The sequence below is a fragment of the Triticum urartu genome, chromosome 4A (assembly GCF_056163025.1).
Source record: "Triticum urartu cultivar PI428250 chromosome 4A, HENAU_Tu73, whole genome shotgun sequence".
Lineage (NCBI taxonomy): Eukaryota > Viridiplantae > Streptophyta > Magnoliopsida > Poales > Poaceae > Triticum > Triticum urartu.
In genome coordinates, this window is record NC_141876.1 from 291,975,808 (window position 1) to 292,047,896 (window position 72,089).

The window sequence follows — 72,089 nt, forward strand, 5'->3', positions numbered from 1 at the left end:
GCCCCGGCGCCAAAATTAATTAGTTTAATTTCTGTTTAGATTAGTGCTAATCTTGCGGACCCCACGTGTTAGCTTTGGCTTTGGTCAAGTCAACGTTGACCGGTCCCACCTGTCATCCACCCAAACCAGCCTGAGACACTGACGTATGGGTCCCACAGGTCAGGTTTGACCTGGCTGGCCCAGTTGGCCAGCTAACGTCACCATGACCCAGAAAAACCCCAAAACTTCTAAAATTCATATAAAATCAACCGTAGCTCCAAATCAAATAATTTACATATGAAAAATGATCAAAAAAATCTAAAGAATCTGATTATGGAATTATCATGCATGTTTGAACAACTTATGACTGCTTATCAGGTCAAATCAAATAAGTGGCATTTAAATAATCACATATGGAGTTGAATTTGAATCTTTGGTTCAAACCAACTTCATTTAATCTGGTTTTAGTTGCATTAGCCCAAATCACAGCCTATTGACATGTCATGATCATGCATCATAATGTGCATTGCATTGATTGTACTCTTTCTGTGTTTGCCGGTGTTTGTCCCCTCTCGATAGACGTGGTTCCGACGATGAGTTCGATGACACTAATGAAGAGATATACTATCTTCAGAAGTGCCAGGCAAGCAAAACCCCCCTTGTTCATTCTGATACAATCCCACTCTCTCACTCCTACTCTCTTTTACTGCATTAGGACAACAACGATTCATCTGTTACTTGCTGCGGTAGTTGAACCCCTTATCCTCTGCATAACCTGTCATTGCCACAGTAAATAGATGAAACCCACTAGCATGAGTAGGAGTTGTTTGAGCCCTGATGTGCCTACTCATTCATGCTTGTTTGTCATGCCTGCTATTGCTTAGAGTTGTGTCAGGTCTGATTCATCGGGGATGAATTGGAAAGTTGTGAACATGTCCTTCTGTGTGTGAGGTAAGTGTGTTGAACACGATTTGGTAAAGGTATCGATGAGAGGCCATGTAGGAGTACATGGTGGGTTGTTTCATTGGAACCGTCCTTAAGCACCGAGATCTGTATGTGTGATTTAAGAACCATCTACTACCATGCAATGGGCCCGAAACCAATGGACCCTCTCGGCTTCTTAACCACCCTAGTTCTCTGTCCAGGAGTTGCAACTAGTTTCTGGTGTTTATAGGATATGTGTTGGCGGCCGTGCGTAGCACTGACCCTATGGGTGGGCTATGATGCGGTAGATACACCGTGGCCGGGCATGCTAGGTGCCCGTTTGGTGTCTCGAAACCCCGTACACATTGTTCAGGGCCGTATGTGGAAACCTCGGCCGAACTCCCTGCGGATGGAACTTGGATAGGCGATAAACCTGGACTAGAGACTTGAGTGTTTAGGTAGGCCGTGGCTGACACCCTCGTTGGGCTTCCGCTTGAAGGTTGCCGAGGAGATGTCGTGTAAACGGTGGTAAGTGGTGAGAGCGTGTGTGAAGAAGTAAACCCCTGCAGGGTTAACATCATCTATTCGAATAGCCGTGTCCGCGGTAAAGGACTGCTTGGTTGCCTATACAGTTCATAGACAAGTGAAAGTGGATACTCTAAAATGCGCAAGATAAGCGTGAGTGCTATGGATGGCCTTGTCGTAGGGAGACGAGAGCGAATCCATAGTGGTGTATTGAATGGAGAATATGTGGACTCCTGTGCGCCACCTCAAAAGAGTTGCTTGTAGTCGTAGTTCAGGTTAGCCACTGAGTCAAAGCTGGCTTGCTGCAGTTAAACTCCACCACCCCCTTTATTGATACTGATGCATATGTAGATAGTTCAGATGTAAGTCTTGCTGGGTACATTTGTACTCACGTTTGCCTATTTTATGTTTTGTAGAGAGACGTCAGTCTCACTAGTAGTTCCGTGTGGACTTCGACATTTAGCTTGATACCTCAGCTACGATCTTGTGCCCTCGGCAGGATCTGGTAGATAGTCAGGCTTCTTAGCCTTTTTCATTTATAGATGTCTGTACTCGGACATGTTAAGCTTCCGCATGTGCTTGAATTGTATGCTATGATTGTTGGGTCATGAGACCCATGTTTGTAATATCTCGCTCCTCGGAGCCTAATGAATAAATGCTTGAGTCGTAGAGTTATGTTGTGATGCCATGTTGTATTTACACATATCGAGCATGTTGTGTGTATGATTGAAATGCTTGGTATGTGTGGGATCCAACAATCTAGTTGTTTATCCTTGGCAGCCTCTCTTATGGGGAAATGTAGTCTAGTGCTTCCATGAGACATAGTAGCCCGCTATAGCCCGGTTCACCGGAGTCCTGCTAGCCCAGCACTACTGCTCAGGACACTTGACTGGCCGGCATGTGTTTCACTTTGTTCCTGTGTCTGTCCCTTCGGGGAAATGTCACGTGGTGACATCCGGAGTCCTGTTAGGCCAGTGCTACAGCCCGGATTCACACGCTGCTGACCGACATGCTCGAAGTTGATTCATGTATGTTTGTCTCCATGTATTAGTGCCGCTTTGGGTTCACGACTAGCCATGTCGGCCCGGGTTCTCTGTCATATGGATGCTAGCGACACTATCATATACATGAGCCAAAAGGCGCAAACGGTCCCGGGCCATGGTAAGGCGACACCCGTGGGAATACCGTGCGTGAGGCCGCAAAGTGATATGAGGTGTTACCAGCTAGATCGATGTGACCTGGAATCGGGGTCTTGACAGCTTTGGTATCAAAGCCTGACTGCCTGTAGGATTACCAAGCCAAACCGGGCGAAGTTGTGTCTAGAAATGCTTTAGTTATGTAAGGGAATTGATTGGGGAAGGGAACGTAAGGCTCTTTTTACTCCTTATACCTCATGGCCTTCTGATCTGAGTCAACCTCTTCTCTTCTATCTATCAGGATGACGTGTTACTAATCCATAGACTTATAGGATTGTTGGTTTCAAGCCCCAGTTCAGTTCCTACTACTTCCGTGTGTTGTTAGTTGATCTCAGAACCTTGATATGGTGATGTTGAGCGGTCATGCCACTATTTTGCAGGATGTCTCAAATATTTTTGAGCATTTACAGTCGTTATGTTGTCCGAGTCATCCCATGTTTCTAACTAGTCTGATGCATTTGCAAATTCCTTCCTCCCGTTACCGACGTTCCTTTGGGCCAGTTTAACCACACTAATCGGTGAGTTGAGGTACTCTATTACCTCGACATATATGCTGGAGCTATTATTATAACCCTAGGTGTCTTAGGGAGTCACCTAGTAATCTAGCAATGCCTTGTGGTCCCAGTGTGATGATTCTGGCCACCATTCTTGAAAGCATCCCGTGATGCCATTTAATAGTAGGTATTCTACTCCTGGGTTTTTGAACCCGAGATTCACCCTACTTCATGTTGTTAGTATTTGCTAGTTCCCTTAAGATATTAGTAACCTTGCAACAGTCCTCGAGGTCCGTGGTATTTCCTTCTTCCAAATACCATGAACCATTAATGCAGATGTTCTTTGAACCAAAATATCACAATCAGAGTACTCTTGAGGAGTTCTCCATTCATAATTGTGATTCTGCTAGTTCTACCTTTCGGCATGGGTTATCTGGAAGAAACCTGTTGAACTTGATTCAACATATTAATCTATGCATCCACAACTCATAAAGATATATGTCCCCTTGAGTTGTCCCGCTTCATTTGTTATCCGACCATCGTCTATCAATTGATAGCCAGGAGTAATTGTGCATCCGTGTTATCGATGCTTACTATTCTTGTGGTCCGTCAAGCCATTCTATTTTAGAATGACTAGGAGAAACAAACTCCAGTACCTCGTCCATCTCTAGGATTGGGTCAAAGCAGTTGTATTCCGCAGATCAAAATGCCAATCCAGCTTTTGATTCTGTTCTACCCTGGAGTATCACCCCCTTTATGTCAGGATTGTCATGAGAACTGCACCATCCCTCATGAATATTTGGCACAGTGATACTTCTTGCCATCATTTTTCATTCCTCGGTCTCGTGTTGCCACAACCGGAATGCCGACAAGTGAACCATGATGTGTGAAATCAATACTCCTAGCAACTCCGTTGCGTGGTAGTTAATGGACAATATTCTCATTCTTAGCGTGTTGGTTATTAAATCATCGTCCTAATATTGATCGTTCTACCTTGTCCTCATTCTGGTGCACTCTTCGATCAATAAGTTAGGATTATTCAATCCCTCACTCTTTCGATCATATCATCTTGCCCTAAAAAGCAAGATTGTTCTTGAGCTTAGTGACATATCGGTGGTTCGTGATTTTCCGAATATCTTCTCGGAAGTATCACCAGCTTGTCACCTGACCGCTATGTTGAGTTCGTGATCAAGTTGGTTTCTTATAAACCACCCCTTCTCCAAGAATCCGTGTTGGTTACCCCTGAGCTAGTTGGTTAAGCTAAACAACAACTTGGAGAGCTGGAAGATAAAAAGCTTTGCCGAATTTGGTTCTTTCTGAAGGGATATCCTTGTGTTTGTGTGTGTGTTAAAGAAAGATGATATCTTCACCAATTGGTCCTCGTGATTAGTTGTTGAATCTATTGTCTTGTCAAAATTTTGACTTGAGTATGGACTATCGTCAAGTCAAATCAGAACCAACGATGTTCGTAATGTTGTCTTACTCGTGGTTGATCCCTCGAGCATACACCATTACATCTTTGGTCTGACCAATGCTATCACCGTGTTCACATGATGGTGGAAGTCTAGTGATATGGAAATTCCGATGAGTTGCTGTTGATCCCATCAGCATCATTTTGTCTTCCCCATGATTCATGTTGAACATCAACCTAGTGTTGGAAACTTTGTAAGCATTGCCTTCATGTTCCGCTCATGGGGTATACGTTTGGACGGAGAAGTGACTTCCTCGAACTCATGTGCATTAGATGTAAGTTGTCGCCGTGGACTCGAGAAATCTTGTTTTGCTTCCTGTGGAATTATCCCAAGTCAGTCATGCATGTGCGAAGTATTCTATGGTTTGATAGACTGATCATCTTCATTCCGTATGTGTTCCTAGCACACCAAGCCACTGATTGAATTGTTCAAGGAAAAGGAGTTGTTGTGCAAATCCTAGGTCATGCACAAGACTTCGTTACCCTAGATGATGGTTCCCCACCTAAACTCGGTAGTGTTTTATCATAAGACTACTATGTGGTCATGCTTGTCTAGGACAACATGTTCACATGTGTGTAGCAGAACCAGCTCATGTTTTGGAGCTTGCTATCGTAGTGCATTTCCCGAGAATCTTGCAACGTTATCTCGTCGATTTGTGTTGCAACTCTTCTTTTCAGACATGTTGAGTCTGAAGTATCATGTTTCTAACCCGATCTGAATCTCAGGCAGATATGATGGTTAGAACACTCCCAACATTTGCATTTTTTCCCCATCTTGCACCGCCATTGTACCAAATTTCCATGGGCTACAATTCTCAGTAATTGTTGTTCAAGATCATCTTCAAAAGTGGTCCTACCATGGGTCCCATCCATTTCCGATGATAGGAAAAAATCATCCATTGCGTTGTCTTCAACAAGGTAGTCCACATCATCCATTCTAGTCCGGGTATGCCATCCCTTCGTACTCTGCCAAACGATTGTTGTGGTTTGCCTTAGGCTGGTATAAAGAGTGTCAATGATCTCTGAATCAAAAGTAATTCTTTTTGCCACTTAAGGGAATATTTCTGCGAGTCACCTTCCTTAAGGTGTCTCGTTGTGGTATCATGGCAACCCAACTCCTCGCTATGTTGACACTGTTCACCACCCTCCTAGGTTTGGGAATTTCGCTACTTATTTAAACCTTGTCATATGCTCATTTCCATCATTCTTGATGTGTGTATCGTGTCTCATCTCGAAAGATGTCTCTATGTCTCGTTCTATGAGTTGATCGTCGGTTGATCGATCTTCGAGAAGATCAATTCTTTGAGAGTTTCTTTTCTTCCCGTTATCGTGTTGGATGGAGTTCTTAGAGCAAGACATCGCGACAAAGATGGTGATCGTGTCAATGTTCCTATGAACTGCAACCTGGATCGTGAAGACCGTGATAGTTTGTGCCCCCTCTATCTTCTTACCTCACATCTTGAATCTTGGGATGAAATTCTTGTTTAGTGGGGGTGAGTTGTCACAGCCCTAGAGTTTGCTTGTAACTAGTGGCATTGCATGCATGCATCATGTTTAAATTTCATGAAACTTGAAATGGGGATTGTTTAAACCCTAGCATCAAAGGAATTCACTAGGTTCTACTAAAATATTCTCAGTGAATCCAAATGGCTTTCAAAAATGTTCATCATTTCTGGAAAATGCTGGAAGCAATAACCAGAGGTGTTGCACATTTTGACATGACATATTTGGGCTCTGAATTAAATCATATAGTATTTGCATTCGGGCCTATAAATACTATTAAATATTTTAAATGCTCAAACAATCATAAACTAAAATGTTTACTGTTGGTTATATTCCAAACACTGGCATTGAGCAGTTTCATGATTTTTGGATCTGTTTAAGTATTTTTAGAAAAGCCACAAACCTACAGAAAAATAAAAGACAAAACCAGAATAAAGAAAGGGAGACTGGCAGCCCACTGGCCGGCCCAGCACTGTGCTGGCCCGTGCCAGCCAGCTGCTTCACCTTGCCAGAGCAGGCAGGGAGGTGAGCATGGCGCGCTCGAGCTCGCCACGCACCACCCACCCTCTCTGCATCGCCCTGGTCGCCGTTGCGCCGCGTGGATCGTCTCTTGGTCATCGCCCTGACCTCGCCGACACCCCATTCGCCCCCCTACGCTTCTCCTCGCTCTCTCCCACCATGGCCGATGCCGCTGCAGCCGCACTGCCGACGTAGTCGCGCCCAACGTTGCCTCCTCGTTGCCCCACCGTGTCCAACAGCCTCACTGTCGTCCACTACATCGAGAAGACCGAGCCTCGAGCGCTCGCTCGCCCTGGAGGCATTGCTTCGTCTTCGCCTTCACCGCCGTCGCCGGAGATCTCCTTCGCCGTCACGCTCGCTCCAGCTTGTCCCCGACCTCGACGATGCCTTCTGTGACCACCGTGAGCTCCTGCATCTCCCCATCCTCCCCGTTCTCGCCTCCATTCGCTGCAACGACTACAACGAGCTCAACCGCACGCGCCATCGCCGAGCTCGTCGCCGACGTGTCTCCGGCCACGCAATCGCCTCGCCACCCTACCTGTTAGCCTCACCGCATCGTGTAGATCACGTAGGAGCTGGCCCTGTTCTTCCAGAGCCACCGCAACGACGAGTTCAGCCTCGCCCGAACTCCGGCAGCCGCAAGGCTCGTCACCGGCATGGATTCCAGATGTCCCAGGCCCGACAACCACCACCACTCGACGCACCGTCGTGCCAGCTTTCCAGAGAGCCCAGCCAAGCTTCAAACGAAGCACCACAACTCGACTCCGAGCACCTCCCCCACGCCTGGCCATCGCCGGCGGCCTAACTCCGGCGAAGCCGACGTGGCGATGTCATTAGCCTCTAATGATGCCTTAACTAACACCCTAGTGCCACTGTCTTGCGGGCCCCGGCACCAAAATTAATTAGTTTAATTTCTGTTTAGATTAGTGCTAATCTTGCGGACCCCACGTGTCAGCTTTGACTTTGGTCAAGTCAACATTGACCGGTCCCACCTGTCATCCACCCAAACCAGCCTGAGACATTGACGCATGGGTCCCACAGGTCAAGTTTGACCTGGCCGGCCCAGTTGACCAGCTGACGTCACAATTACGCAGTGCTGATGCAATAACTCATATTCTGGATTTAACTGAATTCAGGAAATTCCAACAAAAGCCAAAACTTCTAAAATTCATAGAAAATCAACCGTAGCTCCAAATCAAATAATTTATATATGAAAAATGATCAGAAAAATCCAAAGAATCTGATTATGGCATTATCATGCATGTATGAACAACTTATGCCTGCTGATCAGGTCAAATCAAATAAGTGGCATTTAAATAATCACATATGGAGTTGAATTTGAATCTTTGGTTCAAACCAACTTCATTTAATCTGGTTTTGGTTGCATTAGCTCAAATCACAGCCTATTGACATGTCATGATCATGCATCATAATGTGCATTGCATTGATTGTATTATTTCTGTGTGTGCCGGTGTTTGTCCCCCTCGACAGACGTGGTTCCGACGATGAGTTCGATGACACTGATGAATAGATATACTATCTTCGGAAGTGCCAGGCAAGCAAAACCCCCCCTTGTTCATTCCGATACAATCCCACTCTCTCGCTCCTGCTCTCTTTTACTGCATTAGGACAACAACGATTCATCTATTACTTGCTGCGGTAGTTGAACCCCTTATCCTCTGCATGACCTGTCATTGCCACAATAAATAGATGAAACCCACTAGCATGAGTAGGAATTGTTTGAGCCCTGATGTGCCTACTATGGTAGTTTGTCATGCCTACTATTGCTTAGAGCTGTGTCAGGTCTGATTCATCGGGGATGAATTGGAAAGTTGTGAACATGTCCTTCTGTGTGTGAGCTAAGTGTGTTGAACACGATTTGGTAAAGGTATCGATGAGAGGCCATGTAGGAGTACATGGTGGGTTGTTTCATTGGAACCGTCCTTAAGCACCGAGATCTGTATGTGTGATTTAAGAACCAGCTACTACCACGCATTGGGCCCGAAACCAATGGACCCTCTCAGCTTCTTAACCACCCTAATTCTCTGTCCAGGAGTTGCAACTAGTTTCTGGTGTTTATAGGATATGTGTTGGCGGCCGTGCGTAGCGCTGACCCTTGGGGATTACTGAATCTTAACTGTCTGAAAGGGAGATCTTTCCCTTCTTGGACGCCTCCACCTACAGGTCCACTGACGCCCCCCTTTTCTTCTCTCCTCACTTGAGGGGAGAATTGCGCTCCTCCTCCTCCTCTTCGTCTTCATCCCCCTCATGGAGGAGAGATCTTCGGCATCTTTGGAAGCCATGTCCGATGTACCTTTATGGCAAAGGACACTTCTAGCCTCCTTGCCCTTATTCTTGGCCCTCTGCTCCGACGCCTGGTACAACGCTAGAACCAGCATCTTCGTTACTAGAGGAATAGCTCGGTCTTCGGGCAGTGGATCCGGACACAAGATCCGCTCCGCCTTCTTCATCCAACCCTAAAGAATGAGGGGAAGGCTTAGCATACTCCTCGATCTACAAGTTCGGGTTATGTTCAGATGTCTGAAAACTTACTGGAGTAGCCGGATGATCGCAGTTGAGGCCGAGGTCTTCGATCGTTCCTGGCCACAACTACTGAACCTTGAAAAGCAGCTTCCAGATCTCTTCGTGTGCCATGCCAAAGAATCGCTGCAGGGTCCTAGGGAGAGCCAGATTGAACTCCCACATATGGCGAGTCCGGCGTTGGCAGGATAGAACCCAGCGAAAAAGCATCACCTGGATCACATCGGCAAGACTGGTATCCTTCTCTATCACCTCATCGGATGACGCCCAGTCCAGGCCCTTTTTGATCCACGAAGTGGGCCGCATTGGAAGCCTAGATTTGAACTCGGGGGTTGAGGCCCACGTGGCGTCGCGAGGTTCCGTGATATAGAACCACTCCTGCTACCATCCCTTCATGGTCTCTACAAAGGCCCGCTTGACCATCGACCACCTTCAGCTTCACATTGAAGACCTTGAGCCACAGGCCGAAGTGGGGGGAATGTGGAGGAATGCCTCACACACGACAATGAACGCCGAGATGAGGAGGAAGGAATTCGGTGCTAGATCATGAAAATCTAGCCCGTAGTAGAACATGAGCCCGCGGAAGAAAGGGTGAAGGGGAAACCCTAGTTCGCGGCGAAAATGGGGGATAAACATTACCCTCTCATTAGGCTAATCAGTGGGGATGACCTGCTTTATGGCAGGAAGCCGGTGGACGATTTTCGCGGTGAAGTACCCCGCCTCCCGGAGTTCCTCGACGTCCCCCTCCGTGACGGAGGAGGCCATCCACTTACCCTACGCACCATATCCAGACATGGCTGGAGTGTTTGGAGGGAACGGAAAAGATTGGATTTTTGGGCGTTGGAGCTCGAGGGCGGATGGGTTGAGGAAGAAGAAGGTGTGGCGTAGAAAGATGGATCCTTGTCCTCTTATAAAGGTAGTGAATATCAAGCACCCCCCACGGGCTTTAAAACTCGCCTATTCCCAAGGGGTCGTGCAAACGGCACGGTTGGATTACCCAATCCGTATTGATGAGAATCCCGCAATGAGGGGACACGATCTCTGTTTTGACAAGACGTGTCAATAGAAGCTGCGCCTTGAGGTGCAGAGCAGGAGGCTACAAAACGGTTCGAAATAATGATAAGGCCAGAACATAACATCTCACCGAAAAAGCCGTCAGTGGGCATGGCTTGTTTTATTTAAGTATTTCACCTTTGTGGTTCACGATTGTAACTGATTATACAGAGCCGGATATAGTTCTTTTGTTCAGCTACCTTGGAGTATTTGGAGGAGGAACCCGCCTTGCAATGCCGAAGACAATCAGTGCGCCGGACATGTCGTCATTGAAGCCTGGTTCAGGGGCTACTGAGGGAGTCCTGGATTAGGGGGTCCCTAGGCATCCAGGCTATGAGACATGGGCTGGACTGATGGACCGTGAAGATATAAGATAGAAGGCCTTCCCCGTGTCCGGAGAGGACTCTCCTTTGCGTGGTGGGCAAGCTTGGCATTCAGATATAAAGATTCCTTTCTCTGTAAACTGACTCTGTGCAATCCTAGGCCCCTCCGGTGTCTATATAAACCGGAGGATTTAGTCCGTAGAGGCAAGAATAATCATATAGGGTAGACATCTAGGGTTTTAGCAATTACGTTCTTGGGCTAGATCAATCATCAAAGTTAATCAAGCAGGAAATAGGGTATTACCTCCATTAAGAGGGCCCGCACCGGAGTAAAACATCGCCCTTTTCTCATGTTACCTTCGATCCTCAGACGCACAGATCGGGACCCCCTACTCGATATCGGCCGGTTTTGACACCGACAACACCTGACATGATGTGCTATTTTTCGTGTCCATTTTGAGAGAAGGCACACTTGAATAACAACCAACAAAAGCATTTTGAAACAAATAGCTGCCACTATAACATCTCAAACATTTTGTATAATTTAAATTATGTGCATTCTGTTAACCATTCACGTGACGCCATGCCTCACTCTTTTAATGGCTAGGAGGTGTCGTGCGGACAGGTCTTGAGTGCTTGACTAACAAAGAAGCGTGCGAGCTGTACGTCGCGTAGGCTCATTGGGAAGCGAGTCCTTTGACTTCCATGGCCACCCGCCTTTCTCGCATCCTCTCCATTAATGGCACCCAAGCCGTAGTTTAATATGGTTTTTAAAGGTAAAACACTCATTGCAAAGGTTTTAGTTAGAACACCCGTATGCAAAACTGACAACTTCCCCAGGAAGCCAAACGAAAATGTGCCTAGCAGGATTTGTGCAACTCTTGATCGCAAACGTTTTAGTTAGAACACCCGTGTGCAAACCGACAACTTCCCCAGGAAGCCAAGAGAAAATGTGCCGAGCAGGATTTCTGCAGCTATTGATCGAAAACGTTTGAGATAGAACACCCATATGAAAAGTGCGAGCTATGGTCTTCCCCCGTAAGTCGAGGGAAAATTCACAGCGGAGGATTTGTGCATCCCTTCAACGCAAACGGTGGTTTTAGATGACCCGTGTGCAACCACGTACAAACAATTTGGTAAGATTTGCATCTGTCATATTGGGTATGTTTCCATTTGTCAAACTGGAAAGATTGACATTTGTTGATCTAGTAACATTACCATTTGTCAATCCTTGTAACAGTGTGATTTGTCAGAGTATGCAACTAAAAATAACTAGAACTATCTAATTTTTGCAACTAAGATTCAATAATTAAGCATAGATTTCATTCATAGATTAAGCAGTCATTCTTAATTTATACAAATAGTTCAACTCGACAGCTGAACCGACCAAACTTTTCCCCAGTTGTTGCCAACCACGTACTGAAATAGCTAGTTCAACTATATATACTAGCTAATTTTAAGTACGTTGTACAGTTCCACCACACATCTATAGTTAGATGAACTAAACAAAATAGCCCCTAAATACTAGTACTAATACTACTACTACTACTACGGAGGGGCTTTGTGCTACTTCTGGCAGCCTCTCCTCTGCCGAGCATGCTCAGTAAGAGCCAGAGTAGGAGGAGGAGCCTACCGACATGCTGGATAAATGTAATACGGTGCTTGTTGTTGCACGTTCAGCGACGCTCGCCAGCTCGAACGCCCACTGCCGCTCCAGACCATCCCTCTCGAAGCGGCCGAACTACTCATAGATCTCCTGATTCCTCGCATCTGTGTCACCGTGTGCCGCGGCCACGGCGGTGGCAAGGCTCTTTGCATTCTCGGCGAGGCGCTCCTCCTCCGAGAGGTCACTGACGCACGTGCGGGTCTCCACCTCCATCTCCCTCCTTTGGGTGGCGGTGGCAGGGTCACTGACGCACGTGCGGGCCTCCACCTCCACCTCCCTCCTTCGAGCGGCGGTGGCAGAGCGAGTGATAATCCAGGCGGTCGACGGTGGGCTGGCGGCCATGGTGGACGACGATGGGGTGGTGGCCACGATGGCCACCTCCCGCCTTCGGGCCGTGGTGGCGGAGCGAGTGATGGCCGGTAGTGGGGTGGCGGCCATGATGGCCACCTCCCACCCTCGGGCCGTGGCGGCGGAGCAGGCGATGGCCCTGGCTTTCGACGGTGGTGTGGCGGCAATGGCGGACGGCAACAGCTGCCAAAGGGGAACAGCGGTGGAGCGTGTGGTGGGTGTTCCGCACACACACAAACACTACAAAAAAAGACACATCCGTGACATTTTGGGCCGAACAGAATTTTTTTCTGTCATACATATGACACTTCTATGACGATAATTGTGACAAAACCCGGTATCATCATAGATGTGGTGGGCTCCTACTTCTATGACAAAAAATCATGATAGAAAATGGGCTATTTGTCCTCGGCGGGCCAGAGACGCAACTGCATGACATTCTTTGGGCCGTCCATGATGGAAAAAACCGTGGTAGAAGCGAGGGGGAGGAAAATTTCGGGGAGTTCCCGGTTACGGTGGGAGGTCGGGGGGCCAGCGATGCGCGTTTCTCTCGTACACGTACGCGCGTGTGTGCGAGGCGTTGGCTCTAACTGAACCCAAGCGAGGCATTGGTCTCTAACTGAACCCGAGCGATTGCGCTCCAGGCTACGCATTACTGAACCCGAGCGATCGATCGATGGTTGTTAACTGAACCCGATTGAGCGATTCCTTCGCTACTGCTGCTAACTGAAGCCGATCGATGCTGCCTATGGATGAACAGTGAGCGTTGCGGGGGGGTGGATGAACAGTTCCCGGTGGGGGTGGATGAACAGGACCCCGTGGTGTTGCCTCTGGATGAACAGGACCCCGATCGATCAAGCCGGTTGGGGCTGGATGAACAGGACCCCATGGAGGGCTGGATGAACAGGACCACCCCGTGGAGGGCAGGATGAATAGTAGACGGTGGAGGGCAGGATGAACAGTAGCCCGTGGAGGGGTGGTTGAACAGGAGCCCGTGGAGAGGGTTGGTTGAACAGTAGCCAGTGGAGTAGCGCGCGGTGGAGGCTGGATGAACAGTCGCCCGTGGATGAACAGTCGCAGGTGGAGGCTGGAGGAGGTCGACGGTGGATGAACAGTAGCTCGTGGAGGCTGGAGGGGGTCGACGGTGGAGATGAACAGTATCCCGTGGAGTCCCGTTTTGCAGTACGCCACACCCCTCCCGATGGACAGGACCCCCGTTTCAACCGTAGCGCTCCAACACAAGTCCGTTTCGTCCGTTTTGCGGTACGCCACAGCCCTCCCGATCAACAGGACCCCCGTTTCGATCGTAGGAGGTCCGTTTCCTTCGTTTTGCGGTACGCCAGACCCCTCCCGATCAACAGGACCCCGTTCTGAACGTAGGAGGTCTGTTTCCTCCGTTGTGCGGTATGCAAGGCCTCATTTCCATCGCATGTTCCGTCCAAGCCCTCCCGATGAACACGACCACGCATTCCGTTCCGACCCAGTCGGTTGGCTCCCACGCATTTCGTTGCCTCCCCATGAACATGACGCATTCCATTGCCTCCCCATCAACACGATGACGACGTTGTTTCTCTGTTCCAACCCAGCCATGTCAACGAGCCCTCGCCGTACGTATGCGCGAGTAGGAGTTCGAAACCCCGCCCGTATGTACACATACGTGGCCGTATTTTCTTTCTTGCACCCTGGCCGCCTCTACTATGACACGTGCGCTCCTCTACATCCACCAGTATATATGTACGTACACGTTCGCGACCAGAATGACAACGCTACGTACGCTTCGACCAGGTGGGTCCCGACTGTCAGGCACTTCCTTGCGTGCGAAGATGTAGCTGGTGGGTCCCAGCAGTCAGGGGGGCAAAATACGGTGGCCCGTCCGGTGGGTCACCGCTGTCAGGTGGAGGAATAATTATTTTGCACGTAATAAGGAGGCACTTCCTTGTTGCAGCCGTGGACCCAGCTTGACCTCTCCATGTACAATCCACGTCCGATGGAAGCCGTTCCTTGACCACGTTGACCACGCCGCGCCGAGAGCACCAGGGCGGTGGACGACGGTGAGGCCTTGGAAGGGGATGACGCGGAGCCGGGGAAGACGCGGCAGTGGGTGCCCACGCATAGAGGAGTACGAGGGTTCACTGGTTCGCTGTGGTGTGAGGCTACCGTCGCCGCAGAATAACAGGGGGTGTGGGTGAGTAGAGGGATGGCCTGGCCAGCAGTGGGAGTAGTAGGGGGCGGTGAGGCCTCCGCCGCATCGCAGCCGGCCACGGGAGGCAGGAGCACGAGGCACGACCGGCACTGGTTTCGGCGGCTGGAGCAAGAATACCAGAGGTTGAAGAAGCACTACGGCTGTTGGATGGACATCGTACGGTCACTGGAGCTAGAATCGTGCATATTGACTAAGTTGACAAAGCCCTTCGTCCCCATCAACTTAGTAGGCCCACAAGTCAGCCTCTCACCAAGGTGGGTCCCAGCTAGCAGGGGGTATTCATTTTTTTGTGCGTAATAAGGAGGCACTTCCGGTGGGTCCGAGGTGACAGCAGGGGGAACTTTTTTTTGCGAAATACGGTGGCCCGTCGGGTGGGTCCCAGCAGTCAGGGGCAAACGTTTTTTCGCGATATAGTGGTGGGCGTCCGGTGGGTCCCTGCTGTCAGGTGGAGGAATAATTATTTTCCGCGTAATAAGGAGGCACTTCCTTGCGGCTACCGTGGACCTAGCTGTCAGCCTCTCCACGTACAGTATTCTTCTGATGGAATTCGGTCGTTGACCACATTGACCACGCCGCGTTGACAGCACCACGGCGGTGGACGACTGCGAGGCCTAGGAAGGGGACGACGTGGAGCCGGGGAAGACGCGGCAGTGGATGCCCACGCGGAGAGGAGTACGAGGGTTCACTGGTTCGACTGTGCTGCCGTCGCTGCAGAATAACAGGGGGTGTGGGTGAGTGGAGTGGAGGGATGGCCTGGCCAGCGGTGGGAGTAGTATGGGGGCGGTGAGGCCTCCGCGGCAGCATAGTCGGCTATGGGAGGCAGGAGCAGGCGGCACGACCAGCGCTGCTTTGGGCGGCTGGAGCAAGAAGACTAGAGGTTGAAGAAGCACTACAGCCGTTGGATGGACATTGTACGGTTAGTCGAGCTAGAATCGTGGATATTGACTAAGTTGACAAAGCCCTTCGTCCCCGTCAACTTAGTAGGCCCACTATACTGGATCCCAGCTAGCAGGGGGAGTATTCATTTTTTGTGCGTAATAAGGAGCCACTTCCTTGCTTGCGAAGATATAGCTGGTGGGTCCGAGCTGTCAGCGGTGGTAACGTTTTTTCGCGAAATACAGAGGCCGTTTCGGTGGGTCCCAGATGTCAGGTGGAGGAAATCATTATTTTGCGTGTAATAAGGAGGCATTTCCTTGCGTGCGGCCGTGGACCCAGCTGTCAGCCTCTCCACGTACAGTCCACTTCAGATTATGTCGGTCGTTGACCACGCTGACCATGCCACGCCGAGAGCACCAGGGCGGTGGACGACGGTGAGGCCTAGGAAGGGAACGACATGGAGTCAGGGAAGACTCGGCTGTTGTTTTTGTTTCCCACGCGGAGGGGAGTACGACTGTACGAGGGTTTACTGGTTCGTCTGCCGTCGCTAGAGAATAACAGCAGGTGTGGGTGAGTAGAGGGATGGCTAGGCCAGCGATGGGAGTACGGTGGGGCGGTGAGGCCTGCGCGGTAGCACAGCCGGCCGCAGGGAGGAGGGAATAGGCAGTCTCGCCGGCGCTTGTTTGAGCGGCTGGAGCAGGAAGAGCAGAGATTGAAGAAGCACGACGGTCGTTGGATGGACATCCAACAGTATACAGGCCATCTGTGGAAAGCCTCAAATCTGTGGAAAATAGCATACAGCCCATCTGCCATTATTTCAAATAATTTATAGCCTATTTGCTAATTCTTACGGGTTTTTTGGAGCCCTTATTCTTTATGTTAGCATTACAGCCCATATTGTGGCCACAGTTAAAAAATTATACGAAATTTTGCATATGTCGGTGCGGTCTGAACTGTTTTTAATCCCGAATTTCGAGTCACATTCAGACTGATTTTAAAAATAAATGTATATCAATATAAAATCCAATAAATTGTCCATGCATAAAAATCAATGCAATTTAAAATCTCTAAATGAAAAAAAAGATATTTGAAAATAATTGCCGGTTTGATGTGTTTTAAAAATGTACAGCCCATTTCTCATTACTAATAGGCCATTTTCTCAGCCAGCCGAATGAAGCTCTCCTCGTCTTGAAAGATTTGCAGCCCAACAGGCCTGATAAAGCGACTTACTTGACAAATCACACAAGAACTGGGCTAGCCATTTTCAGAAAGAAAAAAACTATTGGGCTAGTCTGTGGTAAACATAAAAGAAAAGGCTGTCTAGACAGGCCAGAGTGTCCCGAACAGCCCAGTTGACACCCTGCTTCCGTCTCAAAAACAAATTAGATAAATGCCACTCCAATTATGGCCATTCATAAAAATGCCACTACAATTTCCAAACTTTGAAAAATGCCACTGCAATTTTTGCAAACTTTGAAAAACGCCACTACAGTTTGCAAACTTTGGAAAACGCCACTCCAGACTTCGAAAAATGCCACTAGAAATGGCATGAAATGGCGTTTTTCAAAGTTTGGAAATTGTAGTGGCATTTCTCGGATACACCAGATTTGGAGTGGCATTTATCAAATTAACCCAAAACAAAAATAACTAGGCGAGCTGCTGGGTCCCTGGTGTCAGCCGTTCATTGTGCAATTCTCTCGTTTATTGACTACGTTGACAATGGCATTGTAACATCCCAAAATTCAAAATTTTGGAATGTTATAATAAATAGATAGATTTGACTGATTGTTTGATTGATTGGCTGAAAGTGAGTGAATTCGAAACTTTTGAAAGTTAAATGAGAGGGAATAAAAGGACTTTCCCAAACTTTCATATTTGCCTTCTGATCTCTATGAATTCAAATGCTTTTCAAACACAAAACCCTTGAGCGAAGATGATATGACTTCTTCCATTTAAATTAAATGAAAAGGGTGGTTGAAAATATTTGAATTTCATTTGAAAATATTTTCAATTCTGAAACTTTATGCAACTCAATGATTTTCACAAGAAAAGATAAAATGACTTCTTCAAATTATATGAAATATGAGTTGGGAGTTTCAATTCAAAGTTCTTTTGAATTTATTTTCAATTTGGAATGTTATACATTAGATCATCATGCATATCTTATTTTCTTGCATTTTGGTCGATCCTAGAAATTTCACGCAACTCAAGGACCTTTGGAGAGAGTTGGAGATTTCGTTATTTTCATATTTGAGAGTTTTCTCGAATTTGAAAAGAGGATCATTTGATTTATTTATTTCATCTTCAATAATTTTTCCGATATCCAAAAATATAAGAGAGGGAATAACATGACTTTCCCAAAAGTGAGGAAAAATGAAGATCTAATGGATAAATCAATTTTTGTTTGCCGGAGTTTTTGGTTGCATTTTATTTGGATAGGGAAAAATTCGTGTTTTCAAAAATTGCATATTAGGTCCGGAGAAAAGTCCATTTTGTTCGACTCATTTTTAGGAGTCGGGGAAAATTTGCTTTAGAAATTTTGGAGTTCGTCTAGTTTTCTTTTCTTTTGTTTTCTGCGCGCAGAACCGTTTAAAAAAAAGGAGCCAGGCCAGCCGCCGCCCCAGCTCCCTGTGCGCTAGCGCCAGGAGCCTCGCTCGCCGAGTCCCAGCGGGACTCCAGGAGCCGGCCGCCCCTCCCTTGCCCCTTGGCCAAGTCTTTAGCCCCTTTTTTTCCTTTGTTTCGTTTTCCTTTTTCCTCTCTTTTTCTTGTCCCCTACCCCAAGTAATCCCCCCCTCACCTATATAAATACCCCCATAGACCCCCCCTCTCCTCACACCAAAAACCCAAACCCCCTCTCCTCCCCAAGCCGTGCCCCACCCCGCGCCCTCACCCGCCGCCGCCGCCCCTATAGCGCCGCCGCCGCCGCCCTAGCACGCCGCCGTCGCCACCGTTCGCCCCGCCTCGCTGGAGGTAGCCCCGCGCCTCTCTTTTTCTTCCCCGCGCTTCGTTTCTTTTAAAAGAAACCGTTTCGGGTTTCTTTCCGGTTTTTCTCTCCGATTCTTCGTTTCGGTTTCTTTTCCGAAACCCTAGATCGGTTTTCCGTTTTCTTTTTCGGTTTCTTCTCCAAAAACCCTAGATCGGTTTTCATTCTTCTTTCGGACCGTTCGTCTCAATGAACGTGATCACCGATTATTCCCGGTCAACGACGCCCGTTCGTTTAACTGTTCATCTCTTTCTTTTCGTCGGATTTATTCCGCGATCGCGATCTCAGATCCGATCTTCGTTCTAGTTTATCTTCTCGCTCGTTTATCGGAATCAAGTGATTCAAGCGCCTGGAGTTTCGTTTCGAAACCGCCGTTCCGTCTAATCAACTTAAACAAGTTTTTTCCCCGGTAAAATTTGACCTAGTTTCAACTTGCGAGAACTGAGTTGTTTTCTTCCGCCGTTTGTTTTCCGTCGTTTGTTCGGTTCGTTCTTTCTTTGCAACCGGAGTTCTTAAGTTGAACTATCTGGTTCGTTCTCTCGTTCGAGTTTTACTTGTGCATTAGATGAGTACTTATTGTGTGGTTACTATTGTTTGCTTACGATAGATTGGCCGGAGTGTGACGAGTAGATCTATCAAGAGATTTTGAGTGCGAATCATCTTCATCAACCTTGCAGGCAAGTTCACACTTTGATCATACCTTTTCTACGACCCATGTTTTATTGCATTAGATCAATCCTCTCACATTGCATGATTAGGATCTAATTAAATTGTGGGATGGGAAGTAGATGAGGTAGTACCTATCACCAGTATTATTATGAAACCTTTGGGAGTTACTTCTACGTTTTCTTATTATGCCATGCTATGCTAGTAGACGTGGATTGGGTGAGTGATATCCATGACAGATGTGAGTTTATTAATTTTAATGGTTTATCTAAGGTGGCAACTTAGACACACATCTGGGTGGATTGAGGCACCTGATGTCTATCAGGACTTGCCTGTTTTTTTTGGACCGCCACCCAGGCTCAAAGGGATCATAAGATCATTCATGCTAGTAACTTCCGTGTGCAGCCACAAGCCATTTTGGGCTCTGGCATAGTTGAGTAAGTCGTGCGAACTCTTACAGGGTAGACTAGCAGATGTAGGGGAAAGTAGGTGTACCGGTCTATCCATCGTAAGGTGCTAGCGCTTCTGAAAGACTGTGTCTCGGTCATCCGTCTTCTCAAACACCATGTAGTGCGAGAAATCAAACGGAGGCGATCGAGTCTTGTGGGGAAAAGTGCGCAAAACTCTGCAGAGTGTACAAACTAATCATGATTAGCCGTGTCCCCGGTTATGGACAACTTGAGTATCTAGTACTTGAATATCATGTGAATCTCAACATGTTACTTCTAATTAATGTTGTTGGGTTTTAATTATTTTTAATTGGGATTGAGAATGCTGTCAACCATTCTCAATGTTTAACAACCACCATGATAGTTAAATAAATGTATTCCTTTGTAGTAGGAAAAAATTGGCTTTACGCAAAAACCTTATAACCATAGAGCTTTTCCACCAGCCAAATATGCATGTAGTGATAGCCATTGTTCATTATTCTCTATGGTGTGAATTTGCCAGTACATTCAATGTACTGACCCGTTTCGGGCTGCAACGTCTCATGTTGCAAGTTTCTTACGACGAGTAAGTGATACGTTAGGGTTAGAATTTCTACACTCAACTTTGCCGTTGGTGTTGATGGGAACCCACAACCTTGTTGCTTCCGCTATATGGATTGAGGTAATAGAATTTACGTTACTTTATACATGTGATTTACCTCTGTTATAAATCCTTCGAGTACTGTGTGTGTCAGCATACTGATCCAGGGATGACACATAAGCACAGAGACTTGATCCATTCGGTTCGGGTCGCTACAAGATGGTATCAGAGCCAGGTTGACTGTAGGACGTGACCCTAGAAACTGGCAAGCCCATAGCAAAGGTTTTTCTCTACAACTTTCCCTTTCAAAAAGATCTTTTACCTCTCTTCTCTTCTGAGCTTATTCAAAAAAATACCCTTTAGTGAGACCATACCCCTTTCCCTTTTTGACCACTCAAAGAATTGACTGATGAGACCACTCCAAGATGTACAAGATATCGGACAACCGAGACCATTCGGAATGAAGAGGATTTTACCATACATTATGATAATGGAAACTACAACGGCTGAAGACCGAAGACAAGTAGAAGGCTCTGAAGAATCCCCAGATTTGTATGACCTAGGACTGCTACCCTGATGGAACTTGACAGACTATGGAAGTTGTCAATACCCGAGATCAAGGTGTATCGGAGAAAGACTGAAACAAGGAGCATGAGAACTCAAAGTTTTGTCAAGAAAACCCTAAGGTAGGAGATATCAACTGGCAAGATAGCTCATGGCAATGACAAGGGTAGAAACACGGTTATCCGTGATGTCATCACCCGCTAATGCTATTGTCACCATAAGGATGCATGTCATCAGAATGGATTTGATGGAAGAAGGCTGATGGAGCACCTATTAGTAAGATGAAGTTTTAACCTTAGCTAGTGTATCACCAGGATCTGGAGTAGTACATCAAGAAGTTAAGATGGAGCTACAAGAAGCCGTATTTTGACAAGGAGCATTTCGTGAAGAACTTAGACGCGAAAGTAGCCAAGCTGGAGGAGCTACAACCTCGAGATACCAGAGATTTGTCAGGAACTGAAGGACAGTATGACCATGGTTCATGTGAAGGATGTTGAAACCAGAAGTTTGGAACGCAATTCCAGAATATTCAAGGATGTCACGAGAGATTTCACGTCAACAGAGATGATCTGGCAAAAGAACTTGAGAAGGACAAGCATGATTGGAAGAAGCCATTGGAGGCTTGAACAAGGCTTGAAGAGTTTGGAGACGTTGAAGATTTATTGACCTTTAGAAGACCAAACCCCTATTATATACCTACGTTAGATGCGACGATTGTGAGCTGTCATTTGTTTGTTGTTTTTCCGACAGCCACAATAAAATCTGTCTTTTCAAAAATTTTGTTTGTATTGTGTGCATCCCTCTTGATCTCTCTTATCTCACTCCAAACCCATGGACCCAATAGAGGATGAATGAAGATGAGCTTGTATTTTCTGGACCGATGAGTCAGTTGGAGATGGACCGATGGATTCAGAACATGGAGGATCACATGGAGAACAACCCTATAGTCGGAAAGGATATGGCCCAGCATGCTCTTCAATGCTTTGAAAGAGGTGCTGCTACTTGGTGGAAGATATACCAAACCATGAATGGATGGCAAGGAGTAACCACTTGGAGAGAATTAAAGTTGACACTGCAAAGATCTCACCTGGTGTCCCAGAAGTTGAAGTCTTATGGAAAGGATATAAGGAAACCTTGTGCATGCAAGATTTGTGGAGAAATCGGACACACCATAAAGAACACAAGGATGAATACCCTAATTGTGAAGGAAGTCACCCAGTTGTAGAATGCCCAACCAGGCAGATCACTTGTTTCTTGTGTGAAGGGACTACCCACTACCCTGCTCAGTGTCACATTTACCCCTTGGTACAAAGAACCATCCAGCAGAAGGAAGAAGCAATGAAAGGAGCCCTCATGGAAGGTTTAGAAGAACCTGTGATGAAGAAAGAGGTGGAGGACACACCCAAAGAGGAACCAATTAAACCCTACACCAAGTCTTGCTATTCATGTGGAGAAGAAGGACACCTCTCCCAGAATTGTATGAATGGGGATCTAGTAGAATTCCCGATAGAGGAAGTAGAATATGACCCACAGGAAATAGAAGCCATGATTGGTATGGAAAGGTCCAGAAAGAGAAACTGATTGGATTCCAGGAAGGACCTAAGTCATATCACTTGTTATAGGTGCAAGGAGTCAGGGCACTACCTCCACAGTTGCCCAAAAAGGAAGCCAAGAACCCAAGGAGGCTATATAGTCACAAGAAAACCTCGAAACTTGTCAGATGTAATATGTTTCCGTTGTAATAAAGCAGGGCACTTTGCTAGAGATTGTCCGAAGGAGAAGGAGACTTGTGATAAATAGTTGAGTTTGTTATAGAAGAAATATAGTAGAAGTGAGAACATTTTTCTTTTTATTGAGGTGTTGAGTTGAGACATGTAATGGAAAACAGGAGATTGTAATAATTTGAGAATCAATAAAGTTAGCAGTGTTGGTACTGATTTGGATTTTATGAGTTACTCTATGAGGAAAGATGTTGACCATTTTTGAGGATATGAGAAACATGGTCTATAAAATATTGGAGGATTTCAAGGGTGGTAGTACCCTGTAAGAACCGTTGACCCCTGGAAAAGATAAGCATACTCCACTGAGTGGATTTCGGACAAAAGGAATACGAGTTTAGTCCCGATATGTGTGATACCCCAAGAGTGTGTGGGATGAAGATGGAGACCGTCAGTTGTTTGGACCTAATGTGATCAAGGAGTCAGAAGAGAATGTTAAGTTGATTTGAGATAGACTGAAGGTAGTTCAGTCCAGGCAGAAGAGTTATGTAGACTCAAAAACTCAAGGAGGTAGTCTATGAAATTGGAGACAGAGCATGTCTTCATGTGTTCCCTCTGCGAGGAGTTAAACGGATTGGAGTTGAGGGACAGTTAGCCCCGAGATTTGTAGGACCATACCGAGTTTTGGAGCGTATGAGAGAAATGGCCAACAAGTTGGAGTCACCCGAAGGACTGTCAGGAGTTCATGATGTCTTTCACGTTTCTTAGTTGAAGAAGTGCCATGTAGAGATGGCCAATATTTCCCTGTAAGGACGCTTGACCGCGGAAAGGATAATGATGTTCCACGAAGTGGAATATGGACTTCATAAGTATAAGTTTTATCTCGGTATGAGGGATACCCCACGCGGATGAAGAGATGAGTTACCATTGGATATAAAGGAGGTATGATGTCGGAAATGTGGATCAATGGAAACTCCTTGATGAGTCTGAGTAATCAAGTCTTAGTTTGGTGCCAATAAAAGGAAGGAAGACAATACAATTGGATGGATTTAAGAATACTAGGAAGTTGGAAGTTGGAATAATGATCAGCTGCCCAATGATAAGTTCAAAGGACTACAAGTGATGAGATGTGCCATAACCCACAGGCCCCAAGACCTTCCAAGAAGCAAGCACACTCTTGCTGAAGGAAAAACCCTGGAAGAGGATATGCCCTTATCGATAGACGATCTTATAGGAGTAACGCAAAACCTGAGAGTTGTGAAGGAACGATAGATGGTTGTTTGGCTTGCAGAATCTATGGATTATTCCGAACTTGGTTCATCGACAAGAGAAATTCTGCAATGCTTGTGAGGATTACCGAGTGTTACAATGCGAGATTCGCTAAACCGTATACAAGGTAATGATTTGGGTGCGGGATGGATTGATCACCATACCGACTTACTCTTATTATTCGCCTTGCTATATGGAACGGTAAATCTGAGTGACTTACCTATAGTAGAGAGACGACGATATTAAACCTTGTAAACCTTAGAATGGTATAGGTATTTTTCCCCTTGTACACGGCAGCTTTTGCCAACCGTAGGTTATACGGTGAGGATCAACCCAGACCCATTTCCTGTAGGATAAACCATAAATTGTTGACCACCATGAGATATCGATAGTTGTTTAGTTTTGGCGCCAGACCCGTCAGCTACGAAGACCCAGCCGCGGAATAACCTTACCAAGATGAAAGGATAGAAGAATTGTGGTAAAGGTTATGCCACCACCAGAAGAGCTCAGAGAAGGAATTTTCTCGAGGATTTGAGAAGACCGACACTGTCAAGAATATGGATGAAGTATACGAGTTTTGATGGAACCGTAACCATGCTTCTAAGGGTGGTAGCACCCCAGACCCCGGAGACGATCGATGAATTTTGAGGAGACCCCCAAACCCTAACCTTTTCTTGCTAGCCTCTCCGAATCTCGAGGATGAGATTCATTTAAGGGTGGTAGGTTTGTAACATCCCAAAATTCTAAATTTTGGAATGTTATAATAAATAGATAGATTTGACTGATTGTTTGATTGATTGTCTGAAAGTGAGTGAATTCGAAACTTTTGAAAGTTAAATGAGAGGGAATAAAAGGACTTTCCCAAACTTTCATATTTGCCTTCTGATCTCTATGAATTCAAATGCTTTTCAAACACAAAACCCTTGAGCGAAGATGATATGACTTCTTCCATTTAAATTAAATGAAAAGGGTGGTTGAAAATATTTGAATTTCATTTGAAAATATTTTCAATTCTGAAACTTTATGCAACTCAATGATTTTCACGAGAGAAGATAAAATGACTTCTTCAAATTATATGAAATATGAGTTGGGAGTTTCAATTCAAAGTTCTTTTGAATTTATTTTCAATTTGGAATGTTATACATTAGATCATCATGCATATCTTATTTTCTTGCATTTTGGTCGATCCTAGAAATTTCACGCAACTCAAGGACCTTCGGAGAGAGTTGGAGATTTCGTTATTTTCATATTTGAGAGTTTTCTCGAATTTGAAAAGAGGATCATTTGATTTATTTATTTCATCTTCAATAATTTTTCCGATATCCAAAAATATAAGAGAGGGAATAACATGACTTTCCCAAAAGTGAGGAAAAATGAAGATCTAATGGATAAATCAATTTTTGTTTGCCGGAGTTTTTGGTTGCATTTTATTTGGATAGGGAAAAATTCGTGTTTTCAAAAATTGCATATTAGGTCCGGAGAAAAGTCCATTTTGTTCGACTCATTTTTAGGAGTCGGGGAAAATTTGCTTTAGAAATTTTGGAGTTCGTCTAGTTTTCTTTTCTTTTGTTTTCTGCGCGTAGAACCGTTTAAAAGAAAGGAGCCAGGCCAGCCGCCGCCCCAGCTCCCTGTGCGCTAGCGCCAGGAGCCTCGCTCGCCGAGTCCCAGCGGGACTCCAGGAGCCGGCCGCCCCTCCCTTGCCCCTTGGCCAAGTCTTTAGCCCCTTTTTTTCCTTTGTTTCGTTTTCCTTTTTCCTCTCTTTTTCTTGTCCCCTACCCCAAGTAATCCCCCCCTCACCTATATAAATACCCCCATAGACCCCCCCTCTCCTCACACCAAAAACCCAAACCCCCTCTCCTCCCCAAGCCGTGCCCCACCCCGCGCCCTCACCCGCCGCCGCCGCCGCCGCCCTAGCACGCCGCTGTCACCACCGTTCGCCCCGCCTCGCTGGAGGTAGCCCCGCGCCTCTCTTTTTCTTCCCCGCGCTTCGTTTCTTTTAAAAGAAACCGTTTCGGGTTTCTTTCCGGTTTTTCTCTCCGATTCTTCGTTTCGGTTTCTTTTCCGAAACCCTAGATCGGTTTTCCGTTTTCTTTTTCGGTTTCTTCTCCAAAAACCCTAGATCGGTTTTTGTTCTTCTTTCGGACCGTTCATCTCAACGAACGTGATCACCGATTATTCCCGGTTAACGACGCCCGTTCGTTTAACCGTTCGTCTCTTTCTTTTCGTCGGATTTATTCCGCGACCGCGATCTCAGATCCGATCTTCGTTCTAGTTTATCTTCTCGCTCGTTTATCGGAATCAGGTGATTCAAGCGCCTGGAGTTTCGTTTTGAAACCGTCGTTCCGTCTAATCAACTTAAAAAAGTTTTTGCCCTGGTAAAATTTGACCTAGTTTCAACTTGCGAGAACCGAGTTGTTTTCTTCCGTCGTTTGTTTTCCGTCGTTTGTTCGGTTCGTTCTTTCTTTGCAACCGGAGTTCTTAAGTTGAACTATCTGGTTCGTTCTCTCGTTCGAGTTTTACTTGTGCATTAGATGAGTACTTATTGTGTGGTTACTATTGTTTGCTTACGATAGATTGACCGGAGTGTGACGAGTAGATCTATCAAGAGATTTTGAGTGCGAATCATCTTCATCAACCTTGCAGGCAAGTTCACACTTTGATCATACCTTTTCTATGACACATGTTTTATTGCATTAGATCAATCCTCTCACATTGCATGATTAGGATCTAATTAAATTGTGGGATGGGAAGTAGATGAGGTAGTACCTATCACCAGTATTATTATGAAACCTTTGGGAGTTACTTCTACGTTTTCTTATTATGCCATGCTATGCTAGTAGACGTGGATTGGGTGAGTGATATCCATGACAGATGTGAGTTTATTAATTTTAATGGTTTATCTAAGGTGGCAACTTAAACACACATCTGGGTGGATTGAGGCACCTGATGTCTATGAGGACTTGCCTATTTTTTTTGGACCGCCACCCAGGCTCAAAGGGATCATAAGATCATTCATGCTAGTAACTTCCGTGTGCAGCCACAAGCCATTATGGGCTCTGGCATAGGTGAGTAAGTCGTGCGAACTCTTACAGGGTAGACTAGCAGATGTAGGGGAAAGTAGGTGTACCGGTCTATCCATCGTAAGGTGCTAGCGCTTCTGAAAGACTGTGTCTCGGTCATCCGTCTTCTCAAACACCATGTAGTGCGAGAAATCAAACGGAGGCGATCGAGTCTTGTGGGGAAAAGTGCGCAAACCCCTGCAGAGTGTACAAACTAATCATGATTAGCCGTGTCCCCGGTTATGGACAACTTGAGTATCTAGTACTTGAATATCATGTGAATCTCAACATGTTACTTCTAATTAATGTTGTTGGGTTTTAATTATTTTTAATTGGGATTGAGAATGCTGTCAACCATTCTCAATGTTTAACAACCACCATGATAGTTAAATAAATTTATTCCTTTGTAGTAGGAAAAAATTGGCTTTACGCAAAAACCTTATAACCATAGAGCTTTTCCACCAGCCAAATATGCATGTAGTGATAGCCATTGTTCATTATTCTCTATGGTGTGAATTTGCCAGTACATTCAATGTACTGACCCGTTTCGGGCTGCAACGTCTCATGTTGCAGGTTTCTTACGACGAGTAAGTGATACGTTAGGGTTACGATTTCTACACTCAACTTTGCCGTTGGTGTTGATGGGAACCCACAACCTTGTTGCTTCCGCTATATGGATTGAGGTAATAGAATTTACGTTACTTTATACATGTGATTTACCTCTGTTATAAATCCTTCGAGTACTGTGTGTGTCAGCATACTGATCCAGGGATGACACATAAGCACAGAGACTTGATCCATTCGGGTCGGGTCGCTACAGGCATGGGACCTAGATGTCAGAAATCCACTAGGAGGAGCCATTTTTTTATTGGCTTGAAATAAGGAGGCACTTGCTTGCGTACTGCCATGACCTTGGCGGGTCCCCGCTGTCATCCTCTCCACGTACAATCATCTCCTGATTGTGTACGCATCAACTTGCTAGGCCCACAAGTCAGCCTCTAAACCGTGGAGGACAAATACAACACATTTAAAAAAATAACAGCCCATTCCATACGTTCAAATGGAAAATTCAAGATTCAGACCAAAGTAACAGGTCTGATCCACATATACAGTACTGAACTTCCACGTTGACAACCATCATAGCCAAGTTAACTATCTACTCTCACTAACACTCTAGTAGCGTACAAGTACTAACTTACTCTTAGCTAACTAGACGATCCCAGCCGCCATCTGCTGTCCATGCTAAACGCCGGCACCGGTGTCCTCCGCCTCGCCTCGGACTTGCCAGAGGTGCGATAGGGCACGTTGCTCGCGCGCGTTGGCCCTTTCCATGCCGGCGTGGTCCACTGAAGCTTTGGCTTCCAAGCGGGAAACCCACTTGACGAGCTGGTAGTAAAAATTGGCGTCGCGAACGCGTGCGTGCCCGACAGCCTCTAGGGCTATTTGCCGGGCGCCGGGCGCCGGCCTCCACGTAGTCGGCCCAGTTTCGGGGGCTCTGCTCGTGACTCAGAGCATCGGTGCGCTGCTGCTCCATGTCCCGCTGGCGGCGCAAATCGGCGATATGCTGCTCCTCTGCTAGGCGGTCGCGCTCCAACAACTCCTGCCCCTCCGTCATGCGATCGTGCTCCAACAACTCCTCGATCTCCGCATTGCCATCTAAAGACAGATAGAATGCCTCCTCCCTCCGTCTGCCTTCCGGTGAAAACCCGAACACTAGTTCCGGCGGTGACCGCCTCCGGCGTCGCCTACCGCAGACGGGCGGGGGCATGGCGGACGTGGTGAGCGACGTCGGGCCGGTGGGGGCTTATGAGTATATGGCGAGTTGGGTCACTGTGGCAGCTGATAAGGCCGGGAAACAGTACTTATAGGCAGAAGGTAGCGTGACGGTCATCGGAATTCAATGCATAATGGCTTAGCGCGCCAGCTTGCCGTGGAAAACTAGAGAAACTGAAATTATGACTGTGCCGTCCCATCCCGTCTGGGTCGCACACCGGCATGGCAGTCAAACGAGTGCACTCGAATCATCTCCCTCCTTGTCAATAATGATTCCACAGATTTAAAGTGTATCTTTTTTTGCATCAGTTAGCTGCCTTAATTACGGTCGGCTGCATGCAGGCACTCAGAATCGCTCGTAGGCAGTACGCGACGCAGCATGCAATGAGTCGCAGCCGAGGGCACGCATGCAGCCACTTAAATTGTTGGAATTAATTAGGCTTAAACTTTTGCATGTCGTTAATTATTGCCATGCCTTGGTCTTGCTGCTTTGCTCACGGGACTAATAAATCTCGGATGGAGGGAGTACCTTGGTTGGTGAGAGGTTTGAATTAAGCCCTGCAAACTGGAAAGGAGGTACTCCCTCCATTTTTATTTAGTCCGCATATTAGCTTTGGTCAAAGCTTTACAAACTTTGACCAAGTTTATATACAAAAATATTAAGATATACAATAACAAATCAACAAAAAAAATATTAAGATATACAATAACAGATCATATACAAATATGTAGCTCCAAAAGCAGAGATCTAGAAAAAACATCTGTTCTTCCTACTAACATGGATGCTTCTCTTGGCCAACATTCAGTACAGATTGAAAGAAAAAAAATTTTGTGAAGTCTACAATTCCTGTTGCAAACATAAGTGGTTTCACCAACAACTGGAACCATGAGAATGAACCACACATGATGGAGGAACATCCGCTGCAATATGATTTGGTCTTCTCTCGATCACACCGCGAGACTATTTTTGGAATATAAACTTCAACTTAGGCAAAATGATGCCCATTGTATAATCAGACCAAAGCAATGAAGCACCAAGTGTTGGCTAATAAATAGTACAGTACTAGTTTTCTGCAGTCCATGAAGTGACCATCCAATCTTTCTGTGTCTATTTTCAAATGGCACTGCATGCAGTGACTATACTATTCTCTTGTGCAGTTCAACCAAAATTGCGGACACTTTGTTTGTTTGCCAAATAGCAACGGGCAGACATCTCTGTCTACACAAATATCAAGCAGCTAGGAAACATATACCACACCTTGTATTTTCGGTTTAAACATGTCTCTTCTGCTTAGCATCTGTCATGTTCTGCACTGGACAATCTGATACAGTTATGTTTTGCCCTGGACAATTTCATACTGAATTGATTTGCTGGTTCAGAGCAGAAATATAGCGCCTATTCTTCATCAGACCAAGGATATCCATGTTCGCAGTGATGGAAGAGGTGAAATCAATACAACCGAAATTGAGCATCCAATCAATGAATCCTGTCCTGCACCTCCAATGTAGGTCCACCCTGCCAATAAATTCACATGCAAACCACTAGTATTACTATCTAATGATAGTACAAAAAGATTAGCAAGATAGTAGCAAACCATGTACCTCCGTAATGAACAGCTCATAGTGCCACCAATTGGATATAAATGTTTGGAAAAAAACATGCTCCTAATGTTGAACCAGTTGGACTTTTTGTGCAGTTCCACTAAAATCGAGCATCCCTGTTTGCATAGATATTGAAAGTGTGATTACTCTAAAAGTGGCACTAGTTGAAGCATAGACTCACAAATATAAGCATTCCAATTTCATAATGGGAAAAGGTAGCAAGACTGTTTCTAACCACCTGTTTGAAGGAATAAATAAAGCAACAGCGGCTGATGTCAGGAAGGCATAAATGGTTTTTTCTGAAAAACTGAGCCATTCCTGACCTTTCCTCTTCTTTTAAGCAAATTTTGTGCACTTCTACTAAAATAAAATGCCATCACCGCCTTGACAATTCAGTGACACTGTATGAAAGGAAATGACTTAACATTACATCATGATGTCAGGTATGTAGTCGACAGGCATTAGAGACAAACATACAGACCTCCTCCGATAACATAATGAACATTAATTTTAACAAAGTTGTGGATAGCTTTACCGGGATAATTTGAGTGAACTGTACACCCTTTGTTCCTTAATATAAGACGTTTTCGCGGTTCAATTTAAAGTACCCAAACGTCTAGTATTTAGAAAAACAGGTAGTAGTTTTCTTGAGCACATATCTGGGAAAGCTTGCCACACTTTATTTATGTCCATACGCTAATGCAACACCATTCGAATACTACAAATATACACTAATCCAGTGGCTGGTGCAACAGTAGAGTAGTTAGTTTATTACAGGGTACAGTACAATGGTTTTACTGAACAGATTTCAATAAACTCTAGCACTGGAAGGTTTCTATAAGAATTAACAATACAAAATGTAAAGGTAACAAGTTTCAGCATTGGTATACTAGCTCTGCATGAGCATTAAACCAAATACAAAAGTCTGAAGGTAACTAGCATTATTAACTAATGACAGTATGAAAAAATTGCAAACCATGTACCTCCAAGGTAAATATCATTTCGAACTCGGGGGGACCTTAAAAATTGCTATCCCAATCTTGATAATCGATCAAACATAAAAACTTGATCGAACGAATCAAGAGAACAGCCGGAGGAGGAGGTGCCCACTCTTGACCTTTCCTCTTGTCTTCATAATTGTCTGTGTAGTTTAACCAAAATAAAATGACATCAGCGCCTTGGCATTTTGGTGACACCGTACAAAAAATTTAACTTATCTCATGAAAGTGAGGTATGTAATCTATAAGCATTAACAGTGCAAAAATCTGAAGGTAGTAACAAGTTTCATCATTGGCATACTGGCTGTGCAACAGCATTAGAATGCCTTAGCTGAAAAATCTTTAATACATCCACAATCAACAGCTAACCCTGAAATAATCCGGTGACATTAAATGGCATTGCTTAAATTTATCGGTGGCATTCCTTCACTTGACTGCTGGCGTTATACTAACAGCAAAAAAAGTGGCAATAAGAGCATGGGAGCCCATTCGGACAGTGGGCGCATCAGTGCAATGTACCTCCACGGACGTAGAGTGGTGAGGGAGGTATGGATGCCCAGAGCAACAAATATCCAGGCAGCATATGTGGATTACGTCCCATTTTTGCTCTCTTTAGCCACCTTTTTCCTATGCGAGGACAACAAACCGATCGACCTGGTCATTCTCTATTGCGTTGTCATGCCTTTCAACCAAGAGACACGAGACTCGTTCCTTAGCTACTGATTTTCCCCTTTTCAACCTAGATGCCGGTTCGATGCCTACTCTCTTGGACAGTACGGTCTCCCTTCCTTTCCTTATTCAACCCAGACATGGATTAGTCTGCATGAAGTAGGGTTTCCTTTAATAGTGCAAATTATGGTTTTTGTCTGCGTGGCAGAAGAGCAGAGGATATCAAATTGGGAAGATGGTGGAGTGGAAAAAGATCCACATGCAACGACGTGGCAGATGGGGCAATAGAACAAGGTTATGGTTCGAAAAGAGGTAGTATACCTGAGGGTCGGCAGTAAGTGACTTCGCTCGTGGTTGTCGTCCTCCGCACACACTACGGCAGCGAGCTTGGGGACGGAGGCCATCCCGTGCGGGCGCTAGGTCTGAGAGGACGACCTTGTCGTCAGTGCGTGACCTCGCTCGCCGAGGACGAGTGCGTCAATGCTGCACGTTCTTTTCTTCCCCGGCAGATCTGTGACCACCAGTGAGGAGGGAGAGAGGGGCCGTCTTTTTTAGATCTGGAGAGAGGGTGGTAGTGTGAGAAGCAAGTGGGCAGCCCTTAGCAAGAAAGCGCTCAAGCTCCAGCCTATATATCTTTTTTATACTACTAGTACTAGAGGTGGAGTAGTGGTAGAGTAGTTTATATTTTCTCTGCATACAGTACTAGTTAGTCGTGCTTCAAAACTGATCGGCATGCCATTAAAAAAATAAAGGTCGATAACTAATGTGGCACCTCGGGCCAACGTGGCCAGATCGCATTTTGCACGAGAAATTACACACCATGTTTCATTGACATGTGGTCCCGTTCCAACATATCAGTGAGACGACGGCGAGTAGTAGGAGTATTTCCGAACGGACGTGTAGGCCGGGGTGCCTCTTCATGAACCATGGCAAACTCGGAACCGTCCACCGACTCTTCGCCTTTCCCTCTCGACTTGGAACTGCTGTCACATGCTCTTCCTCTCCCTCCTCCATTTTCCTTCAGCCCTTCACCCTTTCTTCTGCCATTGTTCGATCGTCTTCTCCATGGAGGGAACAGGCCGGAAACGACCCCGTTATTCTTGCCCCAATCTGAAAGATGACGTGGTGGAGGAACTCATTGATCGGTGCGACGTCATCACCTTGGCTAGCATGGCAGGTTCGTTCAAGCCCATTCTCGACTCAACTAATAACATCATTACAAAGAACCCAAGAGTCAAGGAGTGGTTTGATCTCCCCTATCTTCTTCGCTGTGACCCTGATGATGACTGGCACCGGCACGATGGAGGCCTCGCCCTATGCAAGTTGATGCCACTTGATAAAGATACGTATGATGTTAAGATGCCATCGCTTGAGGGCAAGGCTTGGGCGGGTGCAAATGGAGATTGGGTTGTTTACATTGGGTCCAACTGCGAGTGGGAACTTGTGAATGTGTACACTCGTCAGCGGGTTCCACTTCCAAAAATATCAGCACTCTGCCCAGAGGTTGAGCACACCAGTAATGTACGCACGTTCAAATACGATCATGGTGACTGTATTCTACGGAAGATAGCAATTTGTCGAGTTCCCAACCGCTCTTGGAATTACAGCAACTATGATGTTGTTGCTATCTTCGACAAGCTTGTTGCCTTCCTTGATGGTTTCACTCGATGGATATTGCTCAAAAACCAGTTTATGTACATGGATGAGTACTGTGATGCAATTCAATACGAGCGCCTTGTGTTTGCTGCCACCACTCGTGGCACTGTTTTTGCATGGCATCCGCATAGTTTCGGTACGTTTGTCTTCCATCGTAATTATAATTGTTTCATCCACATGCATGCGGGTTAGCAAGTTTCCCTTTACTAATTAACCTTCTTCTTGTGTTTCCAAGGTCCTGTGAACATCCCACCACGTATACTTGAAAATTTTTATAACCAAGGGGGAGATGACGATGGTGATGATGACGAGCATGAGGACGAGTAGCGCCCATATACTCTGTGGCGCCTGGCAACTAATTACGATGGATCACCTCTTCTTGTGTGTATACAGCCCACTGATGATGTTATTGCTAAGGAAGCAGGTGTCTCCCATGGTCGCACTCTCCGGACCTATTCCAACACCTGTTGCATGGTATTCGGCATGGATACTAGTGTGCTAGCGCCAACTCCTTCTCCCTGGTACAGAATTGATAGTCTTGGAGAAAACTCGCTCTTCCTTGGACAAAACTATCCGATGATGGTGAAAGGTGATCCAACTGCCGGTGACACATTTATGAGAAGCAACTGTGTCTATACCTCGGACATTTGTGTGGTTCCCTACCCTGGTAGGGATATAGTAGGCCGCTTCAGCCTGGATGATCAGTCATGCGTTGGTTTCCAAATCGACAATCGATGGCCTGTCCCAGAGAATCACTTGTGGTTCAAAGCAAGTGTTTCCAACGCCGAGGAATGGTTGAGTTGAAGTTCATTTCATTGCTTGTTATTTGTTGTGTGGTGAAAACTTTAGTATTTATATTGTATCCTCGTTGTCGATCTGGGTTGATGACCTATTGTATGTAATAAAATGATATGCGTGTGATAAACTTACTAAATTTATGAATGGCTTTCGAGTCGCTTCTCTGAGTGAGTGGTGCGGCGAGGCAAAAAAATATTTTCCGAATACATAATTGTACGTGCATTGCAACAGGTTATCGGATGAGGCCAATCAACAATAGTAGTACACTATTTGTACTAGCTTCAAATGCTTCATGCATCGGGCGGGTGTTTTTACTGTAGCCATATGTTAATGTGTTCGTTGTACGTAACCAGCACCTCGAATCCTCGATACTAGTACTATATAGTAGGAGTAAGTAGTAGGGAGTAGTAGGGTGGCATGGGCCAGAACAAGCATTCACGTCCAGGAGTACAACCCACGCCACCACCATGACATCCATCTGACACCATATTATTTCTTGGCGTCCGTGCTAGAGCAATCTCTTCAACCTCGTCGTTTCTCTAAGTTCAGCCATAGCACGGCGGGCGAGGTCGGGGTTTGCCGATAGTTGGTTTCCTTAACTACGGTCCCACTTGTAAGGCCAACTCCAACGAACGACCCCAAACGCACCTCCGTTTTGCACGGACTCCAATGATAATTTTGACTAGAAAAGCAAGACCAAAGAAAACAAGAACCACAAGAATACATTTTACTACTCCTGTAAGTTGGATTAGTGCCTTCTTGATGCATTCATTGTTGATCTGCGGAGGCTCGATCTTGTGTCTGTTCTAGCTAAAAGTGATAGAACATCTACTAAATTGCGCTCTATCAATATATGGATGTACTCTTCTTCCCAATACAAAAACTTGCATCCATTCTACTTCCCCCGTTGCACAATACATGCCTTCTATTTATCAAAATATAAATGTATCTAGACATGTTTTAGTATATAGGTACATCCATTTTTGGACAAATGGAAGTCAAGTATTTTGGAACGGAGGGAGTACACAATAAAAAAATTTAAATTAGTACAACTAGTCTAATCCGAGAGCAGAACCGAAGATTTGGTCAGGTTCTTCCTCCTTTTGCCGACACGTAGGACATCCAGCATCCAGGTCGTGTCATGAAAGAAAATAGAGTGGTAGTTGAAGCCACGAGATGTGAATCTTGGGTTAAACTGTAAATAGAATCTTACTACTCTGGAGTAACTCCAAAAGCGGCCACCGAGGATCTTTATTGGATTTGTTTTTCATCACCAGCACATCAAGGTGAAAGATGTGCGGGTTCAGTGGGTCCTCTTGCGTTTTCACTGACATGTGGGGCTGCATGTGAGCAAACAGACGATGGGCTCCGCGTGTCCGCTGGCTAGCTGAGAAGAGAGATAGAGGAGGGCTGAGCACGGACTGCAGGAAATTTGTTCCACGTACCTCGATATAGGCTCGATATAGTGGGGTGGCATGGGCCATAACTCAGTAGCATTCACGTCTAGCAGTACGGCACACGCCACCCACACGAGTCCCATCCGACACCAATTTTCTTGGAGTCCGTGCTACAGCCATCTCTTCTCCCTCCTATTTTCTTAGCCATCGCACGATGGGCGGGGTGGGGGTTTGACGATAGTCGGTTTGCTCAACTGCGGTCCCACTTGTAAGTGAAAATGCAACACCGCACGCATTCCCGCTTGAGCGGCATGCCGGACCAACCGTGTGGGGGTGTGATGCGAACACGGCAGGCTTTTCCTTTTGAACTCGTAACTTGTAAAATTTGGTTCTGCTCCATGGCGCGACCGATAGATAGAAAATAACGATTTTTCCTAAAGTAATGAGAAGTTTGGTTCTAGCGCCGTTCATGCATGGAGTATGTACGAAAATTATGAAGTTGATGTGAAAGGTAAGATAATTACTGTAGTATCATATACTACTACATGGATTTGACGCAAAGATAAAAATACATACGGATCCATCAACGTTCAACGACATCCTCACGCCCTAGTGCGTCGGGTCACCAACCGACGTGTGAGGAGCAGCGGCATTGGCGGCGAGCTCAACGTGCTTCTGAACAGTGCCGTCCAAGGTTGCCCTGCGCTCCAAGAAGGCCAGCGTCCTATCGTCCTCCTCTTGCATGTAGTAGTCCTTGTGGACGATTTGCGCATAGACGTGGGTGATTATGTCGATGGTGTCTTGTTGCGCCAGGCGCTGCACGGCGAGCGCGACCTCGAGGTGGACATTCTCCGGCGCGACGGCGTGCAGTCGCAGGGCCACCAGTGCGTCGAAGAGGTTGTTACCATAGTGGCCGTTGAGGGTGGCGAGCATCGCAGAGCCTGGGCGCGTCGGCTGGAGGCTTATGTGAAAGTCGTCCGCAAGCTTCTTGACGACGGTGAACTTGTCCAGGAAACCGACGAGGACCTCGTCGAACAAGGAGACGAAGCTGTCGTCCAAGCGGCCCCTCGCCCTGGCGGCCTCAAGCAATACTACCTGGAGACGTTCCTCGGTGCCGGTGGACGTGGTAGTACACCTAAATCCAGACGGTGGTGCTACTAGTACTAGTAGTAGTACTACCAATGAGTAGTAGGAGTACTAGCACTGTACTACCCGTTGGTCAAATTATTATGTGCTGCTCCTCACAGTGAAGTGAAAAGACCCTGCGCCGGAGATGACACCTGAGTATAGGCGCCGTGTTTGGCATACCATAGTCAGCCTTACCGTCTGCAGTCACTATCATCATGGCTGTAGGGCTAGCTTGCTTACAACTAGCCCTGTTCGACATAATTTCCCATGCGTAGATGCCCGTGCATTGCACGGAACACCAAGATTGGGGGTGGACGGCTCCTAGATGTGTACACGTGTGCTGGTGTGTGTTGTGTGCTGGGTGTGCGCGAGTGCGTCCTTCTGTGCATGCCGCCGCGCAGTGGTGAATTGTGCACGAGTGCGTCCTTCACGCGCAAGAAGTTTGTACTCAATGCGCCCTCAATTTACTAGCGTGCGGGACGCTACCCCGAGCGGTTTCAACTTTGTTTACTTCACTGCGTGTCAGATGGGCCTCTAGTTTACTTATTTTCACCCACTGCCACATGGGCCAGCACAGGAAGATACAGAACACGAGCTGACAAGGCAGCATGTGGATTGGTTCACCGGTCAACTAAACAATATACGGACCTATACGCTGACACAGTGAGCATATAATTCTTTGGTATAGAGAATTCGAGTGAGAGGGGAGGCCCGTGAGAGATAGCAGAGAGAGAGAAAGAGCTACTCCCTCAGTTCGATAATGTAGTTCCAACATTTTTTTAATTCAAACTTTTGAAACTTTGACCAAGTTTATAAAGAAATTACTTATTCTACAATATCAAAGATAAATGATAGTATGAAGTAAGTACATGTTGTGATGAATCTAATGATCGTTCCAAATGTAAATGTTTTTCTCCACATAAACCTGGTCAAATGTTTCTGAGGTTTGACTTTTCAAAACATCCATATGCTTATGGATGTGACAGAGTCCCTAACAAGAGAGAGAGAGAGAGAGTGAAAAAAGTGTGTGTGCGTGTGTGAAAGAGACATGGATAACACACGATAAAAGTAGACAAAAAGCGTGTGTGTCTTATGCAAACATATCACACATGCATCTTCGACAACGGAGGCAAGGTGAGGAGATAGTGTGTGGTTGTTTGGAACCGAGAGAGCAAGACCCCTAGCACGTGGCCAAGAGGGGTCTGACAAACAAGGGAGAGAGGTTGAGAGAGACGTACGGAGAAAATGTAGACATGGGAAGGAGAGAGTGTATGTTTGTCATAGAGAGATCCCCTGGAGATCGTGATGGGACTACATGGGTGGGAGATCGAGTGACAAGGTGTGTGCGTGATAGAAGATGCCCCGAGAGATATCGAGATAGACGTATGGATGGATGGAGACAATACATGTGTTCCTGTTGGCTAGTAAGAGATAATCATACTTAGGAGGGGGGTGCTTGCGCCTATGATGGATTGAGGGATTATGGTACTTAGGGGGGTGTGTGTCACATGGAGAGAGAACAAGGGCGGAGAGTGTTGGATGGGTCTATATGTATAGAGCGAGCGAGACATGTGTATGTGTGAACCAGGGAGATATAAGGCCAGTTTGGCTTGCGTCCTGAGCATCTTTTTCCTGGCCTGGGGTTGTGGCTGGATTTCATGCATGCTTGTTTGGTTGCTACCCTGTGAAAAAGAAAGCCCGCCTGGCCTGGGTTCCCTTGCACTTTAATTAGCCTGGCTGAACTCCAGACACTGCAAGTAGCCTGGCCCAGGTGACCGATTTCGAACGCCTGGTCATGCCTGGTCGTGTGGCCATGAGTCTAACAGCAACATGGATGGATATTAGCATTAAATAATTGATGCATGGATTGATTGATGGGACGTTGATGCTTTGCCTGGACCAAGCAAGAACCAAACGCTTCAGCACCACACAAGCCTGTCCAGGAAGAAATATTTTACATCTCACGTCCACACCAGGCAGTACCGGCCATCAAGGCATGAGGGTCAGGTCACGAACCAAACTAACCAATAAAGTTTGAGAGAGATTGAGGAGCCCCGATAAGGCTGAGTGGTGCGTCAGATAGCTGAGAGGGGGAAAGAGATATTCCATCCGCTCGATAATGCAGTGCATGTAAATTTTTTAGAAGTCAAACTATGGAAACTTTGATCATGTTTACGCAAATGTTATTTATATCTACAATACCAAAGATACATCATACAAAACTACATCTCATGGTGAATCTAATGGCATATGTTTGCCATACTAGATGTAATTCTTTTTCTCCACGTACATGGTCAAACTTTTTGATGTTTGACTTTTCAATGAATCTATATGCTATGGACTGAGGAGAGTGCCTCAGTCGAGACAGATCAAGTGGGTGTGAAGGAGAATGAGTAAGTGTGAAAAAAGAGAATGTGTGTGAAAGAGAAAGTGACGGCAAACGATAAATTAGAGAGAGTTTGTGTTCTTTCGTTTCTTATGCGAACATATCACGCATGCATCTCCGAGATGGAAAAGCGAGGCGAGGAGATACACGAAGATAGCTAGTGTGTGATTGTTTGCAACGGAGAGAGACACCGCTGTAGCACATGTCCAATAGAGGTGTGGCCAACAAGGAACAAAGGTCGAGAGGGACACATGGATGGCATGGATGCATGAGGAGGGAGAGAGGGTGTGTTTGTGATAGAGAGATCCCGTCGAGATCGTGAGGGGACTATATGGGTGGGAGATCGAGGGAGTGCATGCGCGATAGAAAGATGCCCCGAGAGAAACCGAGATAGACCATGCACATGTTTGTGATGGAGACTAAGATTAGCTAGTCATATACATATAGGGGGGACTACATGTGCCTACAATTGAGTGAGAGACCATCATACTTGGCTAGCTGGGCATGAGATTGTGTGTGTGCGCGTGTGAGATGGAGAGAGAACGAGGGGGAGAGATAGAGTTTTAGATGGGCCTATCGAGTGCGAGTGAGATATGCATGTGTATGTGTGACCCAGGTGGATGGAGAGTTTGAGAGAGGGGGGGAAGAGCTCCGAGACGACATAGTGGTGCGTGAGAGAGTTACAGGCAAAGAGCCAAGGAATCTGTGTGCATACGATGAGTGCACCCAAGATATCTAGCTTGGACTAGCTAGAGTATCATACATAGTGTGCGAGAGAGACCTATAGGTGGTGTATATATGCATGCGAACTAGAAAGACCCCCCCCCCACACACACACACAAAGAGAGAGAGAGATGGAGAGAGAGAGAGAGAGAACAGGAGTCCGGGAGAGGGGGGTCGCGTTTTATGCATCAAAGACTGATATAAACCATGTTTCGATATAAACTTGCATTCAAATATTTAAATTGGAGAACATGTTGTCTGCAATCCACACATGAGCGGATATATGTGTATATCAAACAAGTTCATTAATTTGACTTTCAACATGTTCATGGAGTACTATAATACTGTACAACATGCTACTATATTGAGGTGTTCAATTTTGGATTTAGTCCACTATTTTAACCTACCGAACGAGCTATTTCATTGAATCGAGATATTTCATTTTGGGTTTGATTCGTGTTTTTGATTGGGTCAACTATTTGTCATATAGTAAATCGCTAGCAACGAGCATGTAAAAACACATTACTCCCGAGCATCATCTCTCCATCTAACAAAGAAGTGGCAAGCTAATATTTCAAAATTTGATCTGAATCGACTTGGTAAGGTAGACGTGGATGCTCGTTCTCCCAAAATTTGAACGAACGTTAAACATCCTCTCTGCTCGGTGTAATTCGCTCGAGCAAATAAATGGGAGATGCGAAATTACCATCCTATGTGGGACACGCATCAATTGGCCCGTTATACATCGAGGGTAGGTTCGTAACTTCATCCAAGCGCGCCTTCTCCTCGGCCGAAATGACATGTGCCGAATAATTCATAAACCATGGTCGGCAAAACACGCTCTCCTCGCCCAAAATAGCTCGCGCCCACTATTTCAAAACACGCTCTCCTCGCCCGAAATCGCTCGCGCCCACTATAGTTCAAAACACGCCCTCCTCGCCCGAAATCGCTCCCGCCCAGAGAAGCAAAGTTACTCTACTATCCCCGACCTTTAGTACACTGACCCATGCCGAGAAGCCTATATGCAAGGGTAGAACTGTAACTCCCCCTCACATTTCAGACAAATGCGTCCGTAAGACATGGTTCCACTCCCCTCCCAATTTCCCCCGCCCGCCCCCATTCATACCTTGTGGGCGCCAAATCACCTTCTCCCCAGGAAGCTCCCTTCTCCCGAGCCGCGAAACCTCGGCCCCACCTCCATGGTGCCCCCAACACACCAATTTCACAGCCGCCCTCCTCCCTAATGCCGGAGACACTGTCCATTTGCCATCGTGCACTGGGCCATGCGCCTCTTACTCCGTGCTGCTGGTGCTGCCTCGACGACGACCGCGTGAACCGTGCCGGAGCCGATTCACCCCCGCCGTTGTTCACGGCGCTGGAGTGGCTCCAACTTTGGATCCATCCAGAGTCCTGGTGCTACTTCGGCGTAGCCGTCGACCGTCGCGACATCGCTCTTTCCCTGCCGCCGGTCGCCACCGCAACCGCGCCGGCCTCACCGACTCCGCAGCTGGACCTGCCTACTTCACCATGCCGCCAGATAGGTCGTAGCCTCATCTCAAATCACTTTATTTAGGTGTCAGTTGTAACGCCCTCGATGCGGCTATATCTCCCACGTGTCGAAGCACGACTTAGAGGCATAACCGCATTGAAAGCAATGTCGCAAGTGAGGTAATCTTCACACAACCCATGTAATACATAAGGGAAAGAGATACATAGTTGGCTTACAATCACCACTTCACACAATTACATGAATAAAGCATTACATCATACAGATACAATCAAGGTCCGACTCGGAACCAAAATAAAAGAAGACTACCCCAAATGCTACACAGATCCCCGATCGACCCCAACTGGGCTCCACTACTGATCAACTAGAACGAAGCAACACAAAGGGCAAGATCTTTATCGAGCTCCTCCTTGAGCTTGGTTGCGTCATCTGCACGGTTCAACAGCACCTGCAAGTTGGTTTTGGAAGTATCTGTGAGTCACGGGGACTCAGCAATCTCACACCATCACGATCAAGACTATTTAAGCTTATGGGTAAGGTAAAAGGTATGAGGTGGAGCTGCAGCAAGCGACTAGCATATATGGTGGCTAACATACGCAAATGAGAGCGAGAAGAGAAGGCAAAGCATGGTCGATGAAAGTATGATCAAGAAGTGATCCAATTCTACTTACGTCAAGCATAACTCCAACACCGTGTTCACTTCCCGGACACCGCCGGAAAGAGACCATCACGGTTACACACGCGGTTGATGTATTTTAATTAAGGTCCACTTCAGGTTTTCTACAACCGGACGTTAACAAATTACCATCTGCCCATAACCGCGGGCACGGCTTTCGAAAGTTCAAATCCCTGCAGGGGTGTCCTAACTTATCCCATCACAAGCTCTCACGGTCAACGAAGGATATTCCTTCTAGCGGGAAGGCCTGATCAGACTCGAAATCCCGGTTACAAGACATTTCGACAAGGTAAAACTAAACCAGCAACACCGCCCGAATGTGCCGACAAATCCCGATAGGAGCTACACATATCTCTTTCTCAGGGCACACTTAGATTGTCCAAGGTACGGGTAGGCCAGCCCAGAGTTGCCCCTGGTGGCCACCAGCAGCTGACAGGTAGGACCAACACTCAGAGGAGCACTGGCCCGGGGGGGTAAAATAATGATGACCCTCAGGAGCGCGACTCCCGAGGGAAAAGAAAAGGCTAGGTGGCGAATGGTAAAACCAATGTTGGGCATTGCTGGAGGAGTTTTATTCGAGGCGAACTGTCAAGGGGTTCCCATTATTACCCAACCGTGTAAGGAATGCAAAATCCGGGAACATAACACCGGTATGACGGAAACTAGGGCGGCAAGAGTGGAACAAAACACCAGGCATAAGGCCGAGCCTTCCACCCTATACCAAGTATATAGATGCATTAATTAAATAAGAGATATTGAGATATCCCAACCAAATAGACATGTTCCAACAAGGAACAACATATCCATGTTCCAACAAGGAACAAACTTCAATCTTCACCTCCAACTAACAACGCTATAAGAGGGGCTGAGCAAAGCAGTAACATAGCCAAACAACGGTTTGCTAGGACAAGGTGGGTTAGAGGCTTGGTTCAACAGTATGGGAGGCATGATAAGCAAGTGGTAGGTATCGCAGCATAGGCATAGCAAAAGAGCGAGCAACTAGCAAGCAAAGATAGAAGTGATTTCGAGGGTATGGTCATCTTGCCTAAGATTCCGCAAGGAAGAAGAACGATTCCATGAAGAAGACAAACAGACGTAGACGAACAGTTCCTCGCAACGCGACGTTATCGGAACCAACCCGAAGAAACAACACCGGAAAGGAGCAAACAACATAGTAAACAACCAACCCATAAACATGGCATGATGCACAATCAAGTATGATGCATGTCCGGTTTAAAGAGGCATGGCATGGCAAAATGCACAAGCAATCCTACAAATTAAGTGGAGCTCAATATGCAACGGAGTTGCATATTGAAGAAAACACCACATGACTTATTTAGTTCTCTCTCGTTTATGTACCCAACAAGATTAAATGTTGTTAGCATGGCAAGAGGGTGAAGCAAATGAAAACTACCTATCTAGTCAAGTTTAAATGAGGCCAGAAACAACGAACAACAATTCTGGAAACTCCACATATGCATATATTAGGTTTGGTACTGTTCTGCCCTAAACATAATTTTAGAGTTGTTAAGCATGCAAAGTGAAGCCACCATGTTAAACTAGGCAAAATTCTACCCCAATTACATATAAAGTTTATTAAAATCCGAGCTACGGTTATTTAGTTATGAAATAAAGCATTTTAGCAAGTTATTTAAACAAATTTAAACAAACAGCATTTTAAACATTTTAAACATGGATGAAAGTTGCATATTATTAAACTAGATGAAATTCTAAGCAAGTTTCATATTAAGTTCGTTTAAATCCGATGCACGGTTTGTGAGTTATTATATGCATGTTGTCTAGGGACTTTTCTGTAAAACAGCAGTTTCAGGATTAATAGAAAAAAAACGTTCTGCAGAAAAAAATATGTCCCGGGCCGAATCTGGCCGGCCCAAAAGTGCACAGGGACAGGGGCTGCCTCACCAGGCCTCATGGGCCGGTTTGTGGAGAGGCTAGGCGCAGCTGGGGAGGCAGGCTGGGCCTGCTGTATCTGGGCCACGCGCGGAGGGGCACTGAAGCTGGCGTGATCCTCTACTCGTCAGGGAGCAGAGCAGCGGTGACGCTGGACGGGAAGGCCAGCGGGACTTGGCGCTGGCAAAGCGGGCAAGCCAAGGCGGGGCGGGGGACTTGGCGGGGCGACGGCTGCGGTCCACGCGATGGGTCAACGGGCTCGGCCAGTTCATGCACTACTCGACGCAGCGACATGCAGAGGCGGGGAGCGGCAACGGGAGCTCGCCGGACTCAGACGAACAGTGACCGGAGTGAGCGGAGGTCAGGGACGACAGATCCACGCCGGAGCTGGGTGGATCCGGCCCCGGGGATCCCATTTTCGGCGATGGACAGAGCTCGGGGAGGCGACGCCCCATGGCGGCGGCTGGAGCCTGCGAGAGAGAGAGAACATGAGGGGGAAGGAGATGGAGAAACAGAGGCAGGAGGAGAGGAACAGGGCAGTGCCTGGAGGTAGCAGGGGAGCAGCGGCGGCGAACTTGGCAGGAAGGTGACCTTCGGCGGCACGAGGCGAAGGGGAAGCAGGCGTAGAGGCGCAAGAGGAGGAGCCCGGGGCTGCTTCGGTGCCGCGCTGCTGCTTGGGTGAGGCAAGGCGGCGGCTGGATGGAGCCGATGGTGGTAGGCGAGCGTTGGTTGGACCGGCGCTGAGAACGAGGTGGAGTTGCGGTTGCTGCGGGAGGAGATCCCGATGTGGATTTGGAAAGCGGCGGCGGGCGACGGGGCACATCTCCTAGATTTTAGGGTTTGTCCAAAAAGACTAGGAGTGGAGTATAAATACATCACAGATTAGGTTAGGGGCTACCTCGTCCCTCCGATCGCAATCGAACGATCATGAATAAAATAGCTAGGAAGTCCAAATAAGAAAACGGTGACGTTTTGTAGACGTTTGGGGACGATCCGGATCCAACGGTGACGACTGCCCGGGTCGGGTCCGGGACAATTTCGGATGCGCGCGAGGGGGGTTGCGGGTTGACGAGAGAGGTTAGGTTGGACCTGGCTGTAGGTAGTGGGCTGTGTAGACGGTCTCGAGCTGAGAGAAGAGAAGAGAGGGAGGCCCGGCGACTGTTTCCCGAGACCGAAAACGTCCGACGTTAGACCGGCTATACTGCCGCTATAGTTAATCGTTGGGGCGTCAAACAAACTCCGATTGCGATGAAACTTGGCAGGCGGTCGCAAGACCGCACGCCAACTCTCATCCCATTCCGAGAACATTTCCCGGTCACTTATAAAATACTATTCCGGACGTGCCGCGGGCGGGTGCAAGTGTGTCTGGGCTCAGAACGGACAACGGAAAGAACGGGGGAACCCGGACGGATGCAAGTTTTTTTTAAAACATGATGATGCAATGCACATGATGACATGGCAAGATGCAACACGCAATTGAATGACACGGCAACAACAGCAAATAACTGGAGGACACCTGGCACATTGGTCTCGGGGCGTTACAACACTCGACCACTACGAGAGGATCTCGTCCCGAGATCTAGAATGGCACCGGAGGGACAACGGAAGAGAAAGAGGAGAGGTAAAGCTAAGTTGCTTCTTTGACAAACGAGTGAGACCAAAGAACCTTGAAAAGGTTAAGCCATTTCAAGAAAAGAATACAACGGAGATGAATGAAGTTGAAAACACTCCGTTAGAAAAGAGGGACAAGGAAGAACAACTTCGAGCAGCACTCCGGTTGTGAAGTTATGAAAGACTTCATACGGTGAAAAGAACTTGAGCAGAGGACATGACACTTCGGTTAAACAAGATAGAGAAGGAATAAGACTGATATAATTTGGACAGCACTTCGACTGTAAATGGAAGAAATTGAACATGATCTTGACAAACCGAGATGAGGAGTGAAAAGAGCAACATCACGAGACCTCCGGGAGATAGAATAGAATAAAGATAATTGAGACAAAATAATGTAGAAGAAAATGCCAACTTCTGCTACAAAAGAGCTTGAAAAGGTATCCTTAGGAGAAGGGTCGAACGGAGTTGTTGGAAATCCAACAACGAAAGGATAAGCTTGATATGGTCTTATGGGATACATCTCAAATTATGAGGTGACAACCTGCCACTCACGGGAAAAAGAATTGGATTGATATGAACAAGGATATGAGAAACTTATTTCACCGGGAGGATAAAATAAGAACTTGGGTCACTTATAAGCACCATAATTAGCAACAAACCTTAGGGAAGGCTTTAGGTGAAAGATGACACAAGATAACTCCAACGAAGAGATTGATGGATTTAAAATACCTCATTCTTAACAACATGTGAATCATGAAACATGAACTCAAATTATCAAGAATGACATAATACCACCTCCAATGATACGGTAGAAAGAATTGCACTCCGGATTGCAAGATGAAGAATGCTTGAACTCCTCACAAAAGAATCTTGAAGAAAACTTCGAGAAGGAATTAAATCCTTTATGAACCATCATGTAGCACCTTCATGGCGAACTCCGTTAAACAAAAGAATGATCAAACGGAAGGAAAGAGAAGTTGAAAACACAAGGTGAATCCTTGTACCGATTTAAATGAATCTCCATGGTGAAATAATTGAAAAAAAGTTGGAACTCCGGGAAAAAGAGAAGATGAAACAATTGAAATCAGGAATTTGATGAGCCTCCGGAATAGGGAATTAATCATTTGGATGAAACAAGAATAAGAATTGCATTATGTTTATCCTTCACGAATTTAAATTGATGAAGCAACGTATTTGGCATATTACTTATTCTCGTAGAAAAGATTAAGAGAGATATAACATCAAACTTGGGAAGGTCTTCAATGAAACACCGGTAGGATTGAAACAACGAATGAATTTGTATGATAACGAAAGAGAAGCACTCTTGAACGAACCACCGTAAGAATTGGTTATGAACGAAGTAAAGATAAAGAAACACCGGGAAGAATTATGAAATGAACGAAGATACTTGAGAGGATTTAGATACATGAGAACAAAGAGATCACGAGCCGATTAAAGGTCGCTTGAACGAAGCACCGGTAAAATTGGAGAATGATAACTGACAGCTGAGAATGAATAAAACTGAATTGATGGACTCTGGATAACACACTGAGAAGACTCTTGAATAGCTCCGGATAGGTGAAAAGAATTCTCACAATCAAACAATTATGAGAGGATGGCAGAGAATGGGGCAAGATTTAAAAGAAACTCTTCTTCGGTCTCCGAATCTGAGAATGACAACGAGAAACACCACCAATAATTGTTGAGGCACTCCGGAATGAAGAATAGAAAAGGTAGAGCCAATGATGAAAAAAAAATTAACCGATCTTGGAGAAAGGCATTTGACTGATGATAACTCATTCTTACGTCAAACTTCGAAAAGAATTTGAGAATAACTCTGGAAAAATAAGAAGAGTCAGGTAAGATCCTGGGAAAAAACCTATGGGTTAGGGCTCACTGAAAAGAAACACCGTAGAACAATTAAAAAGAGAGATTGCGCCGGTTGAAATAAAAGACTTGAATGAGAGAACATCCTCGAAAGATCTTGAACGAATACAGAGTGGAAACACGAATCTTCGAGATATCTTGAGCACTCCGGAACAATTGAATAGCGAGAAATGAATGAATATGAGGAGCACCGGTATGAGAAGGAATTTGAAGCAAGGAAAAGAATATGATCAACACAGAAAAACTAGAATTGAAACCACCAGAGATGAAAAGAATGAAGAATGACAAACTTGGAGCTCCATTATAATCTTCATGAGAATCACCGGATAAGAACATTGACGGAGAAAAATAATGGAGAGACTTCACATCAATAAAAGGATACTTGAAAAAGAAATCCGAGTCCTTGAGGAAAAAGGGTGGGTGGGTGGGAAAAACAAAGGCAACTTGGAACGGATGAAGCAAACACCTTTGAGAAGAACTGATAATTGATCTTGCAAAAGTTGAAGTGATCGGATCCACTTGAAGAGAAACACGCCGGTAAAGAAGGAATTTAGATGACAATCTCGATGGTCAAGAAGGATTTGTATCCACATAGAAATATGAGAACACCGCTTGGAAAAGGTATGGAATCAACATTTGACTTCGAAGCAACTCAAATACCACAACTCAAAACAAAACAAGGATTGGCCTGCAGAATAAGCCGGAACAAACATATGATAGAGATCTCGTCCGAAGTTTTCGTGGTGGGGCCTGCACGGGCTCGATCGTACAGCACCATCATGTACAAGGCAGTGCACATGACATACGAAGCATCCTCGAGTCGGCATAGCCAAGGACTCTTTAAGACACAACGAGACCACTGTAAAACCAACCGTGGATAGGCGGACCACTAGACGTCGAACCCCAATTTCATATTATACATCTGTCGGAAATATATTCTAAGAGCTACTTGAATTCCCACTTATAAACTCCCGAAATTTTCCCAGTTATGCAATCAGGTGTTGGGGATACAGGGGAAGCATAATATCTCACCCAAAACTAGCAAAACCTACATCCAGCTGTATCCATCCTTCAACACATAACCAACAAACCTTTGGAAATCATCTACCTCAACCTTCGAAAAGCATCCATTATACGAGTTATGGCAATACTCCCGAACTCCCACCCTAGTACTGGGTGGCGTCGAGGTTATCTCACCAACAACTGCATAAAAGAGATTTTCGATGTCGGCGAAACTAAACTCAGGTATTCCAGAACTGCAACGATAAAATTGTGACGACAACACCTCAGAGCTCAACTCCCCGGGACACTGCCACAACCCCTAAATGACAGGAGGCACCAAGAACAATGTTCTAGTCACAAATCGATCGGAAAGATTCCAAGATACCCGCATGATCCTAAAAAAATTTAGTGAAATTTGAGAAGAGAAGAGACAAAACTCTACGTCAGGATGCCTTACCAGAGCGATGAAGGGACTGGGGAGTAAAAAGAATTCCTAACTCTCCGATATATATAATCCTAAATGACTCAAAACATTTTTCTAGACTCAACACGTCCGCTAATTCGATTAAGCAATTGGGCTCCTAAGGTCGAGGAAGGCTCTGATTACCAACTTGTAACACCCTCGATGCGGCTATATCTCCCACGTGTCGAAGCACGACTTAGAGGCATAACCGCATTGAAAGCAATGTCGCAAGTGAGGTAATCTTCACACAACCCATGTAATACATAAGGGAAAGAGATACATAGTTGGCTTACAATCGTCACTTCACACAATTACATGAATAAAGCATTACATCATACAGATACAATCAAGGTCCGACTACGGAACCAAAATAAAAGAAGACTACCCCAAATGCTACACAGATCCCCGATCGACCCCAACTGGGCTCCACTACTGATCAACTAGAACGAAGCAACACAAAAGGGCAAGATCTTCATCGAGCTCCTCCTTGAGCTTGGTTGCGTCATCTGCACGGTTCAACGGCACCTGCAAGCTCGTTTTGGAAGTATATGTGAGTCACGGGGACTCAGCAATCTCACACCCTCGCGATCAAGACTATTTAAGCTTATGCGTAAGGTAAAAGGTATGAGGTGGAGCTGCAGCAAGCGACTAGCATATATGGTGGCTAACATACGCAAATGAGAGCGAGAAGAGAAGGCAAAGCACGGTCGATAAAAGTATGATCAAGAAGTGATCCAATTCTACTTACGTCAAGCATAACTCCAACACCGTGTTCACTTCCCGGACACCGCCGGAAAGAGACCATCATGGTTACACATGCGGTTGATGTATTTTAATTAAGGTCAACTTCAGGTTTTCTACAACCGGACGTTAAAAAATTCCCATCTGCCCATAACCGCGGGCACGGCTTTCGGAAGTTCAAATCCCTGCAGGGGTGTCCTAACTTAGCCCATCACAAGCTCTCACGGTCAACGAAGGATATTCCTTCTAGCGGGAAGACCCGATCAGACTCGGAATCCCGGTTACAAGACATTTCGAGAAGGTAAAACTAAACCAGCAACACCGCCCGAATTTGTCGACAAATCTCGATAGGAGCTGCACATATCTCTTTCTCAGGGCACACTCAGATTGTCCAAGGTACGGGTAGGCCAGCCCAGAGTTGCCCCTGGTGGCCACCAGCAGCTGACAGGTAGGACCAACACTCAGAGGACCACTGGCCCGGGGGGGGGAATAATGATGACCCTCAGGAGCACGACTCCCAGGGGAAAAGAAAAGGCTAGGTGGCGAATGGTAAAACCAATGTTGCGCATTGCTGGAGGAGTTTTATTCGAGGCGAACTGTCAAGGGGTTCCCATTATTACCCAACCGCGTAAGGAACGCAAAATCCGGGAACATAACACCGGTATGACGGAAACTAGGGCGGCAAGAGTGGAACAAAACACCAGGCATAAGGCCGAGCCTTCCACCCTTTACCAAGTATATAGATGCATTAATTAAATAAGAGATATTGTGATGTCCCAACCAAATAGACATGTTCCAACAAGGAACAACATATCCATGTTCCAACAAGGAACAAACTTCAATCTTCACCTGCAACTAACAACGCTATAAGAGGGGCTGAGCAAAGCGGTAACATAGCCAAACAACGGTTTGCTAGGACAAGGTGGGTTAGAGGCTTGGTTCAACAATATGGGAGGCATGATAAGCAAGTGGTAGGTATCGTAGCATAGGCATAGCAAAAGAGCGAGCAACTAGCCAGCAAAGATAGAAGTAATTTCGAGGGTATGGTCATCTTGCCTGAGATCCCGCAAGGAAGAAGAACGAGTCCATGAAGAAGACAAACGGACATAGACGAACGGTTCCTCACAACACGACGTTATCGGAACCAACCCGAAGAAACAACACCGGAAAGGAGCAAACAACATAGTAAACAACCAACCCATAAACATGGCATGATGCACAATCAAGTATGATGCATGTCCGGTTTAAAGAGGCATGGCATGGCAAAATGCACAAGCAATCCTACAAATTAAGTGGAGCTCAATATGCAACGGAGTTGCATATTGAAGAAAACACCACATGACTTATTTAGTTCTCTCTCGTTTATGTACCCAACAAGATTAAATGTTGTTAGCATGGCAAGAGGGTGAAGCAAATGAAAACTACCTATCTAGTCAAGTTTAAATGAGGCCGGAAACAACGAACAACAATTCCGGAAACTCCTCATATGCATATATTAGGTTTGGTACTGTTCTGCCCTAAACATAATTTTAGAGTTGTTAAGCATGCAAAGTGAAGCCACCATGTTAAACTAGGCAAGATTCTACCCCAATTACATATAAAGTTTATAAAAATCCGAGCTACGGTTATTTAGTTATGAAATAAAGCATTTTAGCAAGTTATTTAAACAAATTTAAACAAATAGCATTTTAAACATGGATGAAAGTTGCATATTATTAAACTAGATGAAATTCTAAGCAAGTTTCATATTAAGTTTGTTTTAATCCGATGCACGGTTTGTGAGTTATTATATGCATGTTGTCTAGGGACTTTTCTGTAAAACAGCAGTTTCAGGATTAATAGAAAAAAAAACGTTCTGCAGAAAAAAATATGTCCCGGGCCGAATCTGGCCGGCCCAAAAGTGCACAGGGACAGGGGCTGCCTCACCAGGCCTCATGGGCCGGTTTGTGGAGAGGCTAGGCGCAGCTGGGGAGGCAGGCTGGGCCTGCTGTATCTGGGCCACGCGCGGAGGGGCACTGAAGCTGGCGCGATCCTCTACTCGTCAGGGAGCAGAGCAGCGGTAGCGCTGGACGGGAAGGCCAGCGTGACTTGGCGCTGGCGAAGCGGGCAAGCCGAGGCGGGGCGAGAGACTTGGCGGGGCGACGGCTGCGGTCCACGCGATGGATCAACGGGCTCGGCCAGTTCGTGCACTGCTCGACGCAGCGAGATGCAGAGGCGGGGAGCGGCAACGGGAGCTCGCCAGACTTAGACGAATGGCGACCGGAGTGAGCGGAGGTCAGGGACGACAGATCCACACCGGAGCTGGGCGGATCCGGCCCCGGGGATCCCATTCCCGGCGATGGACAGAGCTCGGGGAGGTGACGCCCCATGGTGGCGGCTGGAGCCTGCGAGAGAGAGAGCGAGAACATGTGGGGGAAGGAGATGGAGAAACAGAGGCAGGAGGAGAGGAACAGGGCGGCGCCTGGAGGTAGCAGGGGAGCGGCGGCGGCGAACTTGGCAGGGAGGTGACCTTCGGCGGCACGAGGCGAAGGGGAAGCAGGCGTAGAGGCGCAAGAGGAGGAGCCCGGGGCTGCTTCGGTGCCGCGCTGCTGCTTGGGTGAGGCAAGGCGGCGGCTGGATGGAGCCGATGGTGGTAGGCGAGCGTTGGTTGGATCGGCGCTAAGAACGAGGTGGAGTTGCGGTTGCTGCGGGAGGAGATCCCGATGTGGATTTGGAAAGCGGCGGCGGGCGACGGGGCACATCTCCTAGATTTTAGGGTTTGTCCAAAAAGACTAGGAGTGGAGTATAAATACATCACAGATTAGGTTAGGGGCTACCTCGTCCCTCCGATCGCAATCGAACGATCATGAATAAAATAGCTAGGAAGTCCAAATAAGAAAACAGTGACGTTTTGTAGACGTTTGGGGACGATCCGGATCCAACGGTGATGACTGCCCGGGTCGGGTCCGGGACAATTTCGGATGCGCGCGAGGGGGGCTGCGGGCTGACGAGAGAGGTTAGGTTGGACCTGGCGGTAGGTAGTGGGCTGTGTAGATGGTCTCGAGCTGAGAGAAGAGAAGAGAGGGAGGCCCGGCGACTATTTCTGGAGACCGAAAACGTCCGACGTTAGACCGGCTATACTGCCGCTATAGTTAATCGTTGGGGCGTCAAACAAACTCCGATTGCGATGAAACTTGGCAGGCGGTCTACCTACACTATAACAAGACCGCACGCCAACTCTCGTCCCATTCCGAGAACATTTCCCGGCCACTTATAAAATACTATTCCGGACGTGCCGCGGGCGGGTGCAAGTGTGTCTGGGCTCAGAACGGACAACGGAAAGAACGGGGGAACCCGGGCGGATGCAAGTTTTTTTTAAAACATGATGATGCAATGCACATGATGACATGGCAAGATGCAACACGCAATCGAATGACACGGCAACAACAGTGAATAACTGGAGGACACCTGGCACATCGGTCTCAGGGCATTACAACAGTTGTCTGAATTTTTATTCTGGGCCAATCGATTTGCAATGGGAAGCAGCACCCCTCGAGGCGGCGGAGCTCCTAGGCTATCGGTTGGCTGGTGTCTAACGTAAGGGTGCGGGGCCGCAAAGTTCATCGTGGAAGCAGCGCTTAGATGGCTATCTTTTAGAGTTGCGTGGGTTGAAGGTACTGCCGCCGCAGGATCTGGATGACGGTGAGTCTTTGTGGATTGGCCCGGGGGCGGCGCAACCAGGGCAGTGTGGTGGGGCGGGAGCAGGGTTTTGGCTGGGACCACAGACGGCGGAGGCAGGCTGCTCTGCCATTGGTCGCTGGCTCTTTGGGGAATATTCCGAACAGTGTTAGCCGGGAGGCACAAGACGGCCAGACATCCGGCGTAGATCGGACAGTACCAAAATAAAATAAAATCGTGTGACCCCAATTTAGTCGTCAGTCAACAGACGTGTGACCACTCTCGTACCTTGCTATTGATCTCTTAGTGTATTTCTTCAGATCAAAGAGATATGTCGTTCTTAACATTATGTGTTATCTGCATCTTCACACACACCGTCATTCGACTCACCGCAGCTGCTCCAACAAGGGAAGCATACACCAGAAGGGAGCTATAGTCCCCACTCAACAGTTCCCTGCATCGAATGCACGTGCCCGACATGCACAGCCACAACAACTGCAGGGCCATCCACAAGTCAGCACATGATGCTCACTCCTATGGATGGCAGCCAGATAGGTTGTACCATCATCTTACTTGTGTGCAACATTTATGGCTTTGTTATTCATCTAAGCATGGAAAATAGATCATCACATTTCACTGTATATTCATGCTGATCTCTTACGGGTCTTGTTCAGGAGTTAACGTTGTTCCATAGTTCAGCTAAGATACTTGTTCTTTAGGTAACACTGTTCCATAGTTATCATCCACCAGCCAATGCTATCCCACAGGCTGGTGATTATAGTATTATACCACTTCTAGTATTTCCTATGTTGTTCTTTAATACTTTTGTGTGTCATCTAGTTAATCTAGAGTACAAATGATACATATTCTGTAGCTTTTATCTGTGTTCTCCCTTTAGTTTATGAGACCTGTTGCTGCTAGTTAACCCCAGTCCTACTATTTATGTTGTCTCCTACAGGCACTCATTACATAAATCTAACTACTAGTTGTCTTCCATGCATGTCAGATATAATTGCACACACTGATATATCCACAAGAACCTCACGGAGCAATGTAAAGGCCAATAAACTTGATGTCAATGATACCCAATATGATGGAACATGTAAAGGCAGTTCTTCAGAAGACTTGCAGAAAGATGATGAATCCTCTTCACCCCACAAGGTCCTTGCTCTAACTTGGCCTATGATATGGGTACAACATGCATATAATGTCCTCGAGTGTATCTACTCTATTACAATGCCATGTGCTTAGCATGCTGATCATGCATGTAAATATGTCATGCCTTCCTGTTTTTCAGTACCTACTCCATTCATGATAACATGTTTTCAAATTTAAGTATTGTCATTCTACTCTATCGCAATGCCATCTGCTTAATTTGGACATCATGCTTATGAATATCTTATGCATTGTTATTCATCAGTATGTACTTCATCTGTCTACCATACCATGTTTTTTTACATTGAAGTGTTGTTCTAGTGCTCTGTTGCAATGCCATCTTATTTTCCCAATCATACACGTGTATGTTGCCTTAGTTATTTCTGTATGTATTCCGCTACCATGCAGTTTTACATTCAACTAGTGTTCTTTTTGCTGTGTTGTCCTGTCGTATCCCTAGCTCTTACACCATACTCCCTCCGTCCGGATTACATGTTGCCGAAATGGATAAAAAAGATGTATCTAGAACTGAAATACGCCTAGACCCATCCATTTTTTTCCGGATGGAGGGAATACATGTCAATATGTCATGCCTTTCTATTCTTTAGTACCTATTCCATCTCTCTGCTGCCGCATGTTTTATAATTAAAGCACCATTCTTCTATACAAGGCATGCAAGGGGAAGACGACTATGTTAGAATCTGAAGGGTTACAAACAAGGCCTTTGCAAAAGATCCAAACGCCAGGAGATAATAAACCAACTCCAGTTTTTAAAGATACTACTCCAGCACAGAGAAACCCAACTCCTACTGATAATAAGCAGATTCCAGTGGCCAAAGAACTAGTCCGCTCCAGTACAGCAAAAATATGTCAACTCAATTCCAAGAAGCGTGTGCGTATCCTTGCATCATGAAATTTTATAGCATGCTGATCATATTTTCTACATGTTTCTTACCCATCTCTCTTTTAGAAAATAAGCTTAACAGATAGATGAATTTCTGCACTGGTATCGTCTGTGGGGAAAGATTCTTGCAGGAATTCTCTGTACTCCAATGCAAATGTAAGTACCTGTTCTATATCACTATATTTTTACATCAGCATGTATTTTGTTAATCGGCGTGAATCCAACCTTTATCTGATCTAAATTTAGTTGTAGAAAAATGTATGATTAAAGGCCACAATGTTGATTTTTGTAAGGAAAAGTACCTGGTAGTTTTGCATCATGAGCGGCATGAGTGTACTATCTCATATCTATGGGTTTGATTACTTTGGTTCTTCAGTGGGTTTTTAGTGTGTTTTTTACTGTATTGTCCTGTCGTATCCCTAGCTCTTACGTCATACTCCCTCCACCAGGATTACATGTTGCAGAAATGGATAAAACTGGATGTATCTAGAACTGAAATACGCCTAGACCCAACCATTTATTTATGGATGGAGGGAATACATGACAATATGTCATGCCTTTCTATTCTTCAGTACCTATTCCATCTCTGCTATAGCATGTTTTATAATTGAAGCACCATTCTTCTATATAAGGCATGCAAGGGGAAGATGACTATGTTAGAATCTGAAGGGTTACAAACCAGGTCTTTGCAAAAGATCCAAACGCCAGGAGATAATAAACCAACTCCATTTTTCATAGATACTGCTCCAGCACAGAGAAACCCAACTCCCACTGATAATAAGCATATTCCAGTGGCCAAAGAACTAGTCCGCTCTAGTCCAGCAAAAGAATGTCAACTCCATTCTAAGAAGCGTGTGCGTATCCTCGCATCATGAAATTTTATAGCATTCTGATCATATTTTCTACATGTTTCTTACCCGTCTCTCTTTTAGAAAATAAGGTTAAACGATACAAGACTTCCTCCATTGGGATTGTATTCAAGGAAAATATCTTGCGGGAATTCTCTGTCCTCCAGTGCTGATGTAAGTACCTGTTGTATATCACTATATTTTTACATCAGCATGTATTTTGTTAATCGGCCTGAATCTAACCTTTATCTGATCTAAAATTAGTTGTAGCAAAATGTTAAAGGTGCCAATGTTGATTTTTATATGGAAAACTGCCTGGTAGTTTTGCATACTGAGCTGCATGAATGTGCTATCTCATATCACGCACATTACTGAATTGTAGTGCTTCTCTGGTTGCCCATTCATTCATTGTGTCAATGTTGCTTTCGTATTACCTTCCCTGGCTGATGATAGTTGTGCCATATTGTGTTAATTTGGTGTAGGATAGTTGCCCAAACGTTCGTTGTGTCAATGTTGCTTTCCTATTATCTGACTTGGCCAATGATAGCAATGCTAGTGTGTTAATTTTTGGCAGGCTGCTGAAGATAAGAAGAAAACTCTAAAAATAGCAAGGCAACCCCATTGTTTCTTTCCAGTAAATCGAGGCCAGGTAATATGGCAATAACTCATGGTTAATATGTTTGGTTCCCGTCCTAATTTATGTTATGATGCAGTGGTCAAGACACTCTCCACTATCAATAATACAAGCCTGCCAAAATCGCCATCTGAATCTGTTCAGTATCCTCTGTCTCGAATGCGACTGAATAAATGTATGTTTGTGAACCAATTAATGGCTGAAGCAATGATGGAAATGGTGGATGAATCAGAGGTGCAGAGTCGTGCGACACAACAACTGATCAATGTTTTCAGAGACAGTGTGGCAAAGTAGCAAGAACTTGCTCACATGCTTATGGGCGTCATCTATGCTGAGGTTGCAGATTGTGACGTTGTAGATGGTTAGGTTCTGCTCATTTATTTGCACTAGCATCAATCTTTGATTGCCCGGTGGATGTAATTTCCTATAATATATTCTGGATGTCAACGTTATTCCCTGTATGCCGTACCTTTGCTCGTCGTAATGGGCTCAAATTATCTAATTTAGCCTAAAGACATGAACAAACTTTAGTGGGCCCATTAAGTTAATGGGCCGTTAATAGGCCGAAAGTTAATGGTCGGCCCTCTTACCTCCCGGGTCGTTAACAGGCCAACATTGAAGCGGGCAACAGGTGGCCCCAATTTATTTCACGGGCCGTTAACAGGCCGTTACTAAGTTTGGGCTACATATGGCCCAACTACACTATAGGCCTTTAGCAGGCCGAAAGAGACAGCGGGCTTGTATTGGACCATGAAGAGCATGGGCCGCTAAGAGGCCGAAAGTCAGGTCGTATTGTAAACGGCCCAACTGTGTTGTGGGCCTTTAGCAGGCCGAAAGAGAAACCGGGCTGGTATTGGACCATGAAGGGCATGGGTCGTTAAGAGGCCAAAACTAAGGTCCGACTACAAATGGCCCAACTCATTTATGGTCCGTTAACAGGCCGAAAGGCACACAGGGACAGGAATTGGCCCAACACTTAAATGGGTCGCTAAAAGGCCAAAACTCAGGTTCGACTACAATTGGCCCAACTGATTTATGGGCCGTCAACAGGCTGAAAGTGACACCGGGCCAGAAATTGGCCCAACACTTAAATGGGCCGCTAAAAGGCCGAAACTCAGGTCCGACTACAAATGGCCCATCAGATTTATGGGCCGTCAACAGGCTGAAAGACACACCGGACCGGGAATTAGCCCAACATTTAAATGGATCGCTAAAAGGCCGAAAGATGTACATCCTGAAAATTGGCCCATCCATTAAATGGGCCATTAACAGGCCGAAATCTCATCGGGCCGATATTGAGCCCAAATATATAGCGGGCTGTTAATGGGCTCGAACTGACGATGGGCTGCAATGGTGTCAAATCTTTAACGGGCCGAATTGGCACATCTCGTATGGGTCGTGGGCTTAAATGGACCTGACACAAGTAGGCCTTATATGGGCCGGCCTGCTAATTTTTACTGGGCCGGCCTTTTTCGCCGGAATGGGCCACTGTTGGGCCGTGCGATGTGTCGACCTATCATAGGCACCTCCTATCCAATGAGTGGATGACATCTGTCCCAACGATGAGCCGACACGTGTTTCCTCTAACCAACGATGATTTTACACGTGGAAAATCCCCTTTGGTCGGGGCTGTTAACGGGTTATCGGATCCAAAACCCGACCCGATAGCTTAACGGTGTTCCGTTACGGTGGATGCCATGTGTCGGTCACCCTTGACGAAAGCACTTCTATGACGCGTGATTTATCGTCATTCAAGTGGACACTTCTGTGATGATAATTTTGGTAATGTCATGGAACACTTCTACGATAGCACAGGTATGACTATCTTGATTCTGTCATAAATTTGTCATGGATGTACATGCATGACAAAAAAGTGACCTACGGTGACAAACACATATCGTCACAGAAGTGTATTTTTTTGTAGTGAAAAGGGTCACCACACGCACTACACTACGCCAGGGACTGAGCCGCCGCCGCGGTGTAGCCTCCCAGCTGGAGCTGTCCTTTAATGACGGCGGAGTGGCTGAGCGACAACAACGTACTGGTGCTATTGGCGATTGTGGGAGAAGCTCACGAGATAAGCTATAGGGAGGGAGCGGAAAATGCGACGCATGACTCGCCAGCCGTGAGGGTTTATATAGTAGGCCGGTAAAGCAATGGGATTTTGGGGGATTTCACCAAGTCGGGCGGGAAGCTTTCGTGGGAACCTGCGAGGTTGCGTGGGAACGGGCTCACCGATGAATCATTGGCGCCACTTCGAGCCACAGTTTGGGTAAAAGAACGCCCCCGCGTGCTGCGCAAGCTTGCGCTGTAAGCCGTCTGCGGTAGCGGGGTGACAAGACGTGCGAAAGGAGGACGGAAGGACACGTAGATATATGGTTAATTCAAAAAAAACATTGGCGATTTAGTTACCTACTATACCCTCGTCCAGGTTTATAAGTAGGATTTAACTAATAAAATACGAATGCATGTCGCCAAAGATTATATCGTTGGATTCGTATTTGAACATAGTCTCTAGTTATAAATTTTTTGTTACATGCATTAATACTTTTTGGTTAATTTATGGTTATATAGCAGCAAGCGTTTGCCTGCAACACACACAACTTATTCCATCACAAACAGTTCAGATGGATCAACTATATGCCACGTATCGCACACGCAACTCTAATTTGCCACGTATCACTGTGCTGGCCTCTGCTCGCGTCCCTGGTAAGCTCTGCTCGCCGTTAGGCACCGCAGCGTGCTATGCTCACCATTAGGCGCCGCGCCGCACTCTACTCGCGTCTGTTGGCGTGCTCTGCTCGCGTCCATTGGAACGCTCGGCTTGTCGACAACTTTTCCTTGCGTGTTCAACTGTTGTATATGCAAATATGTTTATGGTTGCTTGCCGTTGAGGTGACCACGGAGCGCTCTTCTCCCGTCGCTTGGCGCATGCTCTGCTAGCAGTTGGGCGTGCGCATGATCACGTCGAGGGCCCCATATGCATGCGGTTGTGCCACGCGCGTTGCCATGCTATGCAGTTACGTGCGACACGATGGAGTTACGCGCTGCAAATTAGAACTGCCATCATGGCCTGCCAATACTCCTGGCAGTCCGGCTTCCCCTTTAATTCCCATGGCCATTATAACCTTAGTCTCTTCAACCTTTCGATCACGCCCCAGAACACAACAAGCACACCCACGACGACACATAGAGAGGGGATATCTAGCGGTGCTCCAATGGAATTCGGCGAGCATTGGGTGGAGACCCACGCGAGGATGACGGATCTCTCGGTGGTGTACACCATCGACCCGACCGTGGTGGACGACTACATCAACAACGCTAAGCAGTTGCTTTCTCTAGACAAGTACAAGGTGCTCGGCATCGACCTCCAGTACACCACCGGTAGTCCCGACATAGATCAGAAGGTTGTCGTCGAACAGTTGTGCATGCGCCATCACGTCCATATCTACCACTACTACATGTCCACAAAGCCTTGCGACCGTTTCAATAGGTTTGTTAACATCACCGACTACAAGTTCGCCACGGTGTAAACCACCAACGATGTAAAAGCGCACAGTGTTACGGTCTTGGCCTGCAAGAACCTTATCGAAATCCGTGACCACTACAGGGTCTGCGTGTGACACCCCAAGACGGGCTCTCTAGATGCCTTCCATGGATCCCGATATTCATCATGTGATTTATTTTGTTCGTTGCATTCATCTTTGCTTGTTGCATTGCATCATGTCATCATGCCATCATATCACTAATTTTTTTTTCAAATCAAACAAACAAGTCATATGGATTTTCGGTCCATTTAAATCGAGGGAATTTGCATGGTGATTTCTCTTTATGACATATCCTCCCAGTATATTAGGGGGCTATAATAAATGTTCCATTAACTTGGAATCACCCATAACACAATTCCATTATTCTTCAACTCTTCTTTTATCCGACTCAACTTCCTATCCTTCCTTTCGACCTTCTAGTAAAATTGAGTTGCAATTTTACTTCTACATAAATGTTCCAAGTCCGCCCATAAATCACATCTGGTGTGTTGGGTCACCCCCTATAATTTCAACCCATTTGTTGTCATTTGAATGGGTTTCGAAATTCAAACTTGTCTGAGATAAATCGAACAGGTGTAGATTTTACTTCATCTAAAAATCCTCACGCTATTTTTGTCAAATTCCTCGCATTTTTGTGAGTCTGGGAAAATAATCCCCATACCCAAGCTCTTTCCAAACCCTCTCTCGCTCTCTTTTCTTCTCTCTATTTCTTTTTCTCCTATAGAATAAAAGAGAAGGGAATAGAAGAGAGAGAAAGCCAGCCCAACTGGGCCTCCACACCTCCTGCGCAGGCCCACCAAGGCAATCTGCACCTAAGGCCCAGCCGACCCCTTCCTAAACCCTAGGCCCGACCTCTCCTCTCAATCCCACTCCCTCGTTCCCTCTGCCCGCCGCCGCTCGCCCAATCCCACGCATGCAGCCCCGATCCCCATCTCTCTCGCTCTTCTCTTGATCCCCAACTCTCTCCCTTCGTCCTCCTCTAGCGCTACCAGCCTCGTCCCCTTCTCCTGATCCCCATGCGTAGCGCCCAATCCCCTCGCCCAAGCCCACCTCGAGCTCGACCACCCTGCCAGTCACCTCCCCGCCACCGTCGTGCCCGGATCGAGCCGGCCCGCCGCCACAATCACGCCACCTGACGCCGTCGCGACCTCATGTGCTCGCCGCCGGCGACCGCCGCTGCCCCGCGCCTCACCTTTGCGCCGCCCTCCTTCCCTTGCTCTGTCCTCCTCTTCTGCACGACCCGAGGGATCCCTTGCTCGGCGTGCTTGCGCGCTCGACGGCGACCTCCACCACGGCCCTGTTTGCGTGGAGCCCCTGCTCCACCACCATAAGTGCCCGGCAGCACCTCCTCCTTCCGTGTCTTGTTTTGTTGCTCGCCTTGCTCCTCGTGCCCCGCTCTTGCCTCTGCTATGACATGAGCCCCGATGCTCCTTTGCTTTGCTGCATGCCCATGGCGTCGTTGCACTCAAGCCTTGCCATGCTTGCTGCTGCCATTACCACCGCCATGTTCGCTGACTCTTTGCATCTGCGTCCCTTATGAGCCTTGCGCCAACTCCAAGACCGAGACCTCCTCGAACAGGAGTAATTTTGGGTTGCCAAGTACCCCTTCGGATTCGTCAAGACCCTCTTGTATGACTACACCCGGTGATGCGTCAAGTACCTCTAAAGATGACCCGAACACTACAACCACATGTACCACTACCATCGCAAGAATCGAGATCGACAAATCCGAAGACCCCAAGTACCATGACGACCGATAAATAGTACCACTACCTCCTCTACCTTAGACCCCGTGGACATCAAGTTCCTCGCCGTGACCCCGATCATCATGAACGACTACTTCCACTACGACCGTCCCGAGAATGTATACTTCCTCTACACCGCTCTGAACTTGATCCGTTCCGAAAAGGCACGCTTCGAAGGTATAACCGCCAAGACGATGACCCGTGAATGAATGCACGTCTGTTGTATGAGATGCCCGTGTTTGCACTGTGTTTGCACCGTGTCCGAGCTATCATTGCACGTTCCTCCTTGTTTGCCATGCCACCGACCCATGGGAACCTGGTTACCGGGAGCACCCCATCATCTCTTGCGTGTTCCACACATCCGCACACTTCTCTTTTGCATCGGTATCTCAATCGAGTTACCGGGACCGGAATGTTGCCGTGGCACCATTTCTATTTTTATCGCCATGGCACCATTTCCATTTCGCCGTCATGGCACCCTTTTCCTTCCGGCATGGCGACAAATGCCTCCAATCATATTATGCCAACATCAAATTGCATAAAACATGCATATGTCATCCGCATCATGATAACAACATTAAAATGTTTCAAATTGTTGTTTGCATTAAAGTGCTATATGCACATGAGGATTTACCGGAATTGTTGTTTGATATTTCTGGCCTCATTTAAACTTGCCTAAATAGTTAGTTTAATTATGCTTCACCTCTTTCCATGTTTAACAACATTTAATATTGTTGGCTACATAAACGGGAGAGAACTAAATAAATGAATGTGGTGTTTCATCAATATGCAACTTGTTGCATATTGAGCTCCACTTAATTTGTAGTATTGTTTGTGCACTTTCCATGACATGCTCATTAACTTGGACATGCATCATACTTGATTGTGGAGCATGCCATGTTTATGTGATGGTTGTTTACCATGATGTTTCCTTCTTTCCGGTTGCCATTCTCATTGATAGTTCCGGTTACGTTGCGATTTTGAGGTTCTGTTCGACTAGGTTGGTTCGTCTACTTCATGGATCCGGTCTTCTTCCTAGTGGGATTTCAGGCAAGATGACCATTACTTGGGCTACCACTACTATAATTGCTTTGCTAGTTGTCTCGATGGTATCGCTACGTCGCGCTACCTACCACTTGTTGATCAAGCCTCCCAAATTGCCAAGTAATGGTCATCTATAATTGCTTTGCTAGTTGTCTTGATAAGCCTCTAATTTTTTTACCCTTCCTAGTAAACCGTTGTTTGGGTATGTTACCGCTTTGCTTAGCACCTCTTATAGCATTGCTAGTTGCAGGTGCAGTTGCAGGTTGTTCCATGTTGGGACATGGATATCATGGGATATCACAATCTCTCTTATTTAATTAATACATCTATATATTGGTAAAGGGTGGAAGGCTCGGCCTTTTTCCTGGAGTTTTGTTCCACTCTTGCCGTCCTAGTTTTCGTCATACCGGTGTTATGTTCCTTGATTTTGCGTCCCTAACATGATTAGGGATATGTGGCCCTCTTGATAGTTCGCTTTGAATAACACTCTTTCAACAAGGCCCAACATTGGTTTTACCATTTGCCTAATAAGAACTAAAACTTGCCTAGGGACTTTCTGGACCCCGAGGATTTCTTAATTCAACCCCCCAGGCCAGTGCTCCTCTGAGTGTTGGTCCGAACCGAGTAGACTGCGGGGCTACCTCAGGGAAACTCGAGGGTTGGTTTTACTCGTAGGATGTCCCATCCGGTGTGCACTGAGAACGAGATATGTGCAGCTCCTATCGGGATTTGTCGGCACATTCGGACGGTCTTGCTGGATTAGTTTTAGCATTGTCGAAATGTCTTGGGCACCGGCATTCTGAGTCTGATCTGGTGTCCGACGATGGAGGATTGTCTCTGTGGATCGTGTGCTTGTCATGGGCTAAGTTGGGACACCCCTGTAGGGTTTAAACTTTTGAGAGCCGTGCTCGCGGTTATGTGGTAGATGGGAATTTTTTAATATCCGGTTGTAGAGGACTTAAAGTAAACTCTTTTAAAAATACACCAACCACGTTGCGTAACCGTGATCGTCTCTTTTCAAGGGAGTTCGAGAAGAGAACACGGTTTGAGTTATGTTTGAACGTAAGTAGTTCAGGATCACTTCTTGATCATTACTCTTGTACTCATGAGTTAGCCACCATATATTGCTTAGCCGCTGCTGCAACCTCACCACTTATCCTTTCCATACCCCTTTAAGCTCTGCTAGTCTTGATACCCATGGTAATGGGATTGCTGAGTCCTCGTGGCTCACAGATTACTAGAACAACAGTTGCAGGTACAGGTAATGCGATGATCTGACGCAAGTGCGATGCTTGATTGTTTGGAGTTCTTCTGCTTCTTCTTCTTCGATCAAGGGATAGGTTCTAGGTCGGTGAACCTAGGATTTACAGGGTGGATGTCCTTCTTCTTTTTCGTTTGATTTCATCTGTAGTCGGATCCTGCTCTTATGTATGATGATTGGTATGGATTGATGTATTGAGAGTGTAAGCATTTATCTTCTATTCTCATCTATTCAGTACATGCTATGTTGTAATGATGTCCACCTTGCTATGTGCTCGAAATGTGATTGTGCCCCATTGATGAGTTTATATCACGTCATTGGGATAGAATTGCATCTTCGGTGCTACACTGGGGCAGCACGAAGGACTCCCTGGTCGAACTCGCCTCGGCCATCATCAACCCCTTCTATGAAAAGATGAAGCAGGATGCCCAGAGAACAAGTCCCTTATCCTGGCACAGGGCCTGGATGCGGCAACTGGATGAACCTCACCTCAGGTTCGTGGCCAGGAGAGTGTACAGATGCTACAAGATGCACAGGTGGCTCGTTGACATGAGGAAGTGACTCGTTACCCAAATCGACGAGCCCGGATCGAGCCACAAGCAGAGCAAGCATCACAAGAAGTAGATGATGATCAGATGATCGTTTATGCTAGTTAATCATGCATGTAATATATAGTTTACTTTATTGGTGTGTGGAAATGTCATGTGTGTAGTAGCCACCTATGTAATTATGCATGTAATAGTTTACTTTGGTGTGTGCAAATGCCATGGTTGTAGTAACCACCTATGTAAGTGGATGTTTAATTTGGTTATGCAACCATGGCCTTATAAGTGTGTGTGTATATATATGTTGTTGTTCTGTATGCAATCCCGTCGCACAACACACACGTCTTATTATTAGCAACCGTCTGTTTTATTATCGGTCTTCGCACACATTTCTAATTATAGACCTATTTGCCGCGTATCATACACATCTTGTTAATTGAACCGTTTCTGTTATCTTGTCTCAACACAAACAGTTCATCCGAGTGAACCGCATGCCGTATATCTCACACACCTTGATCTGGCTGACCATTTCTTTTGTGTTGCCTAATCACAAACTGTTCATCCAAGTGAACCATATGTTGTACATCACACACGCCTTCATCTGGCTGCCCGTTTCTTTTGTTCCGCCTCATCACAAACAGTTCATTGAAGTGAACCATATGCCCTGCATCGCACACGCAACTAAAAACTGAACCGTGTTCGATGCATCCTCCATCACAAACGTTTTGCACCTTTTTTGATGGTTCTTTTACACAACCATTTGTGATTATTGCATCGCACACAGTTTTGTCGAAGGGTCACTGATCGTAGTGTCATGTTAGTAACATCCTGCAGTAGGGAGTGTATGCTAGCCGGAGCCAACTGGTCCAACCATGCCCGGGCCGATCCTTCTAACATCAAAGGCAAATGCTTCATGGCAACATAATCATTGCCGCGACCAATCTGCGCAGCCTCTTAGTAATCTTCCAACCATGTATGTAGCTTTGACTCATAAGTGAACTTGTTCACCACTGTGGCCAACCTAAAGTTGGGTGGTATCTCAACAGCTCGTATGGCCCTGCTAAAGCACTCAGGCCCAGAGACAAACACCCCACTTCCACTCTGGCGATGTCTATCCAAACCCTCTCGGTGAGCTCTGCCCTTGTCGACCAGATTTTGCACGACGACTGACCTTGCGTTGTATCCAGAATCTCGGGGATCGATTGGCTCTCTTCGCTCGTCACCGTAAGGGCGCCTGTCGTAAAGCCGGGGCGCATATGGACGACCCCTCGGAAGGGGTGATGGCACTCGAGGGTGGTCATCATGGTGATGTCGATGAGCAAACTAACCGTGGCCTTGATCCAGGTACTGATCTTTGTGATAACCGTGATCTTCACTCCGCGGAGGTGATTGTAACGCCTCAGACACACCCGCCGGTGGTCGTTACTCCTGGCGGGATCTAGACTGGCCCAACAGATCAATAATAGTATTTTCTGCGCACTTGGTCCTCACTCATGCGCACCCGGGAGCAACTTCCCGGTCGGTCACCTATCCTAACACTACTCCAAGCTGAGCACGCTTAACTTTAGAGTTCTGTCCGAATGGGCTACCGGAAAAGAAGGAATTCCTTATTGATATGAGTAGTCTATCATCCCTAATAAGCCAGGCCATCACATACACCCCCACTCAGAGGAACCGACGTCCTCGTCAGGCCACAGGAACGTTCCCTCTTGGCACATTCATCTGTGCTTCCAGTCCAGTACATGTGCCATGCCGTGTCCCACGATGGGTCACAACCGTCATGAACAACATGACCACGCACCTGTCCGCAACCATCCGTGTAACCGCGAGGGTCGGCTCTGATACCAACTTGTAACGCCCCGGACACACCCGCCTGTGGTCGTTACTCCTGGCGGGATCTAGACTGGCCCAACAGATCAATAATAGTCTTTTCCGCGCACTTTGTCCTCACTCATGCGCACCCGGAAGCAACTTCCCGGTCGGTTACCCATCCTGACACTACTCCAAGCTGAGCATGCTAACTTTGGAGTTCTGTCCGAATGGGCTACCGGAAAAGAAGGAATTCCTTATTGATATGAGTAGTCTATCATCCCTAATAAGCCAGGCCATCACAGTGATCTTTGACTGTGCGCCGACTGAACTATGTCTGCCCTCACTGACCTGCTGTGAATCCTATTGCGTGAATGGGAAACGGCTGAATTCTGCTACCCAGCCGCCCTGAGCGACGCTCAGATCTATCGAAGACCTTCCACTGCTTTAGATCAGGACAGTTGGATGGAATCTGCCATCCGTGATACGGCTGCAACATTCTGAATCGGAGTGCGGAATGCCTAATACTCATTTTGTGTTCCACTCGGGAATAACCGCGTCTGCCATCGATTGGGATTCAGAGGCTGTCTGCGAGCGCGGTCTTCAAGTGACTTCTGGAGATCCTCTAGACGCGCACGTTCTGCCAGAGTGCCTATGCATGCGGCTTATAAAGCCTGGGCCTCAGCAGTCTCCCCTACGATGGGGGTCTGAAGGACCTGCTCATTCCTGCGCTGCAGTTCTTCTCTTTGCTTTGCAGTGATGGCCTGTGGGTAGTACTTGTCATTGGCATGCGACGGGCCACTACTTTCACCCTCGCCACGGGGAAATCCTAGTGGGCTATGGTGGGAGCCAATCACGAGGACTTCCACCGCCGGGTCGTTGCTTTCGCACTCAAAAGGCATATCCATGTGATCAGACAATGGATCGAACAAGCCATAGAGCGACTCGTCGGGCTCGATTGCCACGATCTGCATGGTGGATGACTGACGAACAACCGTGTGTTTCACCCACCACTGGAGCTGAGAGAGACCGGATCGCTTGCGATGGCGAGTAGCGGGGAGGGAAGACGCCACCGGAGACGCCTGATAGTGAGTCGATGGCTGCAGGAGGAGGACGCCACAGGAACTGGCACGGAGTGCCTCAACGTCAAGGTGGGCTTCTTGGAGCCAGGCCGAATCATCAATGATGAAACTAAGGGCGCCGAGACGGGTCTCGTGATCCAGAGACAATCCGCCACCGGAAACCATGATGAAGGAGTTCAAAGAACGCAACCACGCCGAAAGTCGCTTAGACGCCTGCCCCACGGTGGGTGCCAACTATCGTGGGAACAGATCTGATAGTAGAGATTAGGGGTACGTAGGAGAGGGAAGAGCCTAGCTACGGCCAGGTTGTACACTCAGGTTTACGAGTTCAGGCCCCTCTCGGAGGAGGTAATGACCCTACGTCTCGGTGCTGCGGGAGCTTTAGTGTTTGGAGTGTTGAATTACAGGGGGTGCAAACCCATGTGTAGGAGCATAGGGGAGGCTTATATAGAGTCCGCTGGCCTCGCATGAATGCTCTGTTACCCAAGGGTTCAATGGAGAAATAAAGGTGCATACGCTACAGGTAATGCCTACACTTAATAATCTTTATAGCGACGAACTGATCGCCTGACCGAGTGGATCTGCCTTCGAGTGAAACCAGGTACTCCGTGTGAATATGGATGGTCGAGTGGTGGAGGGGTAATCGAGTGGATCTTGTGTCGAGTGATTTGCACGCTGTGGTCATTCTAGTCAGCATCTCCTTTCTAACTTTGTAGGTCTTTGATTCTTATACCTAGTGTCCTTGGGTAGGGCATGTAGGTCAGGCCTAAGACCCTACCGTAGGTACATGACATTATCAATCGGGATGGTGCAGAGGGCTGTGTGGGGCATGTGGCTTTGCATGGCAACCACTTGAGAGTCTGGGCAACGCTGAATTAATGCGTTTGCGTCAGCCTTAGTTGTCGGCCAGTAGAAACCAACTCAGAAAGCCTTGCTGACTAAGGTCCTAGCAACAGCTTGATGTCTCTCATGCTGGCGTGTGTTTCTTGAAGTAGCAATCTCCCTTCCTCTTCGAATATACATCGTTGGAGGACACTCGTGGTACTTAGCTTATAGAGTTCACCCTCGTGAACATTATATGCCTCAGACTCACTACTACAGGATGGTCCAAACGCGTCACTACGATCAGAGACCCTTCGACAAAACTGTGTGTGATGCCATAATCACAAATAGTGGTGTAAAACAACCGTAAAAAAGGTGCAAAATGTTTGCGATGAAGGATGCATCAAACATGGTTCATATTTTAGTTGCATGTGCGATGTAGGGCATACGGTTCAGTTCAATTAACTGTTTGCGATGAGGAGGAACAAAAGAAACAAGAAGCCAGATGAAGGTGTGTGCGATATACAACATACAGTTCACTAGGATGTACTGTGTGTGATTAGGCAACACAATGGAAATGGTTCAATTGAACAAGATGTGTGTGATACATGGCGAATAGGTCCGTAATTAGAAATGTGTGCGAAGACCAATAATAACATAGACAATTGCCGCTAATAAGCCATGTGATTTGCTCTATCTATAGAAGAATAACATGTATATATATAACTAAAATAAATATCCAATTACATAAGTGACTATACAGATCATTTGCACACACCTCCATAAACAATTGCGTGCATTCTAAAGTAGGAGAAACGATCATCTAGTCATCCACTTCTTGTACGCTCCCGCCAATGCTATATGGCTCGATCCCTCATTTCGGGTAGGAAGAAGACACTTCCTCATGTCAACGATCCGCCTGTGCATCACGTAGCTTGTGTACGCGTCCTTGGCCGCGTACTTGATATGTTGTTCATCCAGTCTCTCATGCCACACACTGTGCCAGGCGTTCTTGTCCTTCTTGCTCTCATTCTTCATCTTCATGTAGTAGGGGTCGATGATGCCGAGGCAAGGTCAACCAGGGAGTTCAGTTTGTTTTTGTCGCTGCCCCAGACCTTGTAGTGGTGTTGGATGTGGACAAGATTTAGGCATTTCAAGCCCGAAACCTTGAGCGCTTTTAGATTGTTGGTGGTGTCCACTGTAGCAAAATTGTAGTCGAAGCTGTTGATAAACCTAGAGAAACGCTCACAAGGCCTTGTGGCAAGGTGGTAGTGGTATATGAGGACGTCATGTCGCATGCACAACTAGGCGACGGCAACCTTCTGATCGTGCCCGGCACGAAGGATGGTGTACTCGAGGTCGAAGCCGACCACTTGGTACTTGTCCTCGGCAAGGAACTGCTCCATAGTTTGGATGGAGATCTCCACCAAGACCGGATCATTTGTGTACACCACCGAGAGGGCCTTCCCCCTCATGTGGGTGTCCACGACGTGATGCATGGTGAACTGCCGGCCGTTGTCGTCCTCGGCCGCTGGGAGCGCCATTGGAGCCACGGGGATCGCCATTGGAACTGCTGGATGTCCTCTCTGTATGTGTCATCGTGGGTGTGCTTATTGCGTCATGTGAAGCGAGAGATGAAGGTTAATGGCCGCAAGAATAAATGGGGGCCGGGTGGCCTGGATTCTCGGCGTGTCCGCATGGCAGTTTTTGCAGCGGGTAACTACATTGTCGCGCCATGCCCGACGCAACCGCATGCACACGAAAGTGCGTGATCGTGCGCCGGCCCCAAACACTGGCAACGCCGTGGAGGGACGAGGGCAAAGCACCCGAAGGGCCACGAGAGTAGAGCGCGTGTGGCGGGACGCGAGCAGAGCGCGCCACGGCCGCCTGAACCGCAAGCAACTGCACACATAGAGCAGTTGAACACACAAGAAATGGTCGCGTACAAGTCGTCAGTGTGCTACTACCGGTGTCTTGGTCTATAGTCCCCTTTATATTCTGAGCCATACTTTGCCCTCAAATTTAACCAACATAATGTTAATGCATGTTATAAAAAGTATATAATTGGAAACAATTTTCAAATATGAATCCAACTATATAATCTTTGGCGACATGCACTCGTATTTTATTAGTTAAATCATACTTATAAACCAGGACGGGGGTATAGTAGGTAATTAAATTGCAAATGTTTTTTATTAACCGTATGTGTACGTGGCCTTCCGTCGTCCTCTCGCACGCCTTATCACCCTGCTGCCGCAGATGGCTTACAGTGCAAGCTCGCGCAGCGCGCGGGGGGGGGGGGTTCTTTTGGCCAAACAGTGGCGCCAATGAATCGTTGATCAGCCCGTTCTGTGCAACCTCGCAGGTTCCCGCGCAAACTTCCCATCCGACTCGCTGAAATCCTCGAAAATCCTAATGCTTACCGGCCTTCTATATAAACCCTCACGGCTGGCGAGTCCTGTGTCACATTTTCCCCTCCCTCCCTGTAGCTTATCTTGTCTGCTTCTCCCACAAACGCCAGTGGCACCGGTCCGTCATCATCGCTCAGCCACTCCGCCGTCATCAGAGGACAGCTCTAGCTGGGAGGCTACACCGCGGCGTCGGCTCAGTCCCTGACATAGTGTAGTGCGCGTGGTGTCCCTCTTGGGTGTGCGCGGAACACCCACCATACGCTCTGCCCCCGCTGCCCGTCGGCAGCTGTTGCCGGCCGCTGTTGCCGCCACACCACCATCAAAAGCCAGGGCCATCACCCGCCCCGCTATCGCGTCTCGAAGGCGGGAAGTGGCCGTCGTGGCCGCCACCCCACTGTCGGCCACCAAGGCCATCACCCGCTCCGCCATCGTGGCCCGAAGGCGGGAGGTGGTGGTCGTGGCCGCCACCCCATCGTCGACCGCCGTGGCCGCCAGCCCACCATCGATCGCCGGGGTCATCACCTACTCCGCCGCTGCCGCCCGACGGTGGGAGGCGGAGGTGGATGCCCGCACGTGCGTCAGCAATCTTGCGCACTACACCCGGTTCCTGCGGGAGGAGGAGGAGTGCCTCATCGAGCACGCAAAGATCCTTACCGCCATCATGGCCGCAACACACACCACCTTAGAGGAATGGAATCAAGAGATCTACAAGGAGAACCACCACTTCAAGAGGGGGTCATCTAGAGCGGCAGAGGGCGTTCGAGGTGAGCGTCGCTAAAGCTGC